This window comes from Triticum dicoccoides, chromosome 3B (genome assembly GCF_002162155.2).
Source record: "Triticum dicoccoides isolate Atlit2015 ecotype Zavitan chromosome 3B, WEW_v2.0, whole genome shotgun sequence".
NCBI lineage: Eukaryota > Viridiplantae > Streptophyta > Magnoliopsida > Poales > Poaceae > Triticum > Triticum dicoccoides.
In genome coordinates, this window is record NC_041385.1 from 270,681,222 (window position 1) to 270,753,310 (window position 72,089).

General features: G+C 42.4%; 2 protein-coding genes across 2 annotated transcripts; both read left to right on the forward strand.

Moving 5' to 3' along the window:
* The first annotated feature begins 13,193 nt into the window (after positions 1-13,193).
* On the forward strand, positions 13,194-21,266 carry LOC119275880 (COP9 signalosome complex subunit 2). The gene is made up of 12 exons (XM_037556810.1): positions 13,194-13,334; positions 13,479-13,571; positions 17,236-17,314; positions 18,310-18,550; positions 18,639-18,713; positions 18,807-18,941; positions 19,534-19,721; positions 19,815-19,883; positions 19,962-20,052; positions 20,155-20,289; positions 20,657-20,769; positions 20,845-21,266. Exons 1-12 carry the CDS (start codon positions 13,325-13,327, stop codon positions 20,933-20,935), a joined length of 1,320 nt encoding a protein of 439 aa, XP_037412707.1. The 5' UTR covers positions 13,194-13,324; the 3' UTR covers positions 20,936-21,266.
* A 3,527-nt stretch (positions 21,267-24,793) lies between these two features.
* LOC119279522 lies at positions 24,794-49,599 on the forward strand. The gene is made up of 6 exons (XM_037560741.1): positions 24,794-24,875; positions 45,135-46,279; positions 46,577-46,623; positions 46,815-48,745; positions 48,843-48,944; positions 49,043-49,599. Exons 1-4 carry the CDS (start codon positions 24,794-24,796, stop codon positions 46,834-46,836), a joined length of 1,296 nt encoding a protein of 431 aa, XP_037416638.1. The 3' UTR covers positions 46,837-48,745; positions 48,843-48,944; positions 49,043-49,599.
* Positions 49,600-72,089: the final 22,490 nt, after the last annotated feature.

Sequence of the window (72,089 nt, forward strand, 5' to 3'; positions counted from 1 at the left end):
ATCAAAATGTGTTACTTCCAACAAGTTGCTATCTTGTTCCATCTTACTGAAAACGAGGCTTTTCAGTCATCTTGCCCATGTGGTATGATTTGCATATCTCAAGTGATTCAAAATCAAGTGAGTCCAAACGATCCATCTACATGGAGTTTTTTCATGCGTATACACCAATAGACACGGTTCGCATGTCTCAAACTTTTCAAAACGAGTGAGTCCAAAGATCCATCAACATGGAGCTTCTTCATGTGTTTTACACCAATATGACTTACATGGCAGTGCCACAAGTAAGTGGTACTATCTTATATCTTTTGGCATGAAAATGTGTATCACTATGATCGAGATTCAATAAACCATTCTTTTTAGGTGCAAGACCATTGAAGGTATTATTCAAATAAATAGAGTAACCATTATTCTCCTTAAATGAATAACCATATTGCGATAGACATAATCCAACCATGTATATGCTCAACGCAAACACCAAATGACAATTATTCAGTTTTAATGCTAATCTTGATGGTAGGGGGAGCGTGCGATGTTTGATCGCATCAACCTTGGAAACACTTCAAACACACATCGTTATCTCACCTTTAGCTAGTCTCCATTTATTCCGTAGCCTTTTATTTCGAGTTACTAACACTTAGCAATCGAACCGGTATCCCAATACCCTGGTGCTACTAGGAGTACTAGTAAAGTACACATTAACATAATGTATATCCAATATACTTCCGTCGACCTTGCCTGCCTTCTTATCTACCAAGTATCTAGGGTGGTTCTGCTTTAGTGTCCGTTCCTCTCATTATAGAAGCACTTAGTCTCGGGTTTGGGTTCAACCTTGGGTCTTCACTAGAGCAGCAACTGTTTTGCCATTTCATGAAGCATCCCTTCTTGCCCTTGCCCTTCTTGAAACTAGTGGTTTTACTAACCATCAACAATTGATGCTCCTACTTGACTTCTACTTTCGCGGTGTCAAACATCGCGAATACTTCAAGGATCATCGTATCTATCCCTGATATGTTATAGTTCATCACGAAGCTCTAGTAGCTTCGTGGCAATGACTTTGGAGAAACATCACTATCTCATCTGGAAGATCAACTCCCACTCGATTCAAGTGATTGTTGTACTTAGACAATCTGAGCACAAGCTCAACGATTGAGCTTTTCTCCCTTAGTTTGCAGGCTAAGAAAATCGTCAGAGGTCTTATACCTCTTGACGTGGGCATGAGCTTTAAATCCCAATTTCAGCCCTCGAAACATCTCACATGTTCCGCGACGTTTCAAAAAACGTCTTTGGTGCCTCAACTCTAAACCGTTTAACTGAACTATCACGTAGTTATCAAAACGTGTATGTCAGATGTTCGCAACATCTACAGACAACGTTCGAGGTTCAGCACACTGAGCGGTGCATTAAGGACATAAGCCTTCTACTGTCCGCATAATTGCTACTGTCAACTTTCAACTATATTTTCTCTAGGAACATATCTAAAACAGTAGAACTGAAGCGCGAGCTATGACATAATTTGCAAAGGGCTTTTGACTATGTTCAGGATAATTAAGTTCATCTTATGAACTCCCACCCAGATAGACATCCCTCTAGTTATCTAAGTGATTACATGATCCGAGTCAACTAGGCCATGTCCGATCATAATGTGAGACGAACTAGTTATCATCGGTGAACATCTTCATGTTGATCGTATCTACTATACGACTCATGCTCGACCTTTCGGTCTCTTGTGTTCCGAGGCCATGTCTGTACATGCTAGGCTCGTCAAGTTAACCTAAGTGTTTCGCGTGTGTAAATCTGGCTTACACCCATTGTATGTGAACGTAAGAATATATCACACCCGATCATCACGTGGTGCTTCAAAACGACGAACTTTCGCAATGGTGCACAGTTAGGGGGAACACTTTCTTGAAATTTTAATGAGGGATCATCTTATTTACTACCGTTGTTCTAAGCAAATAAGATGTAGAAACATGATAAACATCACATGCAATCAAAATAGTGACATGATATGGCCAATATCATTTTTGCTCCTTTTGATCTCCATCTTCGGGGCTCCATGATCATCATCGTCACCGGCATGACACCATGATCTCCATCGTCATGATCTCCATCATCGTGTCTCCATGAAGTTGTCTCGCCAACTTATTACTTCTACTACTATGGCTACCGGTTAGCAATAAAGTAAAGTAATTACATGGCGTTGTTCAATGACACGCAGGTCATACAATAAATAAAGACAACTCCTATGGCTCCTGCCCGTTGTCATACTCATCGACATGCAAGTCGTGATTCCTATTACAAGAACATGATCAATCTCATACATCACATATCATTCATCATATTCTTCTTGGCCATATCACATCACATAGCATACCCTCCAAAAACAAGTTAGACGTCCTCTAATTGTTGTTTGCATGTTTTACGTGGCTGCTATGGGTTTCTAGCAAGAACGTTTCTTACCTACGCAAAACCACAACATGATATGCCAATTGCTATTTACCCTTCATAAGGACCCTTTTCATCGAATCCGTTCCGACTAAAGTGGGAGAGACTGGCACCCGCTAGCCACCTTATGCACCAAGTGCATGTCAGTCGGTGGAACCTGTCTCACGTAAGAGTACGTGTAAGGTCGGTCCGGGCCGCTTCATCCCACAATACCATAGAAACAAGATTGGACTAGTAATGGTAAGCATATTGAACAAAATCAACACCCACAACTACTTTGTGTTCTACTCGTGCAAAGAATCTACGCAATAGACCTGGCTCATGATGCCACTGTTAGGGAACGTAGCAGAAATTCAAAATTTTCCTACGTGTCACCAGGATCTATCTATGGAGAAACCAGCAATGAGGGGAAGGAGAGTGCATCTACATACCTTGTAGATCGCTAAGCGGAACCGTTCAAGAGAATGGGGTTGAAGGAGTCGTACTCGTCGTGATCCAAATCACCGGAGATCCTAGTGCCGAACGGACGGCACCTCCGCGTTCAACACACGTACAGCCCGGTGACGTCTCCCATGCCTTGATCCAGCAAGGAGAGAGGGAGAGGTTGAGGAAGACTCCATCCAGTAGCAGCACAACGGCGTGGTGGTGATGGAGGAGCGTGGCAATCCTGCAGGGCTTCGCCAAGCACCGCGGGAGAGGAGAAGGGAGAGAGGTAGGGCTGCGCCAGGGAGAGGTCAAACTAATCTGTTGGCAGCCCCAAAACCCTCAAGTATATATAGGGGGAGAGGGAGGGCTGCTCCCCACCTAGGGTTCCACCCCTAGGGGCGGCGGCCAGCCCAAACCCATCTAGGGTGCGGCCAAGGGGGGGAGAGGGGAAACTTGCCCCCCAAGTTAGGTGGGTGCGCCCCCTCCCCCAAATCCTAGGCACCTTGGGCCCTTTTGGGGGTGCACTAGCCCACCTGGGGCTGGTCCCCTCCCGCACTTGGCCCATGCAGCCCTCCGGGGATGGTGGCCCCACTTGGTGGACCCCCGGGACCCTCCCGGTGGTCCCGACACGTTACCCATAAAACCCGAAACTTTTCCGGTGACCAAAACAGGACTTCCCATATATAAATCTTTACCTTCAGACCATTCCGGAACTCCTCGTGACGTCCAGGATCTCATCCGGGACTCCGAACAACATTCGGTAACCACATACAAACTTCCTTTATAACCCTAGCGTCATCGAACCTTAAGTGTGTAGACCCTACGGGTTTGGGAATCATGCAGACATGACCGAGATGTTCTCCGGTCAATAACCAACAGTGGGATCTGGATACCCATGTTGGCTCCGACATGTTCCACGATGATCTCATCGGATGAACCACGATGTCAAGGACTCAATCGATCCCGTATACAATTCCCTTTGTCTAGCGGTATTGTACTTGCCCGAGATTCGATCGTCGTTATGCCGATACCTTGTTCAATCTCATTACCGGCAAGTCTCTTTACTCGTTCCGTAACACATCATCCCGTGATCAACCCCTTGGTCACATTGTGCACATTATGATGATGTCCTACCGAGTGGGCCCAGAGATACCTCTCCGTTTACACGGAGTGACAAATCCCAGTCTCGATTCGTGCCAGCCCAACAAACACTTTCGGAGATACCCTTAGTGCACCTTTATAGCCACCCAGTTACGTTGTGACTTTTGGTACACCCAAAGCATTCCTACGGTATCCGGGAGTTGCACAATCTCATGGTCTAAGGAAATGATACTTGACATTAGAAAAGCTTTAGCATACGAACTACACGATCTTTGTGCTAGGCTTAGGATTGGGTCTTGTCCATCCCATCATTCTCCTAATGATGTGATCCCGTTATCAACGACATCCAATGTCCATGGTCAGGAAACCGTAACCATCTATTGATCAACGAGCTAGTCAATTAGAGGCTTACTAGGGACATGGTGTTGTCTATGTACCCACACATTATCTGAGTTTCCTATCAATACAATTATAGCATGGATAATAAACGGTTACCATGAACAAAGAAATATAATAATAATAACTAATTTATTATTGCCTCTAGGGCATATTTCCAACATACTCGTCTCCTGCCGAATTTAGCTCTAGCAGGGAGCCAAATAATATTTATAAGCCTTAGCGGTTTAGTTATCAATTCAACCACACCTGAGAGATAACTTTCTTGCAGCAATTTATTAGTAGCGCAGTAATATGATAGTAGTGATAGCAGAGTAACAATAACAGCAGCACCAGTAGTAACAAGTTTGTAGAGAGTAGAGCAAGAGTAATTGAAATGGTGACAATAGCAGAAAAGCATAGGCATGGAGTAGCGATGGAGTGTTCAGATGAGATTCAATATGCAACGGTCACAACCTAGGGCAATATAAACAAGCTCCAAGTTGTCAATCATGTGTAGGCATGTATTCCTTATATAGTCATACGTGCTTGTGCTAAGAACTTGCATAACATCCTTTGGTGTACCCTCCATAGCAGCGAGGTCCTAATGGAAGCTAAGGGTAATTAGGGAACTCCTTTTAATAGAGAACAGGAACAAAGCATTAACACATAGTGAATACATGAACTCCTCGAATTAAATTCATCCCCGTAGAGTATCCCAATTATTATCACTTTGGGGTCCAGGGTTCATAATGGTAACAAGTGCATACAACTTGCAAATATGATCAAGAACTCAAATATATTCATGAAAGCATAATAGCTTCAAATCTAAAATCACGACACTCAAGCCCTAATGACAACCATTAAGCATAGCAAAGTCATAGCAACATCAATCCCATAACATAGTGGATATTAGGGATCAAGCCCTAAAAAATTGACATGATTACATATGAAATCTCATCCAAATCCCATGTACCTCTAGCATGCCTACAAGGGAATTACTCACACACGATTGTGAGCATCATGAAATTATTGATGGAAAAGGGTTGGTGACGACGGCGGCGATGAATCACTCTCTCCGGAGCCACAAACAGACTCTGGATTAGGGCTCTCGGCGAAGAACAAGAGGTCCTGGCGGCTCTCTATCGGAAAAGGCAATGAAACTTTCTCTTCCTTTTTTCTAGAGGGATGTGAATTTACAATGTTGGGATTAGGTCGAGGCGAGGTCCAGGGGTCCCACAAGCTCAGGTGGCGCGGCCAAGGGGGTGGCCGCGCCCCCTGCCCTTGTGGCTTCCTGGTAGGCACCCTCGATAACTCTTGGCTTTAGTATTTTTTATGTATTCCAAAATAATTCTACAAAAACTCCCGTCAATTTTTTCATTTCTGCACAAAAACAATACTATGGTAGTTTTGTTGAAAACAACGTCAATCCGGGTTAGTTTCATTCAAATCATGCAAATTAGAGGCCAAAACAAGAGCAAAGGTGTTCGGAAAAGTAGATACATTGGAGACGTATCAACTCCCTCAAGCTTAACTCGTTGCTTGTCCTTAAGTAATTCAGTTGATAAACTAAAAGTGATAAAGAAAGACTTTTAGAAACTCATTTGCTTTTGCTGGTCTACATAAGTTTAACTAGTAATCGAATTACAGTAAGAATCATGGAATAACCATATATATGATAACACTTAGAAGCCACATTTACTCATATCAATAACATAACCAACTAGCGACCAATAATACTATATCTCAAATATCAACACTTTATCAAAATAATTGTGATACAATATGATAGAATGGTATCTCGCTAGCCCTTTCTAAAATCGCAAGACATAAATGCAAAGCACCTCTGAAGTTCAAGTAACGACTAAACATTTTAATCCAGCGTAGAAAACATCCAGTCATGCTCACACCCAATATAAATTAGACCAAATGCATGTTAGACTAAGAATGACAATAACACTCTCTATGTTGGTGTTTGAATGAAGGTGACGACTCAAGAAAAATAAAGTAAAAGAAATGCCCTTCGCATGGGGGGGGGGGGGCAGAGATTTAGAATGTGCCAGAGCTCATAAGTTGAAACAAAGACAATTTATTTTGAGAGGTGTACTTTTCCTATCAACAGTTTATGACAGAGAATCTCATCATCTTATATGATAAACATGCGCAAGAGTGGTTCCCATGCTTAACACTCCTCCTCCACCTTTGTCTTTCCACAAACCATGGCTACCCGAGTTCATGAGTGCCTGCCAACACACCCCAGGGAGGAGTTCTTTTTATTTGTTTAATTAGTTTAGGACTGGACATCCCATTTACCAACTCTTTTTGCAAAATTAAGACAAGTAGATGTCATACTCATCGAGAGGAACACATTATTTATCATAGACCGGGGCGAGGTTCAGGGGCTCCACAGTCCTAGGTGGTGCCGCTAGGGGGTTGCTGCGTGCCCCTGCCCTTGTGGTTTCCCGGTGGGCCCCCCCTATGGTAATTGTTAGCTCCAGTATTTTTTAATAAATTTTGAAATAATTCTCCAAAAATTCCCGTCCAATTCCGAGAACTTTTATTTCTGCACAAAAACAACACCATGATAGTTCTGCTGAAAATAATATTAGTCTAAATTAGTTTCATCCAAATCATGCAAATTAGAGACCAGAACAAGAGCAAACATGTTTAAAAAAGTAAATACGTTGGAGACGTATCACCGGATAACCGGTAAAGTGCAGCAACAGAGTGCACCAAAACACGCTGGACGACCAAACCCCACGACAATGAACATCGGGCAAGTAAAGGCCCTCCCCGACGGGGCAAGAAGATGGAGCAAGAACCCAAGGTCATGCTCATGAGCACTGATGGGCTTGATGCAGACCAAGTGGCCTATCTATCCATGACGAAGCAACAAAATCTAGTTGGGAGAGGGCTAGGAGGTATGAGTGGAAGCGCAAATGATCATGAGTGATGCTCTATGCTTGGTTTCTATGCTTTGTTTAAATAGTTGTATGTCTGATTTGGAAGTTTTCTTTGAAAATTGAACTTGGGAAATATATAGTTGAATTGGATTTTACTTGATGAAATCGCATGATAATATTTTGATTTTATATGATGTGAAAATTATCTATTCATAATGTTCGAAAAATACTTAGGGAAATAGAGGAAAAGAACAAGTATAGAGAAAGTTGTACACGACATCTGCTATTGCTGGCCATGTGTGAAACCCAATAAATCTGTTAGGAAGATTTATTGGGTAGTTGCTCGAGAAGTCAAGATACTCTTATAACCGTGAGCTGAGCCTAACTTGAATGGTTAGGTCATTTGTCGTGGAACCCAGCCTACCAACACTAGTAGAAAAAGGGTCTAATGTTCAGCACATTAGTACCGGTTTGCAGATGAACCGACACTAATGGTCACATTAGTGTCGGTTCAAACGGCTAGGCGGGCGCCGATCATTAGTACCGGTTCAGGGAGAACCTTTAGTACCGGTTCATGCCACGAACCGGTACTAAAGAGGTTGTGGCAGGCTGTTGTCAGGCTGGGGCCCCACCAACACATTTAGTACCGGTTCATGCCACAAACTGGTGCTAAAGTTTTTTAGTTGCAGCGGTTTTTTAGTCCCACCTCACTCGGCTAACAAGGTTTTTACCACCTTAAATATGTTACTTCTTAAACTATCACAACCACTTGGTCTTCAGTGAACTCTATGTGTAGGGTCTCTGGCTGCAATACGAGTCTTCGCCGGTTCTTAAACCGGGGTAGATTCCTATTGACAATTTAGATTATACACAAAAAGATCATTGATGATCAATGTATTTTTAATGTATATTTTTATATGTTTACACGGACGAAAACTCATCTGTTACACTGGCATCAAACTTTCAACCCTTTCGGACATCATTTGCTATTTTTCATACATTTACAGATTTGTTTTGAGCTAAATGACTCTCAAATTGAAAAGCACTACAAATAACCTCTGAAAAGGTTGAAACTTGACATGGTATCATCATTTCACCCACATAGCATGTGCAAAAAAGTAGAGAGGGTTATGACAAAAACTGGATGCACTTCGTGTACAAACTGGACAATCTCTTTTGAAGTATCAGGGTTTCGGACAAAAACTCATCTGTTACACTCGCACTTCATTTTTTTAAACTTATTACAACTCCAAACTTTTTTTGCGTTTAGTATGCACCATTCAAAGCCACGTCATAAAATTTCAACCCTTTTTGACATCATTTGCTATTTTTCATGCATTTACACATTTTATTGAGCTAAATGACACGGAAACTGAAAAGCACTACAAATAAACTCTGAAAAGGTTGAAACTTGGCATGATATCATTATTTCACCCACACATGTGCGAAAAAGTAGAGAGGGTTACGGCAAAAACTGGATGCACTTCATGTACAAACTAGACAATCTCTTTCGAAGTATCAGAGTTTCGGACGAAAACTCATCTGTTACACCGTCACTTCATTTTTTTAAACTTATTACAACTCCAGATTTTTTTTGCGTTCAATATGCACCATTCAAAGCCACGTCATAAACTTTCAACCATTTCTGACATCATTTGCTATTTTTCATGCATTTACACATTTTTTTGAGCTAAATGACACCGAAATTGAAAAGAAAATAAATAAATAAAAGAAAATAAATAAAACAACTCAGAAATAAATAAAGAAACTCTAAATACAACATAAAATAACTCAGAAATAAATAAAAGAAAATAAATAAAGTAGAAAAGAAAAACATAATATAAACAAATACTCTACGCGCTGCCGAGTGGACCTACGTTGCCTTGGGACTAAAATCAGGCCCATAAGGCCGAGCAGGCCCACAGGACAGCGTAACAAAGTTAGCCCCGAAAGCCTGCTAAAGAGAGGAGCTCGAGAGAGTGACCGCACTGGGGCTTATAAACCAGTGCGTACGCCTCTCGGCTAGCGAGGTGGGACTAAACTTGCCGCACAGGACCTGCGCCAGCGCAGACCTTTAGTACCGGTTCTTGGCACCACCCGGTACTAACGGGTGGCCTTTAGTACCGGTTAGATCCACAAACCGGTACTAAATGTGGTCGCTTCCCACCGTTTGGGCTGACCAAATTTGACCTTTAGTACCGGTTCGTGGCTCGAACCGGTACTAAAAGCCTCTCCTTTATATATAGCACTTACGAAAATTTCAGTTAGTTTTCTTCTCTGCTTCTTCTCATCGTCGCGCTCGTCCACACGTCGCTGCCGCGCCCGTCCCCGCGTCGCCCCTTCGCCCTGTCGCCGCCCCGTCACCGCGCCCATCGCCCCGTCGCCGCCCACATTTTTTTGAGCTAAATGACACTGAAATTGAAAATAAAATAAATAAATAATAAAAAAGCAACTCAGAAATAAATAAAAGAAACTCTAAATACATCATAAAATAACTCAGAAATAAATAAAGCAGAAAAGAAAAAACAACATAAACAAAAACTCTGCGCACTGCCCAGTGGATCTGCCTGGCCTTGGGACTGAAATCAGGCCCATAAGGCCGAGCAGGACCACAGGGCAGCGCGGCAAAGTTAGGCCCGAAAGCCTGCTAAAGAGAGCGACCACACTGGGGCTTATAAACCAGTGCGGACGCCTCTCAGCTAGTGAGGTGGGACTAAACTTGTCGCACAGGACCTGCGCCAATGCATGCCTTTAGTACCGGTTCTTGGCACCACCCGGTACTAACGGGTGGCCTTTAGTACCGGTTAGATCCACGAACCGATACTAAAGGTGGTCGCTTCCCGCCATTTAGCCTGGCCAAATTTGACCTTTAGTACCGGTTCGTGGCTTAAACCGGTACTAAAATCCTCTCCTATATATATAGCACTTACGAAAATTTCAGTTAGTTTTCTTCTCTGCTTCTTCTCGTCGTCGCGCTCGTCCACATGTTGCCGCCGCGCCCCGTCGCCGCCTCCGCCGTGCCCGTCCCCACGTCGCCCCTTCGCCCCGTCGCCGCCCCCGCCGCGCCCAGCCGTCCCCCTCGCCCCGTCGCCGGCCGCCGTAACATCATATACAACTCTTATTCTTTTTTTTTTTAATTTTTTTATATTTTTAGTTTATATAAATGCATGTTAGATTAATGTCGATTGTTAGATGATTATATAGAAATGTTAGATATTAATGTCATAGATGAATTAGATAGAAAATAATGTAGATATATTAATGTTAAATGTTAGATGAATTAGATGAATTAGCTAGATATATAAATTTAGGTATATATATGAGATTTGATGATCTAATAATTTATTAAAAGTTTACTATAGAACTAGTTGATCTAATAATTAATTAAAAGATTTAAAAAATCACTATATATGAGATTTTAGTAAGAAGCTTATAACTAGTTTATTTTTAGTAAGTGCTTAGTAGTTGAATTAATAAGACTAGCTAGTATAGAACTGCTAGTAAGTGTTTATATCAATTAATGTTTCAACTATATATGAACATAGGAAATGTCTGATGACGAGAATGATTTCGTTATGTGCGAATACTGTGAAGACAAGTGTGGCACGTGCAATAGAAATTTCCTAGTTGATGGTAGGCGCTTCACCATTAAGCTGGATGAGACCTACGAAGTGAATGTAGTAAGTCACAACGACAAGTCTTTTTTCGTAATTAAGCATATGCTTCATTTGCTTCAACTTATAATTTAAATTTTTACTATTCTACTAGCGTATCCCTTGCCATGCAAAAAATTTTATATTGGATAAGATAGGTTTCAGTACTATGAAAACTATGGAGGTAAAGAGAGTTACTTGAAGACCGAGCATGGTTATACTTTCCACGCAAAATTATACAATGCAGACACCTACACCAATTTTAAATGCAAAACTTGGCAAACACTATGCAAGGCTTATGCATTTGAGCCTGATATGGTTATCACCTTTGATATTCGTCCGGAAGATGATATTGAAGGTAATACCGATATCTGGGTCGATGTGCAGATGCCTCCAGTTCTACCATTATGTGAGTGTTCCTTAACCATATTTATGTCTTTGATATTGTTTATTTCAAAAATAGTTGACAACTAATTTCTATTGACAACTTATTTCCATTCAATCAAACATGTCCGGTGCTTGGTAGACATGACCGTCCACTGTCCCGGGGCTGAACTAAATTCCGAGGAGATAAGTCAATATGTTTCATGGCTTGAGGATCTTGATGCTGTCAAGAGAAATTATTTTCCCAAACTCGCAAATCTTAGTACTCAAAACGTGCGACCAATAGTGTTCGTATTGAACTACAATCACGTGTATTTAAGAAAGATGGTAAGATTTTTACTATTTGTCCTCAGTGCATCTTTTGCATACATTATTTTTTAAGCTAAACTTCGTTACTAAGTATGTTACTATACGATGTTCTTCAACAGGGACTCCTGATGATAGTTGTGCCTCATTGGATCTCGACTAACGTTCGCATGTCAATGGTTAGCTTACGATCAAGACATCCTACATTGCACACGAGTGCATTCAGAATTTCCAGAACCGAGGAATGCTTAATAGTGAAAGACTAGAGCAAAATTGTGAATGATCGCAGAGAAGCAATCAGAAGCGCAACCCATAATTAGGAGACAGGTTTATCTGCATGCTCCAATATGATGAATCAGAAGAGCTACACATGTTCTATGCCATTTTACCCGAGAGAGAGCAGTAGGAGCGATTAGCTAGTTCCTACTCTTAGTACTCGTCGTCTCATGTCCGTGTTTCGTCCTGAACTTAATTATTAATGAATGTTTCTTCTTTAAGCTATTGTTGGTGGTGATTACATAATGATGATAAAAATAGTGGTGATGACTATATATATATGATGATTATTAATTAGCTAGTGTTGTTGTTGGTGATGATATGAGATGCAAGAGTTTTTATATTAATATGATGAAAGGAAAAATAAATGGAAATCAATCTCTAAATTAAATGGAAAACACAAAATTAGAGGAAAAATAAATAATAAAACCAAAAACCCCAAACATTTTAGTACCGGTTGGTGTTACCAACTGGTACTAAAGGGTTCCCCACCCCCGGCGCTGGCACGTGCCACGTGGTGGCCCTTTAGCGGCGGTTCGTGCGAACTGGTACTAAAAGGGGGACCTTTAGTCCCGACCCCTTTAGTGCCGGTTACAGAACCGACACTAAAGGGCCTTACGAACCGGTGCTATAGCCCGTTTCTGCACTAGTGCAAGGTCAAGTCCTAGTCTTGACACTGGTGCTTGCATTTTTGGGAGACGTTCCTATCAACTACGAAGGCACCTATGGTGACCTTTCCAATCTCAAGATGATATGTCAGCTTAGTATCTCGGAGGTGCTAATGGGGTAGATGTGCATGTGTTCATGAGTGTATGTATGTATGTATGAGCGTGTGCATGTTAAAAAAGATGCTCTTTATAAGGGCCTCTTTAATTCATGAAAACGCAGACAAAGGAAAAGTACTCCCTCCGTCCATAAGTGTTTTAAGCTTAGTACAACTTTATACTAGAGCTAGTACAAAGTTGAGACACTAATTTTGGAACGGTGGGAGTAAATGATTGGAGTTGCATGCCCATTTGAATTTTATAGAATCAACAAGGAGTGTTTGATGCAACCGGACAATCAAATGTGAATTGTGAAAAAAGGTAGAAGTGGAAGTTAGATTGTCTATAAAATGTAGTAAAAAATATTTTATAGAAATAATTTCTACGGGATCCAATATTATGAATTAAAAGACCAAAATAGAAAAAAATCCTAAAGATTTCAATCATATGAAAACATATAAAATTCCTTCGAATTCAAAGGAGCCCTAAGCGTTTCCTTTCGTAAATGACCAATCCTGCTACTTTAAAGCCGCAGCTTCCCAGGGGCCAGCTCGCAAAACTTGTCCTCCCCTCTCGTCCCCGTTTTCCTCCTCTCCCCTCGCCTCCGCTCCGCAAACCCCTCCTCTTTCGCAAACCCTAGCTCTCGCCCCCGACGCTCCATTGCCGCTCGAGTCGCCTCTTCACCGCCGTCATGGGCTCAGGTAAACCCTACCCCCTCATTTAGTGCCCTCCGTTTTCATCTTCTCGATTCCCCACGGTCTGGATTGTCGCTGTTTCTCTCTCTCACGAGGGTTTCTTTCCGTGATCGTTTCCTGTTTCTTGGTGCGCTTGGTGCCGATGGTTAGATGCGGACATGGAAGACTACGGTTTCGAGTATTCGGACGACGAGCCGGAGGAGCAAGACGTCGACATCGAGAACCAGTACTACAACTCCAAAGGTTTGGTTCCTCGTGCCAATTTTACATCCCTTGGTGATCCCTATCACTGTTTCGAGTTGCGGTCCCGTTACTGGAAGAAATCTCGATTGGAGTATTATTAGTCCAACTTCCTCCTGCATCGTCGTTTTGTACTGGTAGTGGGGTTCCGTTTTGAATTTTGATGTATGGTAATCGCCTTTGTTTGTACTGTGCAGTGCAGTTGCCAGTTTAGCTGCGAGGTGTGTCCCGTTAAGTGTGAAGTGCGTTTTAGTAAGGACATCGAATGAATAGCTAGAATCTAATTTTGCTTTGGGAATAAATCTGTTTGTCGAATTGACGCCCGTGTGGTGCTTGTTGGGTTAAGTAGCCCATCCTTGTGTGGTTTGTCTTAGTCCTACCGTGCCCTTTCGCAGTTAACAGCTAAAGTTTGTTCCGGCGAACACTTCTGTCTCAACTAAAAGGAAAATACAAGCAACTAATGGACACTCAAGTTAATTGTGGGTAGTCTGTTACCATTTAATTTATATAGGCCAAGCTGCCGTAGAAGTACGGACAATGTGGCTTTGTATATATTTTGAAGCAAGGATATGAAGACTCTGCTACCCTTCTCATTGCTTTAATCAAGAGTTTCATTCTGACTGCCATACACTTCATTCTTCAGTTCTGCAATAGTATATGCACTATCTGTTCTCCATCTCTTTGTTTTTCCATATTAGTTGAACTAACTGTTTGCTCAAATTGTAAGAGAGAATCGAAATAGTATTTATGGAAAAAATCTTCATTTTTATAGTTATCATTTATCAATGACCACCACAATACCAGATGAAGCCTAACATCTTCCCTTTCCTGCCCTCTTAGTGGTTGTTTGGATACTGAGGATTAGTGATGGGATATAGAAAATGAGTTTTTAGCTGATTTCTAGGAAAACCGTTTTTGCTATCCTTTTTGTGAAAAACGTGTTTACAGAAAACTTTGTTTGGGTTAGAAAATTAATAAACTAGGTCCATAGAGTTTTGTGTTTGGATAGCAAACATTAGCCTTATCCTACCTCGCCCGTGACCTTCCTTACTTTCCCATTGACGAGACTTCCACGCTCGACATCGTCACGTACGAATCCACCGTCCAGACTGCTGCTGTCCTTCCTTCCGGCCACCACGACAACGCATGTGACCGACCTCGACTGACTCCGCGCGCGGCTGACGGCAAGGGCTTCCGTTGGCCCCCGAGGTCGTTGCCCTCCCCTGCACTGATCCTTTCTTGGGTCACTTCCCCTTTGACCTCCACTAGTTCTGAACGCAGTTGCCGTTGAGGGCTTTCGATGGTCCCCGAGTTCGTCATCCCCCTGAACTGACTCTGCCGCCTGCTGCTTCTCGCGTCCCCTCCGGCCTGCACGACTCCACAAGCAGCCGCCGGCGAGCGATTGCTCTGCTCCCCGAGGTCGTCGGGCTAACCGCCCTTGTCGTGTCCCCTCTGCTCTGCACTACTCCGTGCGCAGCCGCTGGCAAGCGCTTGCTCTGCTCTCCGTTGGAATCCAGTTTATATAAATCGTGTTTATGGAATATACCTGAAATCTGAGTTTTTGGAAAGCTAAGTTTTCTATATTCGCTGATTAGTTGGAGTTGCCAAACAGGATTTTAGTTTTTATACCGTTTCCCTGGTTTGTGGAGATCTGGTTTTGTATATACCACCTATCCAAACAACGCCTTAGGTAGGATTTCTTAGGATTTTCCCTTCTTTGATTTGAGAATTCTGTAGTGTTTTCTAGCCTTCTAACTGAATTAAGGGCAACCTGGTGCATGTAGCTCCCGCTTGCGCAGGGTCCAGGGAAGGGTCCGACCACTTTGGGTCTATAGTACGCAGCCTTTCCCTACATTTCTGTAAGAGGCTGTTTCCAGGACTTGAACCCATGACCTCATGGTCACAAGGCAGCAGCTTTACCACTGCGCCAAGGCTCCCCTTCAAAAGGGCAACCTGGTGCATGTAGCTCCCGCTTGCGCAGGGTCCAGGGAAGGGTCCGACCACTTTGGGTCTATAGTACGCAGCCTTTCCCTACATTTCTGTAAGAGGCTGTTTCCAGGACTTGAACCCATGACCTCATGGTCACAAGGCAGCAGCTTTACCACTGCGCCAAGGCTCATGTAGGCTGCTTAAATTTCGCCAGTTGTTTATATATATAAGATGGGTGTGTCTAGGGCACATCTAGATGTGCTCTCGTTATTGCACATCTAAGTGAGTAAATTAAGTATAGAGAGAGAGAGAGAGAAAAGAAAAAGAAAATATCTACATGATTCTCAACATAAGATCAATGACATAGGACTTAGATGTGCAATACTTATAGGACATCTAGATGTGCTTTAGCAAAACTGATATAAGATTCTTATTTTGTGATTTGTGACTAAATACCCTCACGGTGCAATGTGCTGGACTCAGGTTGGAATTAGTTCCAAGTTTAAGCTTATAGACTCGTCAAATGTTTTTTCCTGTGTTTCTACTTAAATTATATAGGAACTAGGAAGAGGCTGGTATGTATTAGTACTTGCTTGCGTTAGACAAATGTTTGGGAAACTTGGTCGTATAGAATGGGAAGATATTTGCTAGCCACTGTGATGCCCTAGCCACCTCCTCGATATCCTGCTACCTTTATTTCTTTCCTCTCTTATATCCAGGACTATATTTGGATCTTTTTAGCCATCATTGACACTGGGAAGCAGAATTGATTGTGATCAATCTGATGCCTCTCTTCCAACCAGTGTCTTGGCTGTCCTACCACTTTTGCAAAGGCCTGGGATCCTGCTAAAAGCTTAATGCTCTACTTTTTTCGGCTCCTTTTAAGAAACATTCTATTTTCAATTTTGTAACATATTTGTTACTCTAACGAAGATGCTTCCAAAGAAACTTGTATGTTCTTCTAAAATGAAAAAAGAAATGCATATGCATTGAGTCTGCACATTTGATTTTACATGAAAGTATGTTTCTTTATCAAATGTATTGGTATTTCATTTTCATTTACTACACTTATTTTAATGGAAGATGCCACATCACTGTGTTCAGTTGTTTATACTATTTTCATATTTCGCATCTACTCTATTAGTTTATTTGTTTACCTTAACACACACACACACACAGATAGATAATATATCTGATATTGACCACTACCTAGGCTAATGCTATCTCCACCATCCACTACTTGCTATCGAGATCTGTGCAAAGAGAGGAGATAGAGATTATTGTCACCTCAGTCGTCAGGGTGGACCCCACACACCTGCCACACACAGAACCCACCCAACCTCTCTCTGTCTTGTTCACTCTCCCCATCGCTCTACATGTAAGGGATAATTTTATATATGAAAGATTGTTTGGGTTAGGATGATTTTATTGTTTTCTACATGTAAGGGACTTAACATGTGGTCGTCTGTTTTAGCAGATGGATCAAAATAAAATAGTGGCTTTACTCTAAATGGAAACCATGTTTTTTTTCTTTTGGACTGGTCTTTTAATATGGTAGAACTTAAATACTAGGATTATGGTTGTCCTATTTTGTGCACTTTAGGCAATATACAGTTATTTATTTTATTTATCTATGAAATTTAAGCAAATTTACAATTTCATTAACACATTCTAGTGGTTGATGGTGTTATGCATATGTTGCTGCACAGTATGATGTTGAATGAGTATCCTTCTGCAGGTATGGTTGAGACAGACCCGGAGGGTGCACTTGCTGGTTTTGATGCTGTAGTTCGCATGGAGCCTGAAAAGGCGGAATGGTAAGTATTTTTACCTATTCCGATGCACTATTCTGTTTTATCTGCAATTTCCCTATATTTGCTCCAGCACAATGTGAATGCTCAAGTCTATGAAGTGTCCTATCTGATATATGTGCTACTATCTGTTATCCTTAAAGGTTGGAGCTTGAGGCACTAAGATGTTGGGTGTGTAAATTATATGCTTTGCCCACAAGCTGTCACATGTATTCTGGGCCTATCAGTTAGGACCAAGCGTTGGTTGTGGATAAATTTAGGTCATAAAATGGAGTCATTGGGACTTAGCCTGATATGAAATAGCTTGTGCCGCAAGTGGAACTCTTTACTGAAGAATTACTTCTTTTTTGGATTTTGGAAGCTTTTACACTCTTAAGGATGAATGTTTTTATTTCGTTAATCAGTTATTTTCACTAGGCAGTAGCTGCTGTTAAGCAACAGAAGATATGCGAAACAACCTTAAACTATGCGATGTATTAGATTATTAGTTTGCCCTGAGGACCTCGGTGCGCCTATTCATAATTTATTTGGTGGGAGTCCAGTTTCAGGTCACTGTAGTCTAGCTGAGGCTAGTAGCAGTTAGATTAACGACAGATTGAAGAAAATGAAAAGAGGCAGCAAATACAATGCTCGAAAACCAGCTAAAATTTTCACATAGGAGTCAGTGGAACTCTACCATCTTAATATACTAAACACTTTGCATGCCTACTTGTTAGGTTATTGGTCAATTCCTTGAAAGCTATTGTTGACATGTTCAGCGCCTGTTACAGGCAGTTCTTGGTCAGGACTGGTATTGTCCTTCTATTAATTGGACATTACTTTGTAAAATCGAGTGCCTTGACCCATGCTTCCAGTGAAGCAACAAAGGCAATATTTAATCGGTCTAGTTGAATTATCACTCTTCACCCACACTGTTTCCTCAGTGAATTTAACTGTTGCATAAATAAACATTTATGTTGAGTTGTCTAATTTTTATCTTTTAATTATATATATGTTCATAGGGGATTCAAGGCTCTTAAACAAACTGTGAAGCTTTATTATAAGCTGGGGAAGTACAAAGAAATGATGGATGCTTACAGAGAGATGTTGACATACATAAAATCTGCTGTGACACGTAACTACAGTGAGAAATGTATAAACAACATAATGGATTTTGTTTCTGGATCTGCTAGTCAGCACTTCAATCTTCTGCAAGAGTTCTACCAGACAACACTTAAAGCTCTTGAAGAGGCAAAAAATGAGGTTAGGTTTGTTCTATTATTAAAACTAGAAAAATATTATGATCTACCAAACGATTGGTCTTCATGTATTATCATTGTTTATTGTGCAGAGATTATGGTTTAAGACAAATCTGAAGCTTTGCAAAATTTGGTTTGACATGGGGGAGTATGGTCGCATGAGCAAGGTGCTTAGATATGTTCTTGTCATTACCGATTACTTGCTTCCTTCATTCCTTAGTCTTTATGCATTTAATTCACATATATCCATTTACTGACAGATACTGAAGGAGCTGCATAAATCTTGCCAAAAGGAAGATGGTTCTGATGACCAGAAGAAAGGCACACAACTTCTAGAAGTCTATGCTATTGAGATTCAAATGTACACTGAAACAAAAAACAACAAAAAGTTGAAGGTTAGTTATCTGTTCTTGTGTACCTTCATTATTGTTTCTTTAGAAAACTTTCACTCTTCTGTTGTGTGCAATTGTGTTACTTTTCGCCGTGCCATCTTCTTGTAAAGCATTATGTGGGCACAGCTAAATGCTACTCCCTCCGTCCCATAATATAAGAGTGTTTTTGACACTACACTAGTGTAAAAAACGCTCTTATATTATGGGACGGAGGGAGTATGTGATTGCATACAAAGTTCAGATGTTAATGGCTTGTTTCATCGAAGGATTCTGAATTATTAGCTGATTCTTTTGGGGGTATTTGTCATTCATTGTCATCTGGGATTGGATAGAGTTATAATTTTTTTTCTCGCTTAAGGGAAATATGCTTAGCTTTCAGGACTGTAATATCTTGTGTACATCATCGGTCATGGGAGAAAATGGGTTCTTTTTTCAGCTTTGTAACCTGAAACCTGCAATTGTGATATGCATCATTTGTATTCTTTGCAACATTAGCTTAAGAGCATTAATCTTATTGAGAATTATGCTTCTTTTTGTAGTATCGTGTCTGTTAGAATGAAACGCACCACCTGAATTGAACTGTGTGCTGTTGCAGGAATTGTACCAGAGGGCTCTTTCTATTAAATCAGCAATACCTCATCCAAGAATTATGGGTATAATTCGTGAATGTGGTGGGAAGATGCACATGGCTGAGAGGCAGTGGGCGGACGCAGCGACTGATTTCTTTGAAGCATTCAAAAACTACGATGAAGCTGGCAATCCACGGAGAATCCAGTGTCTCAAGTACTATCATAAGCACATTTTCTCTGTCATAACTCATAACTTTGTATAACTCTTTGTGATTCCTATCATAATTTTCCTTTTGCTGCGAACTAGATATCTTGTTCTTGCCAATATGTTGATGGAGTCTGAAGTGAATCCCTTTGATGGACAAGAGGCCAAGCCGTAAGACTTCTGATGACATTCTCTTAAGTCTTGTAGGTTGATTTTCATTACTCTCTGTAACTCCTTACATTTCTGCAGGTACAAAAATGATCCTGAAATCCTCGCAATGACAAATTTGATTGCAGCATACCAGAAGAATGACATCATGGAATTTGAGAAGATCCTAAAGGTCAGTGCTCTTGAACAGATGCCATTTCCTTGTCTGCCACAATCCTAAACTAATATTTTTTGGTTCACTGATTCCATTGTAATTTTCGTGTTTTTTTGCCAGAGCAATAGAAGAACAATAATGGATGATCCTTTTATCCGTAATTACATTGAGGACTTGTTGAAGAACATCAGAACTCAAGTGCTGCTCAAGCTCATTAAGCCATACACAAGAATAAGGATTCCATTCATTTCACAGGTGGATATTTTACAGCATATCCACACTTTGCTAGCCAGATTTCACTTTTCATATGCACAATATGTGCTTGTTCTCCATCAGATGAACACAAGCAATTTATCGTGATAACAAAATTAACATGAATGATACTTTATGTGCTTGTTCTGCTTTAAAGGGGTTACAGGACATACACCATGAAGGTTGATCATTTCTTTAGTTCTCTTTGTTAAGTATAAACCACCCCAGTTCAATTCAAAACATAACATATGCGCGCACTTAAATCTAGCAAAGTAATGCAGTTCTTTTGCAGCATGGAAGTACAGTTTTGTAAATCATGCCATATGTGTGGCATTTAGTTAATCTTAACATCAACTGTGTGTGTTTATAGGAGCTAAATGTCCCAGAAAAGGATGTTGAGCAGCTCTTGGTGTCATTGATTCTGGACAACCGTGTCCAGGGCCACATAGATCAGGTGAACAAGCTGCTAGAATGCGGTGACAGGTGCGTACTCTCACCTCCTTCCTTTCTTGACATATTCTTCGTAAGCAAGTTCTGAGATTTGCAAATTTTATTCAGGTCAAAGGGAATGCGGAAATATCAAGCCATTGATAAGTGGAATACTCAGCTCAAATCTATTTACCAGACGGTGTCCAACAGAGTTGGGTGAGAGATGGCAGGTTTCCATTAGTTCCTGCTGGTTGAGTTGTTTTGGTATATGGGGGCTTAAATGTGAAGGACTATCTTGTCCGTGAGTAAAGTAACTTGTCACTAATGAACGTAGCACTCCAGTTGGTCGATTATATCCTCTTTTATCTTTTCCGTGATTTGGCCAGCGGGATGCTGGGATTTTGTCCTGAGCTGAAACGGCCCTGCTAGTTCCTATTTCATCCTGCCAAGATTTCACTGTGGTCGAAAACTCGGTATCGATGTGAATAGAGAAATGCACAAAACTAGCATGGTCAAGTATTTAGTTAGTTCATTTAAATTGAATTTGACCATGGATGCTGCGCCACAAATGTCTCAGCTTGCATCACCCTTCGCATATTATTGCCTGGCGTTTGGCATCTTCGTATATACTATTAGGTGTTATCTCTAGCTTATACGTGCACACGTCTCTCATGATGAATTAAGGTTCAGATGTTGCATGAATTCACTTTGTCCGAACCGTCAATGCCTTGGTAAACCCATCTGCGAGCTGGCCTTCAGTGCGGATGAATCGGAAGAAAATTGGTAAACCCATACGCGACTTGGCCTTTGGTAGCGTCGGTGTCGCGAGGACGGGTTGTCCCCGGCACACCGCAACGGGCCGCGCTCGGCGCTGTAAACGGGTCACAACAACATCTAGTAGCAGCAAGTTTGATCAAGTTTATAAAAAAATTTATTAACATTCACATAACAACACCAATAACATTAGATCCATCTTGGTATGAATTTTCATATTATATTTATTAGGTATAATAGGTGTTAATATTTTCTAATATAAAATTGGTCAAACTTAGCAAAGTTTGATTTCAGACAAATCTAATATGCGGAGTAAAAAGGATCGGAGGGAGTACATAATTCCCACTATCCTATTTATCTCAACATGCTCACATGCCACCTCATCAAAGACCCACCACTACATGAGAAAAAAGATTTCCATTATTAGTTGATTTTGTAAGAATTTGTGAGAAACTTGTATTTATTGATTCTGGGCGAAGCCCTAATTATACAAGGATTTGGGGCGCCTCCGGAGAGGCGTCCGTTTACAATAAGCGCCTGTGGCGCGAGAAGACGCCCGTACGACGCTTTGGACACATACGACTCTTACGCTAATGACGTCGCTTTATTCTTAACACTCCTCCTTTTACAAAGCTGCTTCTTCTATGTCTTGCATCTTTGTATAGCTTTGAGAATATTGCTCTTAATCACAAGCGTATATGATCTTGAATAATTTCTTCAAAAACCCTGTGGGAAAAAGATGAGGAGAATAGAACTTGATATGTTGTTAAAACTCCAATTAAACCCAGTAGGAAAATAAGGAAAAAATGTTACAACATATGTTATCGTCTCTTTGATAACTTATATAAGAAAATCTTGAGGATAAAACTCATTGGTAAGTTTAGAGGACAATTAATATGTCTTGTATACACTCATTAAAAACCCCGGTGGGGAAAAATAGGATGTATGGCATATATTCTTATGTTGATATTACCTCATTAAAAACCTTGATGAGAACCATGAGAGTAAACTCATAAAGGGAAAAAGAATGCAATATAATGTTTGAACAGGTTATGGTTTAGAGAGACTCTCCCCTAATCTTTGCAAATCTTGAAGTCGTCGCATATCAATCCCATGAACATATTTTCAAATGTTGAAGCTGAGAGTGACTTTGTGAATAGATCAGCTAGATTATCGCATGGTTTGACTTGCAAAATGTTTATCTTCCCTTTGTTTTGTAATTGATGGGGAAAAATAATTTAGGAGAAATATGCTTAGTGATATTGCTCTTTATGAAACCTGTTTGTATTTGAGCAACACAAGCTGCATTATCTTCGTAGATAATGGTTGGAGATTCGATAGAACCTTTACCACATGATTTTTGTATGTGGTTTATCATTCTGCGAAGCCATACACATTCACGTGTTGCCTCAAATAAAGAGATTATTTCAGAATGATTGGTGGATGTAGCCACTAGAGTCTGTTTGGAAGACTTCCATGATATGGCTGTCCCACCATGTAGGAACACAAAACCGGCTTGTGATCTGGCATTGTCGGGGTCAGATAAGTAGCCAGCATCAACATACCCAATCATATCAATGTCCAAATTTCTCTGAAATTAAAAGAATAAGCCAAGATCCTTTGTGCCTTGGAGATATCGAAAGATATTCTTAACTACCGTCCAATGGCGTTTAGTAGGAGCTGCACTATGTCTAGCTAGTAAATTCACTGCAAATGCAATATCAGGCCTCGTGCAATTTGCAAGATACATGAGCGCTCCAATGGCACTGAGATATGGAACTTCAGGTCCTAATATCTCTTCTCCATTGTCCATTGGTCTAAATTGATCTTTCTCTACGTCTAGAGATCGAACTACCATAGGAATTTTGAATGGATAAGATTTGTCCATATTGAATTTCTCCAATATTTTTTGGATATAGGCGGTTTAATGAACCAAAATACCCGAGGGAAGGTGCTCAAGTTGTAATCCTAAGTAAAATTTGGTTTTACCCAAATCCTTCATCTCAAATTCCGTCTTTAGGTGATTGCGTGCTTCATCAATATCTTGTGTGGTTCCAGTGATGTTCAGATCATCAACATACACAGAAATAATGCAAAATCCAGTTTGCAGACCTTTTTATGAAAACACATGGGCAATCATCATTTTTGGAGTATCCTTTTTTCAAAAGGAACTCACTGAGTCAGTTGTACCACATGCAACCCGACCGTTTTAAGCCGTATAAAGACTTATTTAGTTTTACACAGTATGCGTTGCGTTTGCGTTTGGATTCGGGATTGGGACTCCATCAGGAACCTTCATGTATATGTCCGAATCAAGTGAACCGTAAAGGTAAGCGGTCACTACGTCCATCAACTGCATAGATAGACGATTTTGCATTGCCAAAGATATAAGATATTGAAAAGTGGTTGCACCCATTACTGGAGAATATGTTTCATTGAAATCAATGCCGGGTTTCTGCGTGAAACCTTGGGCTACAAGCCTTGCTTTATATCTCACCACCTCGTTGTTCTCATTTCTTTTACGAACAAAAACCCATTTGAATCCCATGGGGAAAACTCTGGGAGGTGTAGGTATTGCTTTAGTGAATACCTTTCGTTTATTGAGCGAGGCTAATTCTGCTTGGATTGCATCCTTCTATTTAGGCCAGTCGGAGTGTTTCTTGAACTCTGCCATGGTCTTTGGATCATGATCAGTGAGAAGGATATCTGCAATCTTTTCAGCAAAATATGTCTACAGTCATAGTCTTACGGTCAAATGATTCTCCAGAATCAACATAGTTGATGGAAATTTCCTGCACCCCTAGTGACTCTTCGTGATTTCCCAATACGATTAGTCTGGGTGTTCCGATGTCCCAGTCAGTTTGTGCACAATTGAGATGGGTTGTGGAGGTTGTTCTCTCACTGGGTGTATATTACCCATTTGATGATTATCAATGCTAGGTTGTTTTACATTTACTGGTTGAGAGGGTTTCTTTCTCTGTTTCCTTTGTTGCTTGTGAGGAGTTGAATCTTATTCTGTGGCCGTACTTCTCCCCCTCTTCCTTTGAACAGGGGGTTGAGTAGTTTTTGTTGGTACCTCCACTCTTTCGGGCGCATTTTTAGCAGGATTGTAGGATTTGGTAACACCTTTATAGTCAGTAAATGAATCTAGTAGGTTATTTGCAATGTGTTGCAAATTAATTATTTTCCGAACTTGAAGTTCAGTTTCTTGAGTATGTGGATCAGAGGAGGAAATGCCTTGGGCATTCCAATCGATTTCGGGGCATTCTTTTTGGTACTTGATGTCTCCCCCTAATCCCGGGAAATGGTCCTCATTGAAGATGCAGTCAGCATGACGGGCTGTGAACAGATCCCCTGTGAGGGTTCAAGGTACTTGATTATCGACAGTGATTTGTACCCCACATAGATCCCCAATTTTCTGTGTGGGCCCATGGATGTACGCTGCGGTGGTGAGATTGGCACATATGTGGCTGATAACCCACAAGTGTAGGGGATCGCAACAACTTTCGAGGGTAGAGTATTCAACCCAAATTTATTGAGTCGACACAAGGGGAGCCAAAGAATATTCTTAAGTATTACCAGTTGAGTTGTCAATTCAACCACACCTAGATAACTTAGTATCTGCAGCAAAGTATTTAGTAGCAAAGTAGTATGATAATAAAGGTAACAGTGGCAAAAGTAAAGATAACAGTTTTGTAGTAGTTGTAATAATAGCAACGGAAAAGTAAATAAGCGAAACACAAGATGTGAAAAGCTCGTAGGCATTGGATCAGTGATGGATAATTATGTCAGATGCGATTCCTCATGTAATAGCTATAACATAGGGTGACACAGAACTAGCTCCAGTTCATCAATGTAATGTAGGCATGTATTCATACGTGCTTATGGAAAAGCACTTGCATGACATCTTTTGTCCTACCCTCCCGTGGCAGCGGGGTACTAGTGGAAACTAAGGGATATTAAAGCCTCATTTTAATAGAGAACGGGAACAAAGCATTAGCACATAGTGAATACATGAACTCCTCAAACTATGGTCATCACCAAGAAGTATCCCGATTATTGTCACTTCGGGGTTGTCGGGTCATAACACATAATAGGTGACTATAGACTTGCAAGATAGGATCAAGAACTCACATATATTCATGAAAACATAATAGGTTCAGATCTAAAATCATGGCACTCGGGCCCTAGTGACAAGCATTAAGCATAGCAAAGTCATAGGAACATCAATCTCAGAACATAGTGGATACTAGGGATCAAACCCTAACAAAACTAACTTGATTACATGGTAAATCTCATCCAACCCATCATCGTCCAGCAAGCCTATGATGGAATTACTCACGCACGGCGGTGAGCATCATGAAATTGGTGATGGAGGATGGTTGATGATGACGACGACGACGAATCCCCCTCCCCGGAGCCCCGAACGGACTCCAGATCATTCCTCCCGAGAGAGATTAGGGCTTGGCGTCGGCTCTGTATCGTAAAACGCGATGAAACTTTCTCTCCGTTTTTTCTCTCTGCGAAACGGAATATATGGAGTTGAAGTTGAGGTCGATGGAGCATCAGGGGGCCCACGAGACAGGGGGCGCGCCCAGGGGGGAGGGTGCGCCCCCACCCTTGTGGACAGGGTGTGGGCCCCCTTGCCTTGATTCTTTCGCCAATATTTTTTATATTCTCCAAAACTTATCGAGTTGAGGGCGGTGGAGCATCAGGGGGCCCACGAGACAGGGGGCACGCCCAGGGGGAAGGGTGCGCCCCCCACCCTCGTGGACAGGGTGTGGGCCCCCTTGCCTTGATTCTTTCGCCAATATTTTTTATATTTTCCAAAACTTATCTCCGTGGATTTTCAGGTCATTCCGAGAACTTTTGTTTTCTGCACATTAAACAACATCATGGTAGTTCTGCTGAAAACAGCGTCAGTCTGGGTTAGTTTCATTCAAATCATGCAAGTTAGTGTCCAAAACAAGGGCAAAAGTGTTTGGAAAAGTAGATACGTTGGATTCGTATCAACCCCCCAAGCTTAAACCTTTGCTTGTCCTCAAGCAATTCAGTTGATAAACTGAAAGTGATAAAGAAAAACTTTTACAAACTCTATTTGCTCTTGTTGTTGTAAACATGTAAAGCCATCATTCAGGGTTTCAGCAAGTATTATGAACTAACCATACTCACAATAACACTTAGGTCTCACAATTACTCATATCAATGGCATAATCAGCTAGCGAGCAATAATAATAAAACTCGGATGACAACACTTTCTCAAAACAATCATAATATGATATAACAAAATGGTATCTTGCTAGCCCTTTCTGAGACCGCAAAACATAAATGCAGAGCACCTTTAAAGATTAAGGACTGACTAGACATTGTAATTCATGGTAAAAGAGATCCAGTCAAGTCATACCCAATATAAACCAATAGTAATGAATGCAAATGATAGTGTGCTCTCCAGCGGGTGCTTTTTAATAAGAAGGTGATGACTCAACATAAAAGTAAATAGATAGGCCCTTCGCAGAGGGAAGCAGGGATTTGTAGAGGTGCCAGAGCTCGATTTTAAAATAGAGAGGAATAACATTTTGAGCGGCATACTTTCACTATCAACGCAACAACTATGAGATGGCTGTATCTTCCATACTACATGCATTATAGGCAGTTCCCAAACAGAATGGTAAAAGTTTATACTCCCCCACCACCAACAAGCATCAATCCATGGCTTGCTCGAAACAACGAGTACCTCCAACTAACAACAACCCTGGGGGAGTTTTGTTTAATTATATTGATTGGCTTTGATCTTTTTGGATCATGGGACTGGGCATCCCGGTTACCGGCCCTTTCTCGTGAATGAGGAGCGGAGTCCACTCCTCTTGAGAATAACCCACCTAGCATGGAAGATATAGGCAGCCCTAGTTGAAACATGAGCTGCTCGAGCATACAAAACAGAATTTCATTTGAAGGTTTGGAGGTTGGCACATACAAATTTACTTGGAACGACAGGTAGATACCGCATATAGGAAGGTATGGTGGACTCATATGGAATAACTTTGGGGTTTAAGGAGTTCGGATGCACAAGCAGTATTTCCGCTTAGTACAGGTGAAGGCTAGCAAAAGACTGGGAAGCGACCAACTAAGAGAGCGACAACAGTCATGAACATGCATTAAAATTAATTCACACCGAGTACACGCATGAGTAGGATATAATCTACCATGAACATAAATATCATGAAGGCTATGTTGATTTGTTTCAACTACATGCGTGAACATGTGCCAAGTCGAGTCACTCAATTCATTCAAAGGAGGATACCATCCCATCATACCACATCACAATCATTTTAATAGCATGTTGGCACGCAAGGTAAACCATTATAACTCATAGCTAATCAAGCATGGCACAAGCAACTATAATCTCTAAATGTCATTGCAAATATGTTTACTTCATAATAAGCTGAATCAGGAACGATGAACTCATCATATTTACAAAAACAAGAGAGGTCGAGTTCATACCAGCTTTTCTCATCTCAATCAGTCCATCATATATCGTCATTATTGCCTTTCACTTGCACGACCGAACAATGTGTATAATAATAATAGTGCACGTGCATTGGATTAAGCTGGAATCTGCAAGCATTCAACTCAAGAGAGAAGATAAAATAATATGAGCTCTAAGTTAAATAAACAATCATGCATATGAGAGCCACTAAACATTTTCAATATGGTCTTCTACTCTTGACCCCCAAAGGAAAGAAAATAAAATAAAACTATTTACACGGGAAAGCTCCCAACAAGTAAAAGAAGAACGAGAAATCTTTTTGGGTTTTCATTTTAATTTCTACTACAAGCATGGAAATTAAACTAACTATTTTTTTTGGTTTTTCTTAAGGTTTATCAAACACATAAGAAGAAAACTAGAAAAAGAAAATTAAACTAGCATGGATAATACAATGAAAGAGTGTGAGCACCGACAACTAGAATAGTGTGTGAACATGAATGTAAAGTCGGTGAGAAATACGTACTCCCCCAAGCTTAGGCTTTTGGCCTAAGTTGGTCTACTGCCAAGGACCGCGACTACTCTCCCCGGTGTACTGAGGGGTGTAATCAGGATACCACTGGCTGGCCACCTCCTCCGGATCCCACTGGTAAGATGATGCACAATAAGGGTCTAGTGAAGGTTCCGGCTCAGGCTCAGGTTCTGGAGTGGATGCTTGGCCTCGATGAGCGTACACCGCTCCCGGCGTGACAAGAAAATTATCTACAGTCAAATCAAACAACAGAGGTGCAGGCAGAATAATAGTCTCATTGTGTTTCTTATTAAATCTCAGGTTATACAGAAGCATCTTATCTTCGTTGTCAACAATAAACTCATGCGCTACCATGCTCCTGTAATCTAAAATGTAAGGAGGCAATATTGTCTCCTCTTTCTCATGGTGCCTAATAGGTATCTCAAAATGTCTAGCAAGACGTGCATCATAGATACCTCCAAAGATGGGGCCTTTTGTACGATTCAGGCTTAGCCATTTAACAATAACGACACCCATACTAAAACTATTATCACCAAACAAGGCATGGTGAAGAATAATAATATCAGGAACATTGAAGTTTCCACTATTTCCACGACCAATTAAGCATCTACTAGCAAATATGGCAAAGTAGCGTAAAACAGGAAAGTGTATGCTAGAGATTCTCGCATCAGAACCCTTCTTTGGATCCCCTACAGTGATAGTGTTAACAAAGCCATCCACATCTTTACGATGTGGTTCCTCTAATTTTCCCTCAAAGGTATCCTACATACCGCGCAAAAATTACGTAAATGCATTTCCCTGAATTCATTATATAAATGAAATGATACTAAAGGCGGTGACTTCTTAGGATAATAATAATTTTTTTGCACGAAAGTATTGGTGAGTAAGAGATACTGATCAATCCGGTCGTGGAGGAAATCGATGAGGCCTGCATTCTCGATCAAAGAATAAAAGTCTTCATAAATTCCAGCTTCTCTGAAGAAATGGTCACAGGGCCATTCACACGGCCGTACTTCCGCTATGCGAGGAAGATTATACTTGGCCTTTTCCTTCTCTTTAGCTTGTTTCTCCTGGGAGCCTTGGCTAGAAGAGCCGCTCAAAAATCTCCTTAACATTTTCTGAAAATTTCTAAAATTTAGTAACTTCAAAATAAAAGTGAATAAAACTAAACAAGATTGGTAGCAACTACTCCTACAAGTGCCTAGAGCCTATATCATGCACTAGAATTACTTGGGACCTCATAAATTTAACATGAAAGATCAAGAACATGGTCACTTATGCAACAAAAAATTGCAATGAATAAAGCACTAGAACAAAAACTAATTGGACCAATGGAGGAGTCACATATCAAGCAACAATCTCCCAAAGCAGTTTTGTGAATGGAGCTTTGAGCAAGGAGATCGAAAATCACAGCAAAATGAGCTAGAACTCGTGCTTGAGCTGGATGGGGATTTTTTTGGGAAGAAGATGGAGTGTGTGGGTGCAGAAATAAGTGGAGGGGGCCACCATGGGCCCATGAGACAGGGGGGCGCGCCCATGGGGTGTGGGCGCGCCCTCCACCCTCGTGGCCTGGTGCTTGCCCCTCCTGCAATGTTTTCAGTGCCTAAAATCTTCAAATATTCCATAAAAAAATCATACTAGATTTGTAGGGCATTTGGAGCACTTTTATTTTCGAGATATTTTTTTATTGCATGGATAATTCAGAAAACAGATAGATGATACTCTTTTTGCTTTAATTATTTTAAATAACAGAAAGTAAAAAGAGGGTACAAAAGGTTGTGCCTTCTAGTTTCATCCATCTCATGATCATCAAAATGAATCCACTAACAAAGTTGATCAAGTCTTGTTAACAAACTCATTCCGAATAACACGGGGCCGGAGAAATTTCGAATAACACTAAGTTACCTCAACGGGGATATGAACATCCCCAATAATAAGAATATCATACTTTTTCTTGACAGTAGGAAGAGGAAATTCAAAACCTCCAATAATGATAGTTGGAATTTTTTCAATAGAATTGATGCTATGAACTTGAGGTTGTTTGCTCGGAAAGTGTACCGTATGCTCATTACCATTAACATGAAAAGTGACATTGCCTTTGTTGCAATCAATAACAACCCCTGCAGTATTCAAAAATGGTCTACCAAGGATAATCGACATACTATCGTCCTCGGGAATATCAAGAATAACAAAGTCCGTTAAGATAGTGACATTTGCAACCACAACAGGCACATCCTCACAAATACCGACAGGTATGGCAGTTGATTTATCAGCCATTTGCAAAGATATTTCAGTAGGTGTCAACTTATTCAATTCAACTCTATGATATAAAGATAGAGGCATAACACTAACACCAGCTCCAAGATCACACAAAGCAGTTTTAACATAATTTCTTTTAATGGAGCATGGTATAGTTGGTACCCCTGGATCTCCAAGTTTCTTTGGTATTCCACCCTTAAAAGTGTAATTAGCAAGCATGGTGGAAATTTCAGCTTCCGGTATCTTCCTTTTATTTGTAATGATATCCTTCATATATTTAGCATAAGGGTTTACTTTAAGCATATCAGTTCAGCGCATACGTAAGGAGATAGGTCTAATCATTTCAGCAAAGCGCTCAAAATCCTCATCATCCTTTGTCTTGGATGGTTTAGGAGGAAAGGGCATGGGTTTCTGAACCCATGGTTCTCTTTCTCTACCGTGCTTCCTAGCAACAAAATCTCTTTTATCATAACGTTGATTCTTTGATTGTGGGTTATCAAGATCAACACCAGGTTCAATCTCTACATCATTATTATTGCTAGATTGAGCATCAACATGAACATTATCATTAACATTATCACTAGGTTCATGTTCATCACCTGATTGTGTTTCATCATCAGAAATAGAAATATCATTGGGATTCTTAGGTGTGTCTACATCAGGTTCACTAGAAGCATGTAAAGTCCTATTGTTTTTCTTTTTCTTCTTTTTAGAAGAACTAGGTGCCTCTAAACTATTTCTCTGAGAATCTTGCTCGATTCTCTTAGGGTGGCCTTCAGGATACAAAGGTTCCTGAGTCATTCTACCAGTTCTAGTAGCCACTCTAACAACAAAGTCATGTTTATTATTTAATTCATCGAGCAAATCACTTTGAGCTTTAAGTACTTGCTCAGCTTGAGTGGTAACCGTAGAAGCATATTTGCTAATGAGTTTAAGTTCACCTTTAACTCTAGCCATATAATCACTCAAGCGTCCTATCTCGAAAGCATTATTCTTTAATTCTCTACCAACATAAGCATTAAAACTTTCTTGTCTAGCCATAAAGTCATCAAATTCATCTAAGCATGGGCTATGAAATTTAGTAGACGGGATTTCAACTTTATCATATCTACAGAGAGAATTTACCTTTACTACCTGTGTCGGGTTATCAAGACAATGTGTTTCTTCAACATGCGGTATATTAAGACCATGTATTTCTTCAATAGGAGGTAAATTCTTAACATCTTCAGCTTTAATACCTTTTTCTTTCATAGATTTCTTTGCCTCTTGCATATCTTCAGATCTGAGAAATAAAACACCCCTCTTCTTCGGAGTAGGTTTAGGTATAGGCTCAGGAGTTGGCTCAATTGGCTCAGGAATTGCCTCAGGAATTGGCTCAGGAAGAGTCCAATTATTTTCATTAGTCAACATATTATTCCATAGTAATTCAGCTTCGTTGACTGTTCTTTCCCTGAAAACACAACCAACACAACTATCCAAGTAGTCCTTTGAAGCATCGGTTAGTCCATTATAAAAGATATCAAGTATTTCATTTTTCTTAAGAGGATGATCAGGCAAAGCATTAAGTAATCGGAGAAGCCTCCCCCAAGCTTGCGGGAGACTCTCATCTTTGATTTGCACAAAATTATAAATTGCCCGCAAGGCAGCTTGTTTCTTATGAGCAGGGAAATATTTAGCAGAGAAGTAATAAATCATATCCTGGGGACTACGCACACAACCAGGATCAAGAGAATTAAACCAAGTCTTAGCATCACCCTTTAATGAGAACGGAAATATCTTAAGGATATAATAATAGCGAGACTTCTCATCATTAGTAAACAGGGTGGCTATATCATTTAACTTGGTAAGATGTGCCACAACAGTTTCAGATTCAAGGCCATAAAAAGGATCAGATTCAACCAAAGTAACTATTTCAAGATCAATAGAGAATTCATAATCCTTATCAGTAACACAAATAGGTGAAGTAGCAAAAGCAGGGTCAGGTTTCATTCTAGCATTAAGAGATTGCTGCTTCCATTTAGCTAATAACTTCTTAAGATCATATCTATCTTTGCAAGCAAAGATAGCTCTAGCAGCTTCCTCATCCATAACATAACCCTCAGGAACAACAGGTAATTCATAATCAGGGGGAGAACTTTCATCATCACTATCATCAATAATAACATCTTCAATAATTTCATTCTCTCTAACCCTAGCAAGTTGTTCGTCAAGAAATTCACCTAATGGCAAATTGGTATCACGCACAGAAGTAGTTTCATCATAAGTATCATGCATAGCAAAGTGGCATCATCAATAACATGCGACATATCATAATTCATAGCAGTAGCAGGTTTAGGTGTCGCAAGCTTACTCAAAACATAAGGAGAATCTAGTGCAGAGCTAGATGGCAGTTCCTTACCTCCCCTCGTAGTTGAGGGAAAAGTCTTGGTTCTTTCGTCTTTCAAGTTCCTCATAGTGATCAACAGATATAAATCCTAAGTGACTCAAAGAATAGAGCTATGCTCCCCAGCAACGGCGTCATAAATTAGTCTTGATAACCCACAAGTGTACGGGATCGCAACAACTTTCGAGGGTAGAGTATTCAACCCAAATTTATTGATTCGACACAAGGGGAGCCAAAGAATATTCTTAAGTATTAGCAGTTGAGTTGTCAATTCAACCACACCTGGATAACTTAGTATCTGCAACAAAGTATTTAGTAGCAAAGTAGTATGATAATAAAGGTAACAGTGGCAAAAGTAAAGATAACAGTTTTGTAGTAGTTGTAATAATAGCAACGGAAAAGTAAATAAGCGAAACACAAGATGTGGAAAGCTCGTAGGCATTGGATCAGTGATGGATAATTATGTCGGATGCGATTCCTCATGTAATAGCTATAACACAGGGTGACACAGAACTAGCTCCAGTTCATCAATGTAATATAGGCATGTATTCTGAATATAGTCATACATGCTTATGGAAAAGAACTTGCATGGCATCTTTTGTCCTACCCTCCTGTGGCAGCGGGGTCCTAGTGGAAACTAAGGGATATTAATGCCTCCTTTTAATAGAGAACCGAAACAAAGCATTAGCACATAGTGAATACATGAACTCCTCAAAGGACGGTCATCACCGAGAAGTATCCCGATTATTGTCACTTTGGGGTTGTCAGATCATAACACATAATAGGTGACTATAGACTTGCAAGATAGGATCAAGAACTCACATATATTCATGAAAACATAATAGGTTCAGATCTGAAATCATGGCACTCGGGCCCTAGTGACAAGCATTAAGCATAGCAAAGTCATAGCAACATCAATCTCAGAACATAGTGGATACTAGGGATCAAACCGTAACAAAACTAACTTGATTACATGGTAAATCTCATCCAACCCATCACCGTCCAGCAAGCCTACGATGGAATTACTCACGCACGGCGGTGAGCATCATGAAATTGGTGATAAAGGATGGTTGATGATGACGACTGCTATGTCTTGAGCTTGCATTGGTTTTCCTCGAAGAGGAGAGAGTGATGCAGCAGAGTAGCGTAAGTATTTCCCTCAGTTTTTGAGAACCAAGGTATCAATCCAGTAGGAGGATCCTCAAAAGTCCCACGCACCTACACAAACAAACTGAGAACTCGCAACCAATGCAATAAAGGGGTTGTCAATCCCTTCACGACCACTTGCGAAAGTGAGATCTAATAAAGATAGTAAGATAAGATAAATATAATTTTGGTATTTTATAATATAGATGCAAAAAGTAAATATGCAAATAAAAGTAGATTGAAAGCAAATATGATAAGAGATAGACTCGGGGGCCATAGGTTTCACTAGAGGCTTCTCTCAAGATAGCATAAGTATTACGGTGGGTGAACAAATTACTATCGAGAAATTGATAGAACAACAAATAATTATGAGATTATCTAGGCATGATCATGTATATAGGCATCACATCCATAACAAGTAGACCAACTCCTGCTTGCATCTACTACTATTACTCCACACATGGACCGACTCCTGCCTGCATCTAGAGTATTAAGTTCATAAGAACAGAGTAACATATTAAGCAAGATGACATGATGTAGAGGGATAAACTTGCCAAGCCGATTAATTGGCCAGTTAGACCGATTAATCGGTTGTTAGGCCGATTAATCGCTGCCGACCCATTAACTTCTGGGCAAACGCAACCTAATTTTTTTTCCTGTAATCGCTCCCATCCCCCTCTCGCTCCTCAATAGCTAGGGATCAACCAAACAGTAGCATATTTTGGTACATTACGTAGTTGAGAGCATGATAGTATGGTATAATACATAAAAAACTAGATATATGTTGGCAATTACTATTTAATCTACTGATTAATGGTCGACCGATTAATCCAGTTAATAGGCCGATTCACCGATTAATCACTAGTCCCAAGCTAACCGAGCAGCTACCAATTACCGATTTCTTGAACAACGAGAGGGATAAACTCAAGCAATATGATATAAACCCCATCTTGTTATCCTCTATGGCAACAATACAATATGTGCCTTGCAACCCTTTCTGTCACTGGGTAAGGACAGCGCAAGATTGAACCCAAAGCTAAGCACTTCTCCCATGGCAAGAAAGATCAATCTAGTAGGCCAAACCAAACTGATAATTCAAAGAGACTTGCAAAGATAACTCAATCATACATAAAAAAATTCAGAGAAGATTCAAATATTATTCATAGATAAACTTGATCATAAACCCACAATTCATCGGAACTCGACAAACACACCACAAAAAGAGTTTACATTGAATAGATCTCCACAAGAGAGGGGGAGAACATTGTATTGAGATCCAAAAAGAGAGAAGAAGCCATCTAGCTAATAACTATGGACCCGTAGGTCTATGGTAAACTACTCACAACTCATCGGAGGGGCAAGGATGTTGATGTAGAAGCCCTTCGTGGTCGATTCCCCCTCCGGCAGAACGCCGGCGAAGGCTCCAAGATGGGATCTCACGGATACAGAAGGTTACGATGGTGTAAATTGTGTTTCGTCCTCCTCCTGGATGTTTTCGGGGTACGTAGGTATATATAGGAGGAAGAAGTACGTCGGTGGCCGCCCGAGGGGCCCACGAGACAGGGGGGTGCCCTCCTATCTCGTGGGAGCCTCGGCTGCTTCTTGACTTGCACTCCAAGTCCTCTGGATCACGTTCGTTCCAAAAATCACGCTCCTGAAGGTTTCATTTCGTTTGGACTCTGTTTGATATTCCTTTTCTTCGAAATACTGAAATAGGTAAAAAAACAGCAATATGGGTTGGGCCTCCGGTTAGTAGGTTAGTCTCAAAAATGATATAAATGTGTAAAATAAAGCCCATAAACATCCAGAAGGGGTAATATAATAGCATGGAACAATCAAAAATTATAGATACGTTGGAGACGTATCAAGCATCCCCAAGCTTAATTCCTGCTCGTCCTCGAGTAGGTAAATGATAAAAAAGAAAATTTTGATGTGGAATGCTACCTAGCATAATTCTCAATGTAATTTTCTTTATTGTGGCATGAATGTTCAGATCCAAATGATACAAAATAAAAGTTCATATTGACATAAGAAATAGTAATACTTCAAGCATACTAATCAAAGTAATCACGTCTTCTCAAAATAACATGGCCAAAGAAAGTTATCCCTACAAAATCATATAGTCTGGCTGTTGCTCTATCTTCATCACACAAAGTATTTAATCATGCACAACCCTGATGACAAGCCAAGCAATTGTTTCATACTTTAATAATCTCAAACTCTTCCAAATTCCACGCAATACATGAGCGTGAGCCATGGACATAGCACTAAATATGGAATAGAATGGTGGTTGTGGAGAAGACAAAAAAGGAGAAGATAGTCTCACATCAACTAGGCGTATCAACGGGCTATGGAGATGCCCATTAATAGATATCAATGTGAGTGAGTAGGGATTGCCATGCAAGGGATGCACTAGAGCTATAAATATATGAAAGCTCAACAAAAGAAACTAAGTGGGTGTGCATCCAACTCGCTTGCTCACGAAGACCTAGGGCATTTTGAGGAAGCCCATCATTGGAATATACAAGCCAAGTTCTATAATGAAAAATTCCCACTAGTATATGAAAGTGACAACATATGAGACTCTCTATCATGAAGATCATGGTGCTATTTTGAAGCACAAGTGTGGAAAAAGAGATAGTAGCATTGTCCCTTCTCTCTTTTTCTCTCATTTTTTTCTTTGGCGTCTCTTTTTTTTTCTTTCTTTTTGGTCTTTTTTTTCTTTTTGTAAAGTCCGAAGTCTCATCCCGACTTGTGGGGGAATCATAGTCTTCATCATCCTTTCCTCACTAGGACAATGCTCTAATAATGAAGATCATCACACTTTTATGGATTTACAACTCAAAGCTAGAACAAGATATGACTCTATATGAATGGCTCCGGCGGTGTACCACGATATGCAATGAATCAAGAGTGACATATATGAAAATTATGAAGGTGGCCTTGCCACAAATACAATGTCAACTACATGATCATGCAAAGAGCAATATGACAAAAGTAATGTGTGTCATATGAACGGAACGATGGAAAGTTGCATGGCGATATATCTTGGAATGGCTATGGAAATGCCATAATAGTTAGGTATGGTGGCTGTTTTGAGGAAGGTATATGGTGGGTGTATGGTACCGGCAAAAGTTGCGCGGCACAAGAAAGGCTAGCAATGGTGGAGGGGTGAAAGGGTGCGTATAATCCATGGACTCAACATTAGTCAAAAGAACTCATGTACTTATTGCAAAAATTTAGAAGTCATCAAAAACCAAAGCACTACGTGCATGCTCCTAGGGGGATAGATTGGTAGGAAAATACCATCGCTCGTCCCCGACCGCCACTCATAAGGAAGACACTCAATAAATAAAATTGTGCTCCAACTTCATCACAAAGCGGTTCACCATACGTGCATGCTACGGGAATCACAAACTTCAACACAAGCATTCTTTAAATTCATAATCACCCAACTAGCATGACTTTAATATCACTACCTCCATATCTCAAAACAATTATCAAGCATCAAATTGATCATAGCATCCAATTCACTTTCTATGATAGTTTTTATTATACCCAACTTGGATGCTCATCATTATAGGACCAACTTTAAAACCATAGCAAATACCATGCTGTTCTAAAAGACTCTCAAAATAATATAAGTGAAGCATGAGAGACTAATAATTTCTTCAAAATTAAGACACCACCGTGCTCTAAAATATATAAGTGAAGCACTAGAGCAAAAACTATCAAGCTCAAAAGATATAAGTGAAGCACATAGAGTATTCTAGCAAATTCTAATCAAAAAGGCTTCTCCCAAAAGGTGTGTACATCAAGGATGATTGTGGTAAACTAAAAAGCAAATACTAATATAATACACGACGTTCCAAGCAAAACACATATCATGTGGCGAATAAAAATATAGCTCCAAGTAAAGTTACCAATGAACGAAGACGAAAGAGGGGATGCCTTCCCGGGGCATCCCCAAGCTTAGGCTTTTGGCTATCCTTGAATATCTTGGGGTTCTATGGGCATCCCAAAGCTTAGGATCTTGCCACCCTTTATTCCATAGTCCATAAAAGCTTTACCCAAAACTTGAAAACTTCACAACACAAAACTCAACAGGAAATCTTATAAGCTCCGTTAGTGAAAGAAAACAAAACCACCACATAAGTTACTGTAATGAACTCATTCTTTATTTATTTTGGTGTTAAACCTACTGTATTCCAACTTCTCTATGGTTTATAAACTATTTTACTAGCCATAGATGCATCAAAATAAGCAAACAACACACGAAAAACAGAATCTGTCAAAAACAGAATAGTCTGTAGTAATCTGTAACTAACGCAAACTTCTAAAACTCTAAAAATACTACGAAAATAGGAAGTCCTGGACAATTTGTTTATTAAACAGAAGAAAAAAGAATCAACGCAAAAACACGTTCCTGTGATTTAACAAAATTATATTTGTGCGCGCAAAGTTTCCGTTTTTCAGCAGAATCAAATCAACTATCATCGTAGGTTATCCTATAGGTTCTAATTGGCACAACCACTAATTAAAAGATAAAAACACATCTAAACAGAAGGTAGATGCAAGATTTATTAAATAACAGCAAGGAAAAATATTGGGTTGACTCCCAACAAGCGCTTTTCTTTAAAGCCTTTTAGCTAGGAATTGATGATTTTAATGATGCTCACATGAAAGACAAGAATTGAAGCGCATAGAGAGCATCATGAAACACATGACAAACACATCTAAGTCTAACATACTTCCTATGCATAGGCATCTTGTAAGCAAACAAATTATCAAGGCAAGCAAAAACTAGCATATGCAAGGAAGAACAAAGTGATGATAACAATCTCAACATGAAGAGAGGTAATTTAGTAATATGAAAATTTCTACAACCATATTTTCCTCTCTCATAATAATTACATGTCGGATCATGAGCAAATTCAACAAAATAACTACCACATAAAATATTTTCAACACGATCCACATGCATGCGAAGTTGACACTCTTCCAGGATAGTGGGATTAACATTGACTAAAGTCATGACTTCTCCAAACCCACTTTTATCAAAAATATCATAAGACTGAACATACTCCAAATATGTGGGATCTAAAGTTGACATTCTTCCAAACCCACTTTCAGTATTATTGCAAACACTATTATCAATCTCATATTCATCATGGGGCTTAAATAAATTTTCAAGATCATAAGAAGAATCACCCCAATCATGATCATGACAACAAGTAGTAGACATAGCAAAACTAGCATCCCCAAGCTTAGGGTTTTGCATATTATTAGCACAATTGACATCAAGATAATTTATAGTAAAATCATTGCAATCATGCTTTTTATTCAAGGAGCCATCGTGAATCTCTTCATAAATTTCTTCATCACAATTTTCAGATTCACAAATTTCAAGCAAAACTTCATAAAGATAATCTAGTGCACAAAACTCACTAGCAATGTGTTCATCATAATTGGATCTCTTAAAAATATTAGCAAGCGGATGAGGATCCATAGGTCTTAGGTTCTCTGTTTCGCAATAAATAAACATCTATTCCAACAAAACGAGCAAACGAAAGGGCAAGCAAAAGAGAGAAGAGAAGATTGGGAAAGAGAGGGCGAATAAAACGACAAGGGTGAAGTGGGGGAGAGGAAAACGAGAGGCAAGTGGCAAATAATGTAAATGCGAGAGAGATGGGTTTGTGATGGATACTTCGTATGTCTTGACTTGAGCGAAGACCTCCCCAGCAACGGCGCCAGAAATCCTTCTTGTTACGTCTTGAGCTTGCGTTGGTTTTCCTCGAAGAGGAGAGGGTGATGCAGCAGAGTAGCGTAAGTATTTCTCTCAGTTTTTGAGAACCAAGGTATCAATCCAGTAGGAGGCTCCTCAAAAGTCCCACGCACCTACACAAACAAACTGAGAACTCGCAACCAACGCAATAAAGAGGTTGTCAATCCCTTCATGGCCACTTGCGAAAGTGAGATCTAATAAAGATAGTAAGATAAGATAAATATATTTTTGGTATTTTATAATATATATGCAAAAAGTAAATATGCAAATAAAAGTAGATTGAAAGCAAATATGATAAGAGATAGACCCGGGGGCCATAGGTTTCACTAGAGGCTTCTCTCAAGATAGCATAAGTATTACGGTGGGTGAACAAATTACTGTCGAGCAATTGATAGAACAACGAATAATTATGAGATTATCTAGGCATGATCATGTATATAGGCATCACGTCCGTAACAATTAGACCGACTCCTGCCTGCATCTACTACTATTACTCCACACATCGACCGACTCCTGCCTGCATCTAGAGTATTAAGTTCATAAGAACAGAGTAATGCATTAAGCAAGATGACATGATGTAGAGGGATAAACTCAAGCAATATGATATAAACCCCATCTTGTTATCCTCGATGGCAACAATACAATACGTGCCTTGCAACCCTTTCTGTCACTAGGCAAGGACACCGCAAGATTGAACCCAAAGCTAAGCACTTCTCCCATGGCAAGAAAGATCAATCTAGTAGGCAAAACCAAACTGATAATTCGAAGAGACTTGCAAAGATAACTCAATCATACATAACAGAATTCAGAGAAGATTCAAATATTATTCATAGATAAACTTGATCATAAACCCACAATTCATCGGAACTCGACAAACACACCGCAAAAAGAGTTTACATCGAATAGATCTCCACAAGAGAGGGGGGGAACATTGTATTGAGATCCAAAAAGAGAGAAGAAGCCATCTAGCTAATAATTATGGACCCATAGGTCTGTGGTAAACTACTCACAACTCATCGAAGGGGCAAGGATGTTGATGTAGAAGCCCTCCATGTTCGATTCCCCCTCCGGCAGAACGCCGGCGAAGGCTCCAAGATGGGATCTCGCGGATACAGAAGGTTACGGTGGTGGAAATTGTGTTTCGTCCTCCTCCTGGATGTTTTCGGGGTACGTAGGTATATATAGGAGGAAGAAGTATGTCGGTGGCCGCCCGAGGGGCCCACAAGACAGGGGGGCGCGCCCTAAAGGGGGGCGCCCTCCTATCTTGTGGGAGCCTCGGCTGCTTGTTGACTTGCACTCCAAGTACTCTGGATCACATTCGTTCCAAAAATCACGCTCCCGAAGGTTTCATTCCGTTTGGACTCCGTTTGATATTCCTTTTCTTCGAAATAATGAATTAGGCAAAAAAAAACCCAACAATATGGGCTGGGCCTCCGGTTAGTAGGTTAGTCCCAAGAATGATATAAATGTGTAAAATAAAGCCCATAAACATCCAAAAGGGGTAATATAATAGCATGGAACAATAAAAAATTATAGATACGTTGGAGACGTATCAACGACAGCGACCAATCCCCCTCTCCGAAGCCCCGAGCGGACTCCAGATCAGCCCTCCCGAGAGAGATTAGGACTTGGTGGCGGCTCCGTATCGTAAAACGCGACTCCGATTTTTTTCTCCGCGAAACGGAATATATGGAGTTGGAGTTGAGGTCGTTGGAGCATCAGGGGGCCCACGAGACAGGGGCGCACCCAGGGGGGAGGGCGTGTGCCCCACCCTCGTGGACACGGTGTGGGCCCCCTGGCCTTGATTCTTTCGCCAGTATTTTTTATATTTTCCAAAACTTATCTCCGTGGATTTTCAGGTCATTCTGAGAACTTTTGTTTTTTGCACATTAAACAACATCATGGTAGTTCTGCTGAAAACAACATCAGTCCGGGTTAGTTTCATTCAAATCATGCAAGTTAGAGTCCAAAACAAGGGCAAAAGTGTTTGGAAAAGTAGATACATTGGAGACGTATCAGTGGCGCATCCGAATTTACGCAGATGGGAAATATTTGGTAGGTTTCCACATACTAATTGCAGAGGGGAAGTGTTGTGATATGCAGTTGGTCGCAATTGGATTAAGTCAGCAACGTGTAAAACTGCGTGACCCCAACAAGAAGTTGGTAAATTGCAATTCATTAGTAAGGGTTGTGCAATGAGCTTAATTCTCTTAATAAGAGATTCAGCCAATCCATTTTGAGTGTGGACATATGGGACTGAGTGCTGAACTTCAATGCCTAATGCCATGCAATAATCATTGAAATCATGTGAAGAGAATTCAACAGCGTTGTCCATTCGAATTGATTTAATTTGATTCTCAGGATAATGAGCTTGCAATTTGATAACTTGTCTCATTATTTTGGCAAATGCATGGTTTCGTGTAGATAGTAAACACACGTGAGACCATCGTGTAGATGCATCTATTAGAATCGTGAAATACCTAAAAGGTCCAGAAATGGTTGGATCGGACCACAAATATCGCCTTGAATTCGTTCAAGGAATTGTAGTGGTTCTGCTTGAATTTTAAAATATGAGGGTCTTAAAATGAGTTTCCCAGTAGCACATCCAGCGCACATAAAATCCGAAGATTGTGGGAATTTAGCTTCATTTAAGTCATGACCATCGGAATTGTAGATAATTTTTCTCATCATCCCTATACCAGGATGACCAAGGTGATCATGCCAAGTTTGGAATGCATTTACATTCTAAAAAATTACCTTATACGCAACATGCTCTACGGGTTTTATGTACGTGTAGTACAATCCTTATGATAAAGAGGGAATTTTCTCAAATATATGTTTTCCATATCCGTTGTCTTTGGTAAAGAGGAGATATTCCTCTTTGTTATCTTCATAAGTTTCAACGTGGAAACCATTTTTGCGGATATCTCTATAACCTATAAGGGTCCGAGTTGAATCGGGATACAATAAAGCATCCTCAATTACAATTTGTGTACCCATAGGGAGGGTAAATATGGCACGTCCTTTCCCAACAATTACCGCATCGTGTCCAACGATTGTTAAAATATCTCCATTCAATTTTGTAAGAGTTTGGAAATACTCTATTTCCCTAAGTATAGAGTTTGTGGTGCCACTGTCCACAAGGCACATTTCCTCCTCCATTGGATTGACCCCCGTAGAAATCTATATATTAAAATGTGGAGTTTTCAGTTTAATGAAAAACACTTTATTGGATATATAGAATACATACAAATTTTATTGATATCAAAGTGCTGATACAATATATATATATATATATATATATATATATATATATATATATATATATATTGTGTTTTTACAATATAGAATGATGACAACAACAATAATAATACGTTTTTATTACAACAATCCGCTGGATGTAAAAAATAAAATATCTAAATGGAGTCAATTGACTAGTCAAAGTCCCCAAACATGGCGGCGGCGTATTCGGTCATCATATTCTCCGTGTCCATGGAGTCCTATGATCGATGGAATTCCTTGTTGTTACTTGGTGCTCCTTGAACATCTTGCGAACAACCAGCTTCCTTATTGTTACCAGGTTGAAGATTGAAGTGAGCTTCATATCTTGCTCCTTGGGCAGGCCGTTACGTCCCATGGATTGCAGGTAGAGGTTTACGAGATGTCTTAGGGTGCGGCATTTTTTGGTGACATGCTTGTAGCATCCACATTTTTGGCAAAGTTTAGTTTTATCAAACTTATTCTTTGTTATGCCCTTCCCCTTGTCTGAATTTTGTGGCTTGTTCTTCTTGTCGTGGTTGCTCTTACCCTTAAAGTTCTTGTTTTGGCCTTTGAAAGAACCATTGAACTTGGTGTTTTTCTGAAAATTTGCATGTACTTCAGGCAGAGGAGCGGCCCCAACTGGGCGTTGATTACTATTCTTTAGCAGAAGTTCATCGTGTTTCTCAGCCTGGAGGAGCACATGTATAATTTTATAGTAAACTGTATAATTGCGGGCATGGTATTGTTGCTGTAGGATCCTGTCAGTCGGGAGCATAGTGGATAGAATCTTTTCTATCTTATCTCCTTCTGTAGGCTCCTTCTCGCAAAACCACAACTTTGAACAATTTTTATGAACCTCATGATTATAAGCTCCGATCGATTTGAAATCTTGGAGTCTTAAATGGGTCCACTCATGACTAGCTTTAGGAAGTATAACTGCCTTTTGCTGTTCATATCTAGTCTTAAGTGATTGCCACATATTGCTTGGGGATTCCTCCATCAAATATTCAGATTCTAGATGTGGATGGATATGGTGCCTTATTATGTATAAAGCAGCATATTGTTGCTGTTCGGTTAATTGTGCAATTCCCTCTTGGGGAGGGTCTGCAGGAAATATGAGTGCATCTGCAATTTCATGAGATGAAAGACTAATTTTAACATCCATAGCCCATGTAGGATAGTTGTGTCTGTCGAGCGAAAGCTCTTCAATTCTTTGACGGTCATTTTGTCCTACAAGATTGAGAACCAAATATTTGATCAATTTACTTGTATGTAAATTAAAATCTTCATGGCCATGTTGTAATAAATTTTGCAATTGTTATGAATTCAAGTAAATACTTGAACTATATTTAGTTTATAATAATAATTATTATTTTTGCATATTAATTCTAATCGAATTAAGTCTACTTCGTGCTACATAGGCATTTTTCGGACTTAATTGATGGCGAATTAATATTTGAGTTGCAAAAATAAATGATTTTCAATTGCAAAATAATATTATTGTACCATTTGTACATGTTATAGGGATTGCGAATTGCAAACACATTGAACATATAATTATTTATAGACATAATATGGTATAAACATCAATACACAATTTAATTGAGTACAATCTATAATTACACCGAGATACAAGGTCTAAAACACGATAAGTACTTAATTACATCACTAATAGTTGAACCTATCTGCGAATTCCCAAATTTACGGGGCTAAAACATGACAAGCACTAAATTAGTACTAGTAGTTGGACTAATGCACGAAATTCCGATAATATAAGGCTTTTTCTGCAATCTAGCCTATCGCCCGTTGGTTTTTTTTCTTGCTGGTTATTGCAACGTGGGCCACAACCCACGAGGCCTTTCGGCCCAGGCCCATGGCGGCGCCGCTGAAGGAGCGGATAAGGGGGACTGGGAGGTGGGGCGGTTGGGGTCAATCCCCCCCATTCCACTGCCACCTCCACGGGATCCCGCCGGCCGCCGCCGATGGCGCCCAGCGCCGGCGATCTTCAGGAGGAGGACGTCCCCCCCGCAGCGTAGCCGGGGAGGTGGAGGCTTGCAGGGGCCCAGGAGCCGGAGCGGAGGCCGGGGTGGTGCTGCTCCAACGCCGCCGCGAAACGATGAAGGATCCGTCGAGCCACGGGTGGCGGCGTTCACGGGCTTGCTGGGGCGGAGGCGGCGGAGATGCTGGGGCCGTGGAAGACAACGCCTCATCCTCGATCTTCATGCCGGTGGCAATGTTGAGGTCGGGGACGGTAGCGCCGGGTTCGTTGGTCTCCGCCGGTGTGCTTGGCTCCTGCTTCACAACGGAGTTGAGCCACTGCTCCTCCTCTTCGTTCGGCGTCACCTCCCACTCCATCATGGCGGGCACGGGGCCATAGCCCGGAGGGGCGAAGTGCTCCTCGTCTTCGTCAGCGGGCGTCGGTGTAGGGAGGTCCGGGTAGGCGAGCGGCTCGTCGATGACCTCCGGTTCCGGTGGTGGAGTGGCCGGCGGTGGAGGGCACGACCCGTACCCGTGCACGGGGCAGAAATCGCGGGCAGGGCAAGGGACGAATCCGTGCACCAGGCAAAAGGCCATGCCTGCGTCCATGCCATTGCCGAAGAAGATCCCCGGCGGTGGCGGGGCCTGGGCGGCGTCGAAGAACTCCTCCTCGCCCAGGAACGGGGCTGCAGCCTCGGCAGGAGCCCAGTCCATTGGCGGAGCGACGAAGGCCGGCATCAGGGGTGCCTGGTAGGCGTGGTGGACGGCGGCAGATGGGTTGCTTGGTCCTGCCTACTCTGCGGCAGCGGGGCCAGGGTGATCATGACGACCATGGCGACCACGGCGATCACGGCGGCCGTTGCCTGGGCCCCAATGGCGAGGAACACCAGCACTGTGGCGTCTGGCAGATCGACGGATCTCCCGTCCAATGAATCGAACAAGGGCAGAGGCGATTCTGTGCAGGTTCACCCCTGCCATCTTACGTTCTCTCTCGTCCTGTTCATGCTCTGTTTTTCTTGTCGGAATTGCTCTCGCCGGGGAGCAGTGCTGATAACGTGTAAGAATTCGTGAGAAACTTGTGTTTATTGATTCTGGGCAAAGTCCTATTTATACAAGGATTTGGGGCGCCTCCGGAGAGGCGTCCATTTACAATAGGCGCCTGTGGTGCGAGAAGACGCCCGTACGGACATTTACGTCTGTACGGCGCTTTGGACACACGTACGACTCTTAGCGCTAATGACGTCGCTTTATTCTTAACAGATTTCATGCACTCCTTTCACCTCACCACACATGCCACATCATCAAAGGTCCGCTCAAAATGCATGAAATAAGTTTTCCGTTAAGTTATCCCACTTATATTCAAAATGTTCTCTGACTACACAATAATCAAATACAATATATAATTTTTATTTTTAGCTTTAGTTCATATATTATTAATTCAACTATGGAAGCTTCATACAATCAAATCAGTGAAATATATTGCAATCGATTCCTGCAGCAACGTGCGGGGTATTTTCTAGTTCCAGAAGAGGCGGGGTGAGCATGGACCTACTTTATCGCATGGTTTAGAAAGAGAGATATGAAGGACTAGAAATAAGATGAATGTTGACTTCATGGAGGGAGCAAACAGACCTATTGACCCTCTGCAAGTAGCAAAACTTATTTCAGAGATTGGTTATGAAGTTGCCCATAAAAACCTGCTTCTTGAAGTTCAGGTCAGTCATCAAATAGATCTCTTTGACATACCACATCTTTTTATCTTTGCGCTCTAAATGTTGTAACATGAATGTGTGTATGATGTCCGTAGCTAAAGTTTGAGTTTCCAAATAACGCTCCATTGGCCAAAGCAGTGATTAAAGGTATCATTCAGAAAAGCGTGTGGTCACATATGCACCAACTCAAAATGAAATATTACAATGAGGTTAAAAGTCTTACCGATGAGTAAGCCTTGCAGTTGAAGCCATTGATTATTATAGATAAAGTTTGGAAAGATCTAGTGAACAGTGGAAGGATGAACACTACCAGATAATTCGTGCTTAATCTAACAGATTCAATTTTTATTATACCATATCGTCAAAACTAAATTCCATATGCTCACATACTTGCATATGCTCACATTATGCTGTTCATTCCTGGACGTTGAGATTCCCACCAATCAATGTATACATAGTCGTATTTGATCTTTGTCCTCACTTTATAAACAATGCCGAGGCCCACTGCACTATCGAATTGAATGAGCCATGTTTGCGATTCATCGGTACGGTCCTTTTTTCTTATCAGAACCAAACCATGTAGCCACGTTAGCAGGACCCGACATTTCATTTCCGAACTCAGCATTTTCTCACAGATGATGTGTCAATTTGCATCATACTGGGTAAATTGAAAAAACATTCACATCGTACTGTCTGTTTTAAAAACAAGAATCAGTTCATTGCCGTTTTCATCTTTTTGACAACATTTAGGTTCGTACACATTCTGAATTTCATGGAACAGACGAGGGCAGTGACAAATTACAACATCACCAAATAGATAAAAAAAGAGTGATATTTTTTCCTTAGTGATCAGCGCAGGTACCCACCTCTTAATCCATTCAGGGGCTTGGGTATCTCGCTTCACGGCCGATTCCCCTGAATCAATACGGCCATCGTCTTTGATGCCCACCGGATTCTGCATCTCCACCCCGCTGGCGTCCACCCCAGCTACTGAGAAATCTGCCTCCCCTACATCTTGCGCGCGATCAACCTCTGCAACTTTGCCCAGATCCATGGCTTCATCAAAGATTGTGATCCTACAATTACGGTTCTAAGCAATCAACGTAAGACCCCCAATTTTGTGAAAGCAGCCTGACAGTTTCGATCGCGAGCCGGCAAGAGGACCATACCTGCAGACCGGATCCACTAGGTAGCCACCTTGTTGGACGCGTAATCGATTTTCGTCAGCTGCTCCATTGCACTGAATTTGTCTTCGCTGAACCTCTCACCACATGCCGCTGAAATGCTGTACCCCCATGAACTGTATCTCGAGCAGGCAGACATACAAGGTTCGATGCATGAAGTAAAACACAAGACCCATTAGCGCATTTACGGTAGCAACGCTACTTTTGGACCATGGTCTTTCTTACGAGGTAGGTGTTGTTCCACCGGTCCCGATTACAAGCAACCACGAGGCTTGTCCATCGCCCTCCAACTGGGCTCCCAGTCATACGTACACACATTGTATAGCGCCCAAGCGCTGATTATTAGGGTTCGCTCCAATATTCATTAAATGCAGTGGCACGAATCCACATGCTGTACTCAGTGCTCCATATACTATGACCATATGCCGGTATGAGCCATATGGCTGCTCTCCAACAATAAAGCAAACTGAAGAGATGTGAAACTCCACCAAACTATTGGCTCTAGATGCTACATTGCAGTTTATCACAGTAAGGTAAGTACTTCAGCTTCCTACATGCAAATTATCATATTTTTTCATAAGTAAATGGCCTATGGAAATAAAGTTTATCATGTCATGTTTGATGTACTAGTGTAATGAGCAAAACCAGAAACCTACAACTGTTGAATTTTTTGAAGCAACCCACACCAGAAAGAAGGATGGGGTCAAGATAGAGACTGCAACAACGACACTCGTAAGCGTTCTGCAATTTTTAGATTTCACTTGTAATGTGCCACCCAAACTATTATTTTCTAACATCGTACCAACAATGCTTCAATCATGTTGTGGAAGGAAATGAAGGAAAAGCAAAATGCAACTTCAGCAAAAGGTGAAGAGCCAAAAACAGATGTGCAAATTCTTGCAGAGGTTCTCAAGGACGTTACCAAGCATAGCACGTTCCTTGCAAGCATGGGAGTGTCATCTGCCTCCAGATTGAACAGAGGCTTGTAACTCAGGAGCTAGCTACGGGATCAATAACCGACATGTATCAACAAGAGTTGAATGCAAGAATAGTAGCGCAGCAATAGGAAATCGAAGAGATGAAAACAAATAAGAAAGATGGAATTGCAGCTTTAAGAAGGAACAAGAGGAGAAATCTATTTCTATGAAAAAGAAGTAATCAGAACTGGAAGGAGCTTTTGGTTTTCTCTTAAGGAAGATGCGCGGCGGCTCTGATAACATCATGTCGCAACTCACTTAGGGGGGCTCTAACAACATCATGTCGCAACCCTAATGATGGTCTTCTTTGTCCGGAAACTTTGGTCGTCCCTTATGATATTTTCTAATGTGTGGTAGTCTATCTGTTTTCTTTCATGTCGTGTGTGATACTTCCTCAGTTGGCTAATCATTATTATAATTGTGTCAATCATGTCTATTTTTAGTGTTAACAAAATTCATTCCATTCTCATTTTTGAAATTTTTACTAATTTTAAAGCTCAAGTTTAAATTTAAATTTGGTTGCTAGTTGTAACATTGAACAAACTATGACAGTAATAGTGACGAAAATGTCTGCCGTCACTAGCTTCCGGATCCACACGTAAGCAACCACGTCAGCATCTTGTGGGCCCACATGTCAGGATCTTTGACTGGTCAAATTCGATTGTTACTGAGAGCCACCGTCAGCGGTAAAACCTCAGCCGAGCCCAGCTGTAAGGTGCCATGTTAGCATATTATTAGCTCGTAGGTCAGAAATGTTGACTGGTGAAACTTGGTGGGTCGGTTGTTAGTGATGTATGTATTTTCACCGAAAACTATGATGAGGGACGAGCAAGTCATATATAGTGACGATTCTAGTGACATTTTTTGGCCATAGCAGAGCTTCGGCGACGGATTTGGGTTCATCACCTAAGACATGATCTTGCGTGATGGAGGAAGTGGTACCGTCAAGATTTTATTTTTTGTGACAATGCTTCGGTGATGGTGTAGGTGACGACCGGATAAATTCACCAGGGTATTTTCCGTGACGAAACACAGTTTTACGTGACACAAGTGAAATGCCACAAAATAGAGCCAAAATTGTATTGTTCTAAGCAGATTTACAAAATGTTGTAAATGTTGTTTGGAAAAAAACTTTGCATGGTGTCATCATGCATGTGATCACTAGAATATGTGGTTAAAAGTTCAATGTGTTACACAAAAGTTATGAGATATGTTAACGACCTATCGATGTCAGGGGAGATTCGTAGGTTCGAAGGAGGGGAAGTGTCCGATGTGTGAGGGGGCTAGGTAGTGTTGCTATTTTTGTGACCTAAAAATCTTGCATACTTCTAATGCAGACAAATCAAACCTGCATATCCAATTTTTGTATATGTGAGGTGGGTTTGCTAGTTTAGAACAACATAATATATTAGTGCAGTTAGGAGCGTGTTTTCATGCCCGAACGCTGCTAGTGTGATGTTTAGCAGTGTTTACCATCAAAGGTGCACATTGCTAATCAAACTTTAAGATTTTAAACAGATATACAAAATGTTGTAAATGCTCTTTGAAAAAACAACTTTGCATGGTGTAATCATGCATTTGATCACTAGATATGTGGTTAAAAATTCAATGCGTTGCACAAAATTATGAGATATGTTAATGACCTATCGATGTTAGGGGAGATTCGTTGGTTCGAAGGGGAAAGTGTCCGATATGTGAGGGGCCAAGTAGTGTTGCTATTTGCGTGACCTAAAAATCTTGTACTCATCTAATGCAATCAATTCAAAGTTGCACCTCCATTTTTTTGATTTATATGAGGTGGGTTTGCTATTTTAGAACAACATAGTATATTAGTGCAATAGCAACGTGTTTTGTGTTTAGCAGTGTTTACCATCCAGGGTGCACGCTGCTCATCAAACTTTAAGATTTTAAGCAGATTTACAAAATGTTGTAAATGTTGTTTGAGAAAAATAAACTTTGCATCGTGTCATCATGCATGTGATCACTAGATATGTGGTTAACAATTTAATGTGTTACACAAAAAGTTATGGGATATGTTAACGACCTATCAATGTAAGGGGAGACTCATAGGTTTGAAGGGAGGAAGTGTCCGATTTGTGAGGGGCAGGTTGTGTTGCTATTTTTTGCAACCTAAAAATCTTTTACACTTCTAATGTGGACAAATCAAAGCCACATCTCCAATTTTTGGTTTTATATGAGGTGGGTTTGCTATTTTAGAACAACATAATATATTAGTGCAGTTAGGAGCGTGTTTTTCTGCCCAAACATTGCTAGTGTGATGTTCAACAACATTTAACATCTAGGGTGCACACCACTAATCAAACTTTAAGACTTTAAGTGACGGGGTCCTGTACCCGGGATACCTAACGTAAGGGAGCTCGGCCATGCCAAGCATGTGGGGCCCACTAGGCCCTACATTGGAGGAAAACCCTAAGGAACCAGAGGCAATCTTCGTAATCGCCAAGATAGGACGCCGACAACACAACAGACTCACCTACGCCCCGTGTAAACTCTAGACCTCCCCTACCTATACAAAGGGAGGTCTAGGGCTTCATTCATCATCCAACCTCAGATCCAAACTCTTGGTAGAAATCCCATACACCATTGTAATCCTCTGCATGGGGTATCCCCTCACCATGAATAACAAGAAGAAGCAGATGTACGGTATGACTCTTCGGAGGCCCGAACCTGGGTAAACTATGCGTGCAAAATCCGTTTCGGTACTTATAATCTCATCATGAACCCTACCGAGGGATTTGATGATATTTTGCTCGGTCAGTTTGAGCGCCAGGTTGGGGCGACGCTGATCAGAGACCAACCCGGTGCGGAGAAACAGAAAAGGCCGGCGATGTCCAGTCAAGATATTGCCTCACGTTCAAATTTTTTGAGCTGGTCGCTGATGGATGAGGACAATTCCTTGACATCTCACCTTCACGCCTTGTCAACCGCATGTACGATGAGCAAGGGCGGGCCAAGAGGTTTATGATTGCCCAACCACCTTGCATGGAGGCGCATCATGCAGGCTCCGCGCAGCCGTAAGCCCGCTTGCGAGACCCCTCACCGTGAGGCCTCCGCAAACATAATATTGATGAGAGTGGATACATGCCGAAACGAGAAAGGCTTGCGTGAAGAAAACACAACCGATGAAAGGCTTGTGTGGTCCCAGGAAACAGTGACCTTTGACGTCGGGGACCACCCGGAAAACATCGTCTATCCAGGAAAGCACACCTTGGTATTAGACCTGATCATGGGGGGTTGCCGCCTCTCACGTGTCCTAATGGATGGAGGCAGTGGCCTCAATATCATCTTTACCAAGACCCTAGAGAAGATGAAGATCTCACTGTTCAGTCTGAAGAGATCAGATGTGGGCTTCCACGAGGTGGATCCAGGCCTCCCAATCCACCACCTCGGGCGGATCGACCTCGAGGTCGTCTTCGGAGACGAGCACAACTATCAAAGAAAGGCCATCCAGTTCGATGCCACTCCCTTAGAGTAGCTACCATGCAATTTTGGGCAGGCCCGCATACGTGAAATTCATGGTGGTCCTGTCTTACACCTATCCGTAGTTAAAGATGCCGAGCACGAACGACACGATCACCGTAATGGGGAGCTCAGAAAAATATTACGAGGCTGAAGTGGCCAACATGAGCTCGCCGAAGCTGGCTTGGATTTTGCCGAGCTCGCAAAAAATAAGAAACAGAATAGGGCCATCGGAGGCTAGGGCCCGTGTTCCAACTAGACAAACAAACAAAGAAATTCTAGGTACACCCGGAAGATCCTAGCAAAACAGTAACCATCAGCCGAGACCTCTCGAAGAGCCAGGAAGCGGAGCTCCACGCCATCCTCCGAGCAAACTGGGATATATTCGCTGGAAAGCGAGCTGACATGCCAGGGGTGCTGGCTAGCAAGGCCGAACACTAGCTAAACGCCCGCAAGGAAGCGAGGCCGGTGAAACAAGCCCTACGCCGCTTCGCCACAGAGAAGCGGATGATGATAGGGGAGGAAATAGCATGCCTTCTCGCGGCCAAATTCATAAGATAGCTCGCGCACCTGGAATGGCCAGCAAACCCCGTAATGGTGTTGAAGAAAAATAACACATGATGCATGTGCGTGGACTATACTGACCTGAACAAAGCATGCCCCAAGGATCCATTCCCACTACCCTGGATCCAACAGATCATCGACTCCATGGCAAGCTATGAGCACCTATGTTCCTGGACGCGTACTCCAGAAACCACCAGATATAGATGAAAGAGTCTAACCAAGAGACGACCTCATTCATCACGCCATATGGACCCTTCTGCTACATCACCATGCCTTTTGGCCTCAAGAATGCGGGGGCTACATATTAGAAAACAATGCAGAAATGCTTCACAAGCAGATCAAAATTAACGCGGAGGTCTACATCGATGACATTTTGGTCAAGTAAAACCAAGGTTCAAGTCTTCTCGATGACCTCCAGCAAACCTTTGACAACCTCCTCAATTTCATCATGAAGCTAAACCCCCCAAAAGTGTGTCTTCAGGGTCCTCGCCAGACAAATACTGGGGTTCATTGTATCCCAGTAGGGGATAGAGGAAAACCCTAGAAAAATCCAAGCTGTAGTAAACCTTGAGCCTCCAGAGACAGTGTGCGACATGCAGAAGCTCACAGGATGCATGGCAGTCCTAAGCAGATTCATCTCACGGTTGGGAAAAGGCCCTTCCCTTGTACCGCCACCTCAAAATGAGTGACAAGTTCTATTGGAGTGATGAGGCCAAAGAAGCATTCGCAGATCTCAAGAGACTACTACAATCGAACCCACTCCTCGTTTCCCTAGCCCAAGCAGAAACAATGTTGCTGTATATAGCGACGACCACCCAAGTTGTGAGTGTGATAATCACCGTGGAATGGGAGGAGGCCGACAAAGTGCAACAGGTGCAACACCAAGTGTACTACGTAAGCGAAGTGCTCACACCCTGAAAGACTACGTATCCTCACTATCAAAAGATCACCTACAGGGTGTTCATGGCTCCAAGGAAGCCGAGGCACTACTTTCAAGCCAACCCAATAAAGGTGGTCAACCACACACTACTCTCTGACACCATCAACAACAAGGACGCCATAGGCTGCTCGCAGAATGGGCAATTGAGCTCCTGCTGTTCGAGCTCTCATACAAGACACCAAAATCGGTCAAATCACACACCATCGCTAATGTCCTGGTGGAATGGACAGAGGCCTAGCAGGTCCCCAAAAACATCGACCTCAATTACTGGACGATGTACTTCGATGAGTCGATGACGGTGCAAGGGTTGCGAGTTGGAGTAGTCCTCATCTCCCTTAGAGGTAACAAAATGAACTACATTCTAAAACTCCATTTTTGGGACTCCAATAACATGGCAGAATAAGCTCTCCTCCACGAGCTCTGAATAGCAGCCTCCATGGGCATTCACCACCTCATCTGTGGGGGCATCTCGACCTCGTGGCCCAACAGGTCAGGAAGACATGTTGGTGCAATATTTGCTCTCTTGTGTTTTGGAGGTTGTTGACAAAAACTTGCATGGACTGATTTGTTTGCTAGTGCACACAGAGAGAAATAGTCCATGCAGAACCGAAGAGGATGCTATCCTTGGTGTCAAGTTCGATGAACCGCACCGAAGAACATCTGTGATGCATAGATGATTGGTTTATATCTATCAAAGACATGTAGGTGACAAGGTTGAAGAAGAAGAAGAAGAAGAAGAAGAAGAAGAAGAAGAAGAAGAAGAAGAAGAAGGAGAAGAAGGAGAAGAAGAAGAAGGAGAAGAAGGAGGAGAAGAAGCAGAAGAAGGAGAAGGAGAAGAAGAAGAAGAAGAAGAAGAAGAAGAAGAAGAAGAAGAAGAAGAACCATAATTAGTTTATACACTCTGCAGAGGTTTGCACACTTTTCCCCGCAAGACTCGATCTCCTCCATTGGGATTCTCGCACTACATGGTGTTTGAGAAACGGATGACCGAGACATAGTCTTTCAGAAGCGTTTACACCTTACGATGGGTAGACAGTTACACCTACTTTCCCCTACACCTGCTAGTCTACCACTGTAAGAGTTTGCACGACTTAATCAACTATGCTAGAGCCCATAGTAGCTTGTGGATGTACACGGAAGTTTCTAGCATGAATAATCTCATGATCCCTTTGAGCCTGGGTGGCGGCCCATAAAAAAAAATAACAGGCAATCACTGGAATCCCAGGTGCCTCAATCCACTCAGATGTGTATTAAAGTTGCCACCTTAAATAAACCATTAAATTAACAATCTCACATCTGTCAAGGAAACACTCACCCAATCCACGTCTACTGGCATGGCATAGCAACCGTAGAAGTAACTCCCAAAGTTTGATAATAAAACAGGTAATACGTTCTACCTCAACTACTTCCCAAACCCACATGTTAAATCAGATCCTAATCATGCAATTGTTTGAGGATTGATCTAATGCAATAAAACTGGGTAGTAAAGAGGTATGATCAAAGTGTTACTTGCCTTGCTGATGACCCGTGAAACCTAGAGACTCGAAGTAGCAAGCGGCGCACTCCTGGTACTCTATCGCAAACAAACAAGCATACAATAAGCACTCATCTAATGCACAGGTAAAACACAAATAAGAGATCTAACCAGAAAGTTCAACTTAATAACTCCGGTTTGCAAAAAGAATCAAATCAAACGAAGCAATGAAACTCAAACGACGAAAGAAAACAGCTTCGTTTTACTAATCTGGACCTAAATCGAATTTTACAGTAGCAAAAGCTTGTTTGAGTTGGTTAAACGGAAAGAGGGTTTCGAGACGAAACTCTAGGCGCTTGAATCGCGTGATTCCGATAAACGAGCGAAAAGTTATACTAGAACAAAAATCGGATCAGAAATCGCGATCAGAAATAATCGCAGAAAATCCGAGAAAAAGAAAAACGACGAACAGACTAACAAACGAACGTTCGCTGTCTGTGGCTAAACACAAAAACCATTCGTTAAAACGAATGTACGGACAAACGTCCGCTAAATAGACTAAACCGAAAAAAATAAACCGATCTATATAAAAAAAAAATAAACCGGGTTCCTAGAAAAAACACGACGGTTTTCTCTCGAAAACCGCGGCGGCGACGGGGTCTACCTCCGGCGGGTCAACGGGCGGCGGCGGCGGTCGGCTCCGGCGGCGACGGAACAGGCGGCGGCGGCGACGCGGATCGCGGGCAGCAGCGGCGCTAGGGTTTCGGTGGCGGCACGTGCTGGGCTGGGGCGGCGGTGGGCTTCGTGGGCAGGGCCCCCCAGCTTATAAAGCCTCCCCTCGGGCGGTGTCCCTCTCGGGTACGGCCCGGAGTCGGTTTCCTCTTTTTTTTAAACATTACGCACAGAAAAGCAATTAAAAAAAAATACTAAACAAACTCCAAAAATCCTGAAATAATTTTTCACTGGCTTCTAAAATCAAGCCGGACAAGATGAACATTTATTTGGGGCCTAAATGCAATTTTGAAAAACGCACATTTTTCCTAAATTCAAATAAAATAGCAATAAAATCCAAAATAAAATCTTATTTGCTTTTACTATCAAATCCTCAATATTTCTTTATTTTGGGAAAGTCATTTTATTCCCTCTCTCATATTTTTATAATAGAAATTATTGAAGATAAAATAAATAAAATCAAATGATCCTATTTTCAAAATTTGAGTAAACTCAAATATGAAAATAACGAAATCCCCAACTCTCTCCGTGGGTCCTTGAGTTGCGTAGAATTTCTAGGATTGAGCCAAAATGCAATAAATATGATATGCAATGATGATCTATGTATAACATTCCAAATTGAAAATTTGGGATGTTACAAACCTACCCCCCTTAAGATGAATCTCGCCCTCGAGATTCGGGTTGGCTAGAAAATAGGTGAGGGTGGCCTTCCGTAGATCTTCCTCTCGCTCCCAGGTGGCTTCATCCTGGTATGGTGGTTCCAATAAACTTTGCAAAACTTGATAACCTTGCTGCGGATGACTCGGTTGGCATATTCGAGAATCTTGACCGGTTTCTCCTCATAGGTCAAATCACTATCCAACTGAATTGCTTCCAGCAGCACTGTATCTCTCAGAGGTATATCAGCCATCTCTGCGTGGCACTTCTTCAACTGCGAAACGTGGAACACATCGTGAACTCCTGACAATCCTTCGGGCAATTCCATCTTGTAAGCAACTTCTCCCATACGCTCCAAAACTTTGTATGGTCCCACAAAAAATGGCGTAACTTTCCCTTAACTCCAAAACGCTTAACTCCTCGAAGTGGAGATACACGAAGATAAACTCTGTCTCTGACTTTGTGGACTGTCTCCTTGCGTTTAGAATCTGCATAGCTCTTCTGCCTGGATTGGGCTACCTTGAGCCTATCGCGAATCAACTTCACCTTCTGTTCCGACTCCTTAATTAAATCTGGTCCAAACAACTGACGGTCTCCAACTTCGTCCCACAACAATGGTGTCTTGCACCTCCTCCCGTACAGAGCTTCGAAAGGGGCCATCTTCAAACTGGATTGATAAATGTTGTTGTAAGAGAACTCCGCATATGGCAAATTGTCATCCCAACTAGATCCATAATCTAATGCACAAGCTCTCAGCATGTCTTCCAGAATCTGATTGACTCTCTCGGTCTGTCCATCTGTCTGCGGATGAAAAGCTATACTAAACTCTAGCCTGGTACCCAAATTTTTGTGCAACTGATTCCAGAACTTTGAGGTAAATTGGGTTCCTCTATCTGATACAATGCTCCTCGGAACCCCATGCAGACATACGATCCTGGTCATGTATATCTTTGCCAACTTAGCACTGGTGTAAGTGGTTTTCACTGGGATGAAATGAGCTACCTTCGTCAAACGATCTACTACAACCCATATCGAGTCATAGCCTGAACGAGTCCTGGGCAATCCCGTGATAAAATCCATGCCTAGTTTATCCCACTTCCATTCGGGTATCGGCAATGGGTGTAGCAATCCTGCTGGCTTTTGATGCTCTGCCTTCATTCTCTGACATACATCACATACTGCTACATACTCCGCAATATCCTTCTTCATTCCGGTCCACCAGAAAGTGTCTTTCAAATCCAAATACATCTTGGTATTTCCTGGGTGAATCGAATATGGTGAATCATGGGCCTCTAGCAGAATCAACTTCCTGATCTCCGGGTCATTAGGCACATAAATGTGGTCCTCAAACCATAAGGTATCGTGCTCATCCTCATGAAATGCCTTAGCTTTTCCTTTGCTCATCTTCTCCTTTATTACGGCAATCTCCTTGTCAGTCTTCTGAGCTTCTCTGATCTTATCCATCAAAGTAGACTGAATCTCCAACGCTGCTACATAGCCTCTCGGAACTATCTCCAAACATAGTTCACGAAGATCCTCGGCTAACTCCTTTGGTAACTCTCCGGTCATGAGCGTGTTGACATGGCTCTTGCGGCTCAACGCATCGGCTACTACGTTAGCCTTTCCGGGGTGATAATGCAATCTCATATCACAATCCTTGATGAGCTCCAACCATCTCCTTTGCCTGAGATTCAACTCCTTCTGTGTGAAGATGTATTTCAAACTCTTGTGATCCGGGTACACCTCACAATGGTTTCCGATGAGAAAATGTCTCCATGTCTTCAAAGCATGCACTATGGCTGCTAACTCCAAATCATGCGTAGCATAATTTAACTCATGAGGTTTAAGCTGTCGTGAGGCATACGAAACAACTCTTCCCTCCTGCATAAGCACTGCTCCTAGTCCTCGAGGAGAAGCATCGCAATAAACTTCATAATCCTTGCGCTGATCGGGCAGAATCAACACTGGTGAGGTAACCAAACGTTTCTTCAACTCATGGAAACTAGCCTCACATTCTCAGTCCATATGAACTTGGTGTCCTTCTTCAGCAACTCCGTCATGGGTTTCACAATCTTTGAGAAATTCTCAATGAACCTCTGATAGTATCCTGCAAGTCCAAGAAAACTCCGAATCTCTCCAACTATTGTTGGGGCCTCCCAGTTTGTCACGATGACAACTTTGGTGGGGTCTATTGCTATTCCTTCTCCAGATATGACATGTCCGAGAAATCCAACTTCCTTCAACCAAAACTCACATTTGCTGAACTTGGCGTATAGTTGATGTTCTCTGAGCTTCTCCAGTACCAAACGCAAATGCTCCTTATGCTCCTCTTCATTCTTCGAGTAGACCAAAATATCATCAATGAACACCATGCCGATCTTATCCAGAAACTCCATAAACACCTTGTTCATCATGTTCATGAAATAGGCAGGTGCGTTAATCAGACCAAATGATATAACGGTATACTCGTACAACCCGTACCTAGTGGTAAAAGCCGTCTTAGATATATCCTGCTCCCGAATCTTCAACTGGTGGTATCCCAATCGTAAATCGATCTTGGAAAATACCTTAGCTCCTTGTAATCGGTCAAACAAATCATTGATCATCGATAGTGGGTACTTGTTCTTGAATGTCACCTCATTAAGTCCTCGATAATCAACAACCATCCTTAATGATCCATCCTTCTTCTCCACTAGAAGTACTGGCGATCCCCAAGGTGAAGAACTGGGGCGAATATAACCTTTATCCAATAACTCCTTAATCTGCTTCTTAATTTCCTCCAAATCTTTTGCGGGCATCCTATACGGTCTCTTAGATATCGGCCCTGGGCCTGGCAAAAGCTCAATCAACAATTCAATATCTCTATCCGGTGGCATGCCTGGCAACTCCTCTGGAAATACGTCAGGGAAATCCTTCACCACTAGTACTTCCTCTTGTACAACTCCTGATAAGGAATTTACTTGAGTCCTCTTTGGCTCATGCCGTGACACATACTTAATCCTTCTTCCTTCTGGGGTGGTAAGCAGAATCGTCTTACTGGCGCAATCGATGTTTCCTCCATACATCGATAGCCAATCCATACCCAGAATCACATCCAAACCTTGTGATTCCAAAATGATTAAATCCGAGGGGAAAACATGCCTACCTATACTCAATGGCACTTGAAAACATCCTCGACTGGCCATATACTCCGCTCCTGGTGAGCTTACTAGCATAGGTGTTCTAAGAACCTTGGTGGGCAGTTTATACTTATCCACAAATCCCCTTGATATGTATGAATGCGATGCACCAGTATCAAAAAGAATGAGTGTAGTAAATGACTTAACCAAAAACTTACCTATTACTGCATCTGGCTGGGCTTCAACCTACGTGGTTCACTTGTCCCCTGCTGAAAGGGTTCGGCTTCTTCCCAGAGCTTCCATTGCCATTTCCATTCTTAGCTTCAGGACATTCATTGGCATAATGTCCAGTCTTCTAGCACTTGTAGCAAGTGACTTGGTCCAGATCCCTCTTGGCTGGGGTTGATGGGTTGATGCGGTTCTGGCTGTTGCTTCCTCCATTCCTATTACCATTCTTGGGACCACTATAGTTGTGCAAGCTCCCTCCTCCATGAGTTTTCTAAAAAGGTCCTCCCGAATTTGGGGTAAAGCGGGGCTTCTGCTGAGCTCCGGAATTGTACTTCCCTTGTCCATAGTTCCTCTTGCGGTTGTCAATCTTCTACTGCTTCCCTTCAATGATGAGAGCTCTGTCTACCAACTCCTGGTAGTTGTTGAAGGTTGCTACCATCAACTGCATGCTCCGCTCATCATTCAGTCCTTCCAGAAACTTCTCCTGCTTAGCTGCATCCAAGCAATGTCATCTGGGGCATAACGTGCTAGTTTACTAAAGTCATCCACATACTGGCTAACTGTACATCCTCCTTGGCGCAAGTTGGAAAACTCACGCTTCTTCATGGCCATAGCTCCTGCTGAAATATGGGCAATATGGAAAGCCTGCTGGAACTGATCCCATGTGACAGTGTCGATAGGATAAGTGGCTGTGAAATTTTCCCACCATGATGTTGTGGGTCCATCAAGCTGATGTGCGACAAAACGCACCTTCTCCGCATCTGTGCATCCTATAGTGGTCAAGTCCCTCCCCATCTTGTGGAGCCAATCATCTGCAACTATCGGCTCGGTGCTACTGGAGAACACCGACGGATTCAGCCTCAAGAAACGGGCTAAGTGATCAATAGGTGATGGTGGTGGTAGGTTATTGTTGTTGTTGTTGTTGTTGTTCCCCTGATTCTGATTCTGGACTAGTAACTGCATCAACGCATTCTGCTGCTGGATCAACTGAGTGAGCTCCGGTGGGAAAGCAAATCCACTGTCACGTCTCGGAGGCATCTGAGGGTTTAGAAAAGATGAGAATATAGAATAGAATGAGGTCTATAGATAAAACACTACCCATATGCACATGAGACAAATGCAAACAATATCACTTCAATCAATTCAAACAAGGGCATACAACGGTCTAACTATCGTTACAAAAATGCTCAGACTATACTATATTCATGGGGGAATACTACTAAATTTTATGGTGGTCGACTAGAAAAAACTGCTCGGTTGAAGACTCCATGATATCTGCTCCAGCTTTATCAACAAAGTCATCATCACTATCGTCTGGGTCTGAGTCGATGTCGTCGATGATGATGTAGTTCTCCGAGCAAGTGCAATCATCGTCTTCTCCTCCAGTCACGGGAAATCCCATGAATACTTTTAGCTTCTTCTTCAGATCATCAGTCTTCTCCACAAGCGTTGCTATTTCCTCCTCATATCCATCGCGTGTAGACTTAAGTTCTTCTTCCAGCTCCGTGATCTTGGTCATAACCTTCTTTAGATCTACCATGCCTGCGCACATCTGGTTCTCCTAGCGACGAATGTGCTGGTTTAGCTCCTGGATGAAAGCTGCAATTGATCTATCCTTCCGGGTGCTGATCATCTCCCATTGCTCATCTTGGCGCCCACAAATATGGTAAATGGTATCCTTGAGATCCTTGTGGTAGACTTCTCCAATGCGTCCCATGGTGATGTGGGCTGCCATGCTCTTTCCTAGACTCCAGGTTGGTGCATCAAAGGAAAACTCTATTTGCTCATTGACGGGCATGAACGTCCTTCCTGGAACTTGAACTTGAATCATCCAGCGCTCCTCTTCAGGTAAAGTGGCGATGTAGGTCCCGGTGAAGCTCGGTACTCCGATGTTCAGGTATCTAGTAACTTCCTTCAAGTGGTGTCCAAAGGGTGTATCTTCATCCGGTTGCGTGAACTAGTTCCTTGCATCCACCATCCTAAAAGAGTAGAAGATGAGGAGTCAGAAAATGAGAAGAGAGAGTAGTGATCTAGGGCTTTAGCTTAGTGGTCGTGTCCTACAGTCAGCGTGTGCTCTGATACCATCTTGTAGCAACCATACCTCAAACAGTCTGATCTCTGTGCTTTAGTGTCATCCCTGGATCAGTAATGCTGACACGCACAGTACTTGAAGGATTTATAACAGAGTAGCAATCACACACTTATTACATCGAATGTCTCAAAAGAGAACTTATTACAATAAATATGGCTTAAGGCCATCTAATAATGATAACAGCGGAAGGATTGGAAGATAAGCGAGTCCATCAACTCCAACGGCATCACTGAGTATAAGACCACGACCTAAGGCACCTTAATTGTCGTCTGAAAAGTCTGCAACATGAACGTTGCAACCCGAAAACGGGTCAGCACATGGAATATGCTGGCAATGTAACACATAGAGAGTAATGAAAGAATAATGCTATACTACATGCATATATGGCTGGTGGAAAGCTCTACGGTTATATTTTTGCATAAAGCCAATTTTTCTACTGCAAAGGAATACATTTTATTTAACTATCATGGTGGTTGTTAAACATTGAGAAGGTTCATACAAATCAATCCCAATTAAGCATCATCATTAAACCCAACAAAATTAATTTAAGTAACATGATGAGATTCACATGATAAACCAGGTACTAGATACTCAAAACGTCCATAACCGGGGACACGGCTAACCATGATTAGTTTATACACTCTACAGAGGTTTGCACACTTTTCCCCGCAAGACTCGATCTCCTCCATTGGGATTCTCGCACTACATGGTGTTTGAGAAACGGATGACCGAGACATAGTCTTTCAGAAGCGTTTACACCTTATGATGGGTAGACCATTACACCTACTTTCCCCTACATCTGCTAGTCTACCACTGTAAGAGTTCACACGACTTAATCAACTATGCTAGAGCCTATAGTAGCTTGCGGCTTCACACGGAAGTTTCTAGCATGAATAATCTCATGATCCCTTTGAGCCTGGGTGGCGTTCCATAAAGAAAAATAACAGCCAATCACTGGAATCCCAGGTGCCTCAGTCCACCCAGATGTGTATTAAAGTTGCCACCTTAAATAAACCATTAAATTAACAATCTCACATCTGTCAAGGAAACACTCACCCAATCCACGTCTACTGGCATGGCATAGCAACCGTAGAAGTAACTCCCAAAGTTTGATAATAAAACAGGTAATACGTTCTACCTCAACTACTTCCCAAACCCACATGTTAAATCAGATCCTAATCATGCAATTGTTTGAGGATTGATCTAATGCAATAAAACTGGGTAGTAAAGAGGTATGATCAAAGTGTTACTTGCCTTGCTGATGACCCGTGAAACCTAGAGACTCGAAGTAGCAAGCGGCGCACTCCTGGTACTCTATCGCAAACAAACAAGCATACAATAAGCACTCATCTAATGCACAGGTAAAACACAAATAAGAGATCTAACCAGAAAGTTTAACTTAAGAACTCCGGTTTGCAAAAAGAATCAAATCAAACGAAGCAATGAAACTCAAACGACGAAAGAAAACAGCTTCGTTTTACTAATCTGGACCTAAATCAAATTTTACAGTAGCAAAAGCTTGTTTGAGTTGGTTAAATGGAAAGAGGGTTTCGAGATGAAACTCTAGGCGCTTGAATCACCTGATTCCGATAAACGAGCGAAAAGTTATACTAGAACGAAAATCGGATCAGAAATCACGATCAGAAATAATCGCCGAAAATCCGAGAGAAAGAAAAACGACGAACATACTAACGAACGAACGTTCGCTGTCTATGGCTAAACTATGAAAACCGTTCATTAAAACGAACGTACGGACGAACGCCCGCTAAATAGACTAAACCAAAAAAAACCGATCTATATAAAATAAAATAAAATAAACCGGGTTCCTAAAAAAACCCCGACGGTTTTCTCTCGAAAACCGTGATGGCGACGGGGTCTACCTCCGGCGGGTCAACGGCGGCGACGGTGGGTCAACGGGCGGCAGCGTCGGTCGGCTCCGGCGGGGCGGGTTTCTCCGGTGGTGGCGGGGTCTGGCGATGGCGGGGCGGCGGCGAGGACAGCGGGCGGCGGCAGCGAGTCTAGGGTTTCGGCGGCGGCGCGGGCTGGGCTGGGGCAGTGGTGGGCTTCAGGGGCAGGGGCCCCCGGCTTATAAAGCCCCCCCGGGCGGTGTCCCGCTCGGGTACGGCCCGGAGTCGGTTTCCTCTTTTTTTTAAACATTACGCGTAGAAAAACAATTAAAAGAAATACTAAACTGACTCCAAAAATCCCGAAATAAATTTTCGCCGGCTTCTAAACTCAAGCCGGACAAGATGAACATTTATTTGGGGCCTAAATGCAATTTTGAAAAACGTGCATTTTTCCTAAATTCAAATAAAATAGCAATAAACTCCAAAATAAAATCTTATTTGATTTTATTATCAAATCCTCAATATTTCTTTATTTTTGGAAAGTCATTTTATTCCCTCTCTCATATTTTTATATTAGAAATAATTGAAGATAAAATAAATAAAATCAAATGATCCTATTTTCAAAATTTGAGTAAACTCAAATATGAAAATAACGAAATCCCCAACTCTCTCCGTGGGTCCTTGAGTTGCGTAGAATTTCTAGGATTGAGCCAAAATGCAATAAATATGATATGCAATGATGATCTAGGTATAACATTCCAAATTGAAAATTTGGGATGTTACACTCTGATGCTTAGCCCAAACCTATGCAAGACTGAGAGAAATCTATTTATGCTCTGAATGATTAGCTGTTAGCAGAAGACGTTGTTCTTCTGTGCTGCAGGAGATATCTTTCAGACAGAGGATTTAGTATTTGTTGCTTCACAAGGAATGTTAGCGTTGTGCTCAAATTCCGACTGTTGGACTCGGGTTATTCGGCCATTGGTTGCCCCAAATGTCCAATTTGGACATTTCCATTCAGGGAAGGCTGTGGCTATAAATAGCCACCCCGCTCCAACATTGTCCGTTGGCTGCCCCGCTTAAGATTTACGAGAAGATTGATGGAGCATCCCCTCTTTGAGAGATTTGAGTTTAACATCCACCGAGAGAAAACCAAGAGCCAAAACTTAGACAGTGGTTGTGCATCATAGTAGTTCTAAGTTAGAGTTCTTGTACCTATTACCCTTGAGAGATGCTCACTCTCTAGACGGACATGTGTCAGTTTGAGTGACAAAGGGTAATTGTCCTCACCAAGCAAAGTCTTCAACAACCAAGAGTCATTATGGTTCACAAAGAAGTCTGTCGAAGGTTTGGAGATCGCCGCCAAGTATCTACCATGGGTGAAATCAACTAGACACTACCGCAAGATGCTGCTAATGCGACACTATAATCAGAGACCCTTCGATGAAACTGTGTGCAATGCATTAATCGCAAACAATGATGTAAAGAACGTAAAAAATGATGCAAAATGTCTGCGATGGCGGATAGATCAAACACGGTTCAGATTTTAGTTGCAAGTGCGATGCGGGGCATATGGTTCAATTCAATGAGCTGTTTGCGATGAGGCAGAAGAACAGAAACGTGCAACCAGATGAAGGTGTGTGCGATATACGACATACCGTTCACTCAGATTAACTGTTTGTGATTAGGCAACACAATAGAAATGGTCAGCCAGATGAAGGTGTCTGCGATTGATGGCATACACTTCGGAATTATGAACTATTTGCGATTAGGCAACACAACAGAAACTGTCAGCCAGATCAAGGTGTCTGCGATTGACGGCATACACTTCACATGGATGAACTATTTGCGATTAGGTACGACAAACAGAAACAGTTAGACAGATCAATGTGCGTGCGCTAGATGGGCACACATTCTAATTAAAAGAAGCATGCGTTATGGTAATAACGGGCATGCAAGGTTGATGGAACAAGACGTGTGCTGACATCACCTATTGTGGTTCACCCTATGGTGCAAATGCCACGTACGCGACCGAGAACGCGTGCGCATTTTACGCCATCCGGGAATAATGCCGCACATAAAAATTATAGAACCGTCAATAAATTTTGAGCCTGCGTCCCGTCACATTCCAAATTACTACCATGCTATATTTAGTTGCAAACCCATTCACAACGATCAAAACGGTTTCCCACTTAGGAGCGTATTAGTACTCGGTTATAAATACAACCTACTCCAAGATGACTGCACATTCTTCCTCAACTCCCCATCCACAAAAACAAACAATTCTTTCATCTTCGTTCCCTCGTGTCTGCCATGGCCCGCATGAGTTTTGGGTTGAGAGATACAAATTACTACTAGGGAGAGGCGAGCATGGAAGCGAAAGCACGAGAGATGTCCCGCCTCGCCGCGAAACCAGCCGACATGTCCCGCCGTGCCACCATAGCATCACAGAGGTCTAGCCACGCCGCCGAAGCAGCACAGAGGTCCCGCCGCACCGTCGATGTGGCAAACTAGTTCGGCTGTGCCGCGGAAGCAGCAGAGATGTGCCGCCATGCCGCAAATGTAGCAGAGATGTCCTCCCATCCGCGACGGCCTAGGAAAATGTCCCGCGGGCAGGCGAGGACTCTCACAGGCGCATGCACGCTATGCTCGATGAATTGATGGGTCGGATCTCCGACTAGATGAAGCTGCAGGACGAGATGAATTCCTTGTTTGAAAATGCTACCAGCATCATCCGGGCACTAGGGGAGGACAGGGCGAAGCTCCGCACCAAGCGTGATCTGCTGATGGCAAAGATCGCCGGAACGACGAAGCAACACGAGGATAGCGCTGCCTTATTGAAGAGGACGGGAGTCATCGTCAAGAAACTTATGGACGAGAATGCCATCCTTTGCATCGAGCGCCAAAGGCTGGTGGAGGAATCCGTGGATGCTCTCAAGCAACGTATTGATTCATCGCCGCTCGCCGCGAGAACTGGTGTTCGTGGCCTGCAGCAACGCATCAAGAAAGTAGAGATCAATGAGCCAGATCGTTGTTTGCGTCTTTCTTCTTCTTTTGCCCTTGTGTATTTCGGGCGTTGTCGCATGTGCCTTTTTAATTATCTTCTAAATATGTAAGACAATTATTATCCACTGTCATCATCCTTATTGTTGGGGATATAACTACTGAGTATAAACCGCCCAGAAGGGGCCAGTTTATGCTCATCCGTATTGAAGCCCATGAAGACAAGGAGTATGGCGCTCAGTCATTGAAACTTAGAGGCCCAAAGCCCAAAGGCGGTTTAGCGCCCATAAACGTAAACCGGCATGAGATGTGTAAACTTGTATCGTAAGTTAGAAAAGGTAGAAACTGAGCTGGACACATGTATGAGCCGGCCTCAGTGTTCTGTAAACTGCCGGGCGTCAACCTGTGTATATAAAGGGACGACCCGGCGGCGGTTCAGGGACAAGAAACAATAACTCGAGAGATAGGTAAAGCAGATTTGCTCCCTGCTCATCGAGACCCATTAATTCCACCACAACTGGATCGTAGGCTTTTACCTTCACCGCAAGGGGCCGAACCAGTATAAACTCCCCATGTCCTTTGTCCGGTTTAACCCCTTTTTGCTAATCTCATTGCGATGGCTCCACGACTAAGTCCTCTCACTAGGACATCTGACGTGTTAATTCCACGACAGATGGCGCCCACCGTGGGGCTATTGCACGATGGTTTCAAGTTCTTAAAGGGCAACTTTGAAGGACTCAAGGGATACGCGGTTGGCTAGATGACCAAGAGTCGTCGCGGCAAGCTCTACATCGACGACGCAGGATGGGGCCCTGAGGCCGGCTCAATTGAGTACGGGTACCGGGTCCCCTTTGGCGGAATTCACGTTTTCATCGGCAAGATCGGCGAACCGGGCCCTGAGCCAGACATCTCCACCGACCTCGTCGAGACTGCTCAGCGTGTGAGTCCTGCCCGGGTTCAGCCCGCCATGAAGCGTGCGTTCGTAGGATTCATCCATGGTGCAGAATCTGAACTGGTGTCCGACGGTGAGACGGCCGTCTACTCAGATGGCGAGTCATCCACTAGCGAAACCGAGTCGCTGTACCAATTGCAAGAAGGCCGGATTGGGGGTTGTCCCGATGGCGATAGTATTCTGGACCCCTTTGAACCGCCGAACCGGGTTGCAATCTTCATGGTCGGTACACAACCCACATTGCAATCTTCATCTGCAGCAGCAATGATTTCCGGATCGGCAGCAGGGGCAGGAGGCCCTACGCGCCGGCTGGCTCAAGTTCTTCCCAGTTTGTTGGATGCTTGGACGACATTGTTTACCGTGACAGTTACCCCGGAGACTCAGGATCAACATAACGCGGAGGTTACAGAGCCGAGGGATCAGATAACTCAGGCCAAGGAGGACTTGGTAGCTGAGGAAGCCAGGATGACTAAAGAATGGGACGCTTTAGATGCCCAGTCACAGCAGATCCAGGCACAGAATTACTAGCTTATGTTGGATCAGAACGCGTCAAACAAAGTGCTGAGGAGGCACCGATCTCGTCTGCCACCGGTTTACGAAGGAATGAATCTCTTCAATACGTCGGGGGCCGGGCCAAGTGATTCGGCAGCAGTGAACCGGACCGAGGCACCTGGGACCGGAGCTCTGGGTCAGCCACGGGTGATGGACCCGCCTCGACGGACGGATAACCCGCCGCAATACGTACCAACACTGCCGGGTCACTTCTCTAGCCCTTTGGATAACATGATTGCTGCAGCGTCTCGTTTGGCAGCTATTCCAATGGAGGGCGAATCACTGGCGGTAGTTGAAACGCGACGGGCCAGGGATCTTCTTCAAACCGCCATGGTGCAACAACAGGCCTATTCATACAGTCGAGAGAGGATACATTCAACCCCTCGTCCGAGCAAGAGTTACAGCCGACACATTGACGAACTGGCTGTGTCAAGCAGTGCGCTGCACCGTGATGCCCCTCGAGGGCCTAATCCAGCGCGCGTTGGTATGAATGCTCAGGATGTGGTAAACAACGGTAGAGCACGATGAGAGGCAGAGTTAGCGGTGCAATTGGCAGCGCAATACCCAAATCATCAACCCGCTCCGGTTCAACCAGTGGCATCAGTTGAACGTGGATTGGCTTTTAGCTCTTGGGGAGTGCCGTGCCTCACCCCAACTCTGCGTAATGTGCGGCTACCCAAGGATTTCAAGGGTCCGCGTAAAGTGCCTAATTATACTGCCGATTTACCCCCTGAGGCGTGGGTTGAAAGTTATGAGATGGCAATGGAGATGCTAGTGTGGATGAAGCGGTGTGTGCAAAATACTTCACCATGATGTTAGACGGAACGACTCGCACCTGGTTAAAGAGTTTGCCCGTTAACTCGATCATTTCATGGGACGAGTTGAAGGCCCGGTTTATAGCAAACTTTAAGGATACGTGCAAACAACCCATGCCGATTATGGATCTGGCTGCTTGTGTCCAAGGAGAGAACGAGTCAACAATGCATTGGGTGCGCCGAGTTTCAGAAATCCTGCATTCCTCGGACCGCACCAATGCTGATTCAGCAATTATAACAATGGAGGGCAATTGCCGGTTTAAGTCGCTGAAGATGAAATTGGGACGGCTCAAGCGTCACTTCAACGACATGGGAACGCTCATGGCAGCTTTAGTTAAGTATGCCGATTCTGATAATACCAAGGATCCCGAGTCTGATGAAGAGAAGCCGGAGAAGGGAAAGAAGAATGCCGACACAATAAGGACATCATAACCAGGCTGGCCATGGGAATAACGGTAAGCGCAAGGCAGACAATAATTCTGATTTTGTGGCTAACACCAATGTTCAAGGCAATAATCAGCACCGTAAGGGTAAACCGCCCCCACGGGGCGGAGGATCAGGGATGAATCTGGAGCATCTGTTGAACCAGCCTTGCCCAAAGCACGGGACGCAAGATAAACCGGCTACGCATTTATGGAAGGATTGCTTCATTATGCGAGAGTTCAAAAATTCAGATCTCTTCCGTATGATCATGGACTGTCCGACGGTTCAGGACCCGGGTTTCATGGACCGGGTTATGGTGGAGGTAACTCCGGTTTAGGTTTTCAGGGTAACCAAGGTGGACAGGGCAATCAAGGCAATCAGGGCAATCAAGGTGGTTATAATCAACAGGGGAATCAACAACAACAGCAGTCGGGTTATCAGAGCAACCCGAAGCAGTTAAATGGTGGACAATATTATGTCTTTGCTACTAGTCTATGCAAGTGCGATCAGAAGGTCCATAAAAGGGCAGTGAACTCTGTTGAACTGGCGGTGCCCCATTATCTACGCTGGTCTAAACAACCTATTGTGTGGAGTCGGGAGGATCATCCGCCCCGGGTTGATAATCCTGGTCATCTAGCATTGGTGGTTGCACCGCAAGTTTGAGGTTATAAATTCACCAAAGTGCTCATGGATGGAGGGAGCAATATCAACATCTTGTATTATGAAACCTTCTGGCGTATGGGCTTAACAGATAAAAATCTTAAACCGTCAAACACCGTTTTTCACGGTGTGGTACCTGGTAAATCGGCTTACCCGGTCGATAAGATAGCTCTGGAGGTGGTTTTTGGAGATGATAATGATTCAAGGTCCGAGACATTGACCTTTGAAGTGGTCAAAATCAGAAGTCCGTACCATGCCCTGTTTGGACGGCCGGTTTATGCTAAATTCATGGCAAGGCCGTGTTATGTTTATCTGCAGCTCAAGATGTCGGGTCATAAGGGGACCATCACGGTTCATGGTAGCCGCAAGATTGCTCTGGAGTGTGAGGAAGGTGATGCGGCTTATGCTGAGTCGGTTTGCACGACGGAGGAGTTGAAGTTCTATAAGGACAATGTTGATCCGGTAGATATGACTTCTCTGAAGAAGCCCACTACAGAGCATGATCCGGCTTTGAAGTTTAAATCGGCTGATGAGACTAAGTTGGTTGATTTTGTTCCTGGCGATTCATCTAATCAGTTTAGCATCAGCGTTAACTTGGATCCGAAATAGGAAAGCGCGCTCATCGAGTTCATCCGTGAGAACCAGGATATCTTTGCATGGAAACCTTCTGACATGCCAGGTGTACCGAGGGAACTCGCTGAGCACACTCTTAATATTGATCCAAAGTTCAAACCGGTCAAACAGTTTCTTCGCTGCTTTAATGAAGAGAGGCGCAAGGCCATTGGTGAAGAGGTAGCCCGGCTATTGGCGGCAGGGTTTATTGTGGAGGTGTTTCACCCGGAGTGGTTGGCTAACCCGGTGCTGGTACTTAAGAAGAACGACACTTGGCGTATGTGCGTGGACTACACAGATTTGAACAAAGCTTGCCTAGCTGATCCCTTTTCCCTCCCTCGTATTGATCAAATCATTGATGCTATAGTGGGTTGTGAGCGTTTGAGCTTCCTGGATGCTTATTCGGGTTACCATCAGATCAAAATGGCGGTTAAGGACCAGGAGAATACATCTTTTATAACTCCTTTTGGAGCCTTCTGTTATGTATCTATGCCTTTTGGGCTCAAGAGTGCTCAGGCGACTTATCAGCGGTGTGTGCAGAATTACCTTCATAATCAGATTGGGCGCAATGTTCATGCTTATGTGGATGATATCATGGTGAAGTCCAGGAAAGCAGAGACACTCATAACTGACTTGCAAGAAACTTTTGATAATCTAAGGGTTTATAAGATGATGCTTAATCTGGCTAAGTGTTTTTTTGGTGTACCGGCTGGCAAGCTCTTGGGTTTTCTGGTGTCTAACAGGGGCATT

Bases quoted from the DNA above. Each gene is read 5' to 3' on its own strand.
- LOC119279522 (XM_037560741.1), top strand. From the start codon at position 24,794: ATGGTCCTCATTGAAGATGCAGTCAGCATGACGGGCTGTGAACAGATC. The intron at 24,876-45,134 runs GTGATTTGTACC...TCTGCAATCTAG, and splicing joins AAGGTACTTGATTATCGACA to CCTATCGCCCGTTGGTTTTT. The intron at 46,280-46,576 runs GTTCACCCCTGC...TATTCTTAACAG, and splicing joins GCAGAGGCGATTCTGTGCAG to ATTTCATGCACTCCTTTCAC.
- LOC119275880 (XM_037556810.1), top strand. The intron at 17,315-18,309 runs GTAAGTATTTTT...ATATGTTCATAG, and splicing joins GAGCCTGAAAAGGCGGAATG to GGGATTCAAGGCTCTTAAAC. The intron at 19,722-19,814 runs GTACTATCATAA...GCTGCGAACTAG, and splicing joins CGGAGAATCCAGTGTCTCAA to ATATCTTGTTCTTGCCAATA.